The 72,089-nt window shown below is 38.7% G+C and overlaps 3 protein-coding genes across 3 annotated transcripts in view; 2 read left to right on the top strand and 1 right to left on the bottom strand.

Moving 5' to 3' along the window:
- The window catches only part of sncaip (synuclein, alpha interacting protein), a 17,753-nt gene extending 2,797 nt beyond the window's left edge, over nucleotides 1–14,956 (top strand). Inside the window, 12 exon segments of the mRNA XM_054611504.1 lie at nucleotides 2,793–2,881; nucleotides 3,757–3,829; nucleotides 4,617–5,209; nucleotides 6,061–6,229; nucleotides 6,587–6,864; nucleotides 6,961–7,140; nucleotides 8,677–8,790; nucleotides 9,550–9,675; nucleotides 10,039–10,208; nucleotides 10,724–10,813; nucleotides 11,520–11,699; nucleotides 11,701–14,956. Coding sequence (XP_054467479.1) covers nucleotides 2,825–2,881; nucleotides 3,757–3,829; nucleotides 4,617–5,209; nucleotides 6,061–6,229; nucleotides 6,587–6,864; nucleotides 6,961–7,140; nucleotides 8,677–8,790; nucleotides 9,550–9,675; nucleotides 10,039–10,208; nucleotides 10,724–10,813; nucleotides 11,520–11,699; nucleotides 11,701–12,478 — 2,808 coding nt within the window. The 5' untranslated portion in view covers nucleotides 2,793–2,824 and the 3' untranslated portion in view covers nucleotides 12,479–14,956.
- A 9,475-nt stretch (nucleotides 14,957–24,431) lies between these two features.
- Nucleotides 24,432–29,780, bottom strand: rnf214 (ring finger protein 214). Its single transcript, XM_054611368.1, is given in 8 exon segments — nucleotides 24,432–25,179; nucleotides 25,182–25,260; nucleotides 25,263–25,421; nucleotides 26,708–26,917; nucleotides 27,188–27,416; nucleotides 27,676–27,809; nucleotides 27,922–28,151; nucleotides 29,536–29,780. Coding segments are annotated over 8 exon segments (1,602 nt in total). The 5' UTR covers nucleotides 29,660–29,780; the 3' UTR covers nucleotides 24,432–24,742.
- A 1,367-nt stretch (nucleotides 29,781–31,147) lies between these two features.
- On the top strand, nucleotides 31,148–56,828 carry snx2 (sorting nexin 2). The gene is made up of 15 exons (XM_054610342.1): nucleotides 31,148–31,320; nucleotides 37,671–37,770; nucleotides 38,552–38,712; nucleotides 39,339–39,405; nucleotides 40,139–40,182; nucleotides 40,731–40,872; nucleotides 41,352–41,430; nucleotides 42,561–42,636; nucleotides 44,485–44,598; nucleotides 45,760–45,853; nucleotides 46,687–46,892; nucleotides 47,744–47,887; nucleotides 53,124–53,204; nucleotides 53,337–53,408; nucleotides 54,109–56,828. Exons 1-15 carry the CDS (start codon nucleotides 31,246–31,248, stop codon nucleotides 54,157–54,159), a joined length of 1,506 nt encoding a protein of 501 aa, XP_054466317.1. The 5' UTR covers nucleotides 31,148–31,245; the 3' UTR covers nucleotides 54,160–56,828.
- Nucleotides 56,829–72,089: the final 15,261 nt, after the last annotated feature.

The following is a 72,089-nucleotide window of genomic DNA, read 5'->3' as shown; positions in this document are numbered from 1 at the left end:
TCCCGACCTCGTTTCCTGACTTTGCTCCAAAACAACGTTTCAGACTTGTCAGCTGTTCACATAAACACAGAAAAAGGCGAGTCCCTTTTTTATTTTGGAAAGTCGTCTTTCGGTCCCAAAACTGTTGTTATCAAAGGATGTGAGGCTCGTCTGGTTCTCAAAGCTGCAATCAGAGGGTTTTATATTCTGGACGGTTTTAGTTCTGCGGTCGTCGCCACGCGGTCTGAAAACGACTCCTCAGCTCTCTGAACATCACGAGACTCTGAAGGGAGGGTTGTTGCTTTTCAAAAACATAAAGAAGCCTCTTCAGAATGTGTTTTAATCAGTGTGACTGTTAGATTTAATCTCTTCTTCACACCTTCGTCCTTCATTGATGACTGTAGGAAGAAGAGCTCAGGTCAACATGTGTTTTATTCCAGAGAAACTTACTTTAAAGTGGACGTCTGGCTTCAAACTAGTGGAGCAACGGATCATAAAACCCACCGATCGGATCAGGACAAAAGAAAAAAGGCAGAAAATATAACTTTTAAGGATTATTGGTCATTGTTGATCCATATTGTCTGATCCAGATCCCTTTGTTGTTTGATTATAGCAGCTGATCTACAAGAATCCAGAATATTTTATATTATTGTCACGTTCCAAAAATCATATTCAACGTGTTATACTAACGTGTAAATGTTATCCTTTTACTTTGTTTTAGTAATTTAGTGTTTTTTTCTTCATAAAAACACACAATTCAAATGATAAAGAAATAGAATATTGTATTTTTATTGATTAAATCAGATCTAGTCGTTAGTAGTTTAATGATGTATTATAATCTTAGAGCTAGTGTTAGGAAGTTAAACATCATAATTCATCTCTAATATCTATTTTATATTAATGTGAAAACATCTTCAAACTACTGGATTTATTCTAGTTCATCACCAACACTACATTTTACAGATTACATGTGAATGCATCATGATAACGTCATAATTTACCTTCAGACAATACTCATTTTCACTGAACAGAGCCTGAACGCATCATAATGTAACTGAACCTCCTCCTGTTAGCGGTGCTGCTAACGTTACTAGCTCTCCTCCTGTTGATTTAAACACAGATTGGTTGTTTACAATGTAACATTATCAGAGATCAGAGACTAGAAAAGCATAAACGACGTCCTGATCTCATATTTTACTGAATATTGGAGGATAACGATCGTCAGTGAAACTTTATTTAACACTGTGATGGTTAACGTTAAACTGTGGTATTAATCCATGAGGGGTCCGTAACACCTCTAAAATACTACATCAATATGACAAAAGTCATTTTTTACCTTGTGTTTATTCCATATTTATTTGTTGAATTAGCAGGACACATGTTATATTATGATACTTATTGTTATTGTGAATGAAATTAGCTCTATTGATAGAAGATTCTGACATTAAGGCCCTGCCCTACTGTGGACTTGACGCACCCTGAACACATCTGAACACATCTGGATCTTATTGTAGTTAAAACACCTAAAGACGGAAAAGATCTGAGTGGACTCTCGTCAGAAAGTCAGAAACTTTAAAGTGTTTGCAGCTTGTGAGTCTAGTAAAAACAAAGCAACATGACGACCACTAAAGTTGAGTTTTGTCCAGTTTCTTCCTGATTAAACAACTGAATCAATAATGCAGTCATCCTGGATTTCTGTCAGGGATCTGCTATGATTTTGCAGCTCTATTAGAAACATAATCTTAATATTCTCGGTGTAATTTGACTTAACGTAGTAAGGTCACGTTGGCATGCTGCGTCTTTAAATCCAGGCGTGAGTCACGCTGCTCTCTGATTAGTCCTGATTATGCCGCCGTTTGTTGCCTTTCATCACCACAGCTTTGACAGTTTAAAACCTGCAGTATTACGTTCAGCCTTTTGTTCGTCGTCCCTCAGAGTTTCCTCTTTATTCTCCCAGCAGCAGTTTGTCATCTCAGTTTGGAAAAAGAAAGTTCTCTTCTCAGTTTACTGCGGATACTCCCTGTGTTTTATTCCAGCTGGTCATATCTCTGCAACAGTTAAACCCCAAAGTGTTTCGTCTTTGTCATAATTATGGATATATTTCTGCTTCATAGAAGGTTAAAAAAAAAAGGTGTCATGGCTTCAGTGATTCAGTTTTTATCAAAGAATCTATCGACGGATTCTCTTGAAGTCCAGAAACGTTAAAAAACGTACAAAAACCATAAACTGTATGTGAGAAGTGGACGTAGTCATGGTGACGTCTCTCATTGGTTTATGGATTGATGTAATGAAGCCTTGAGTTCAGCAATTTGTAGTTTGACTGCTGCCATTTTGGTTTTTTTGCAACCAGTGAGCAGGAAGTGACCATATCTGGACTGAGGAGGAGTGACGTAGAGACGCCGTCTACGTCTCTGGTGTCGACCTGTCAATCAGTGTGTAGCCCCGCCCTAAAGCATCCCCTGCTTTATGGTCTGTTTGACTCTAAATGGAGCATCATTTACTAAATGAACATCATGCTGTATTGAAGAAGACTTGAAACTAGAGATTGAGACCATAAACTCATGTTTACAATGTTTACTGAGGGAATAAATCAAGAGAGAAGTAGAGTCATTTTCTCATAGACTTCTATACAACCAGAGGAGTCGCCCCCTGGTGGACAGCAGAGAGAATGCAAGTTTAGGACATGAAGCATTGACTTCACTCCGCTGAACTGGATGTTGCTACATGACAGTTATTTTTTCATGTAAATTTGAAAGTTGTCTCTTATAACGTCCATACGAGTGTTGTAGTCTAACGTGTGTTGTTGTCTGCAGCTGGTGGTGAGGCTGACGATGACGGTGTGAAGATGGAGGCTCCTGAATACCTGGACCTGGATGAGATCGACTTCTCCGATGATTCAGTGGTCAGTCGTCATTTAAAGACACTAACAGCTGCTAACTGCACTAACCTTAGAGAGTCAAGATACCTGGAATATTCAAGGTGGAAACTTTCTGTGGGAGTTAATGTAAAATAACAGGAATGAAATGTAAGTTTTAATGTGTGTTTAAGATTCAAGATGTGCAGTCGTGTGAAATGCTTTTGATGGGAGGCTCCATAAGAGAAAGACAATAATTAAAAGTATAGAAAGACATAAAATATATGATTTAATTAGGGAGGGGTATCAGCTTTTATTGATACTATTCTTATCGATGCTGCTTTCTGGTTTCTTTATCAATACCCTTATCGATTTTTAGACAATTAAGTAAAGAATCAATATTCTTTATCATTCTTGAATGTAAAAGAAATGGTCTTTCTTGAGCAGAAATACAAGAAGTTCCAACATCTTTAAAATATATTCTCAGCCAATCAATGATCTCATTGATTATCTTTCATTGATGATCCTGTTGTTCTGATCAAACTAACGTTACCTGCAGTGGACGAGGATGGACGGCTGATCTCCAATCAGTAGAACACTGATCATTTATGATCTGTTACTTTAACTCTGAACTTTATCAATACTGCAGGTTTTATTCATTTAGAACCAAGTTTGGACGGGGCATCCCTAGATTTAATACACTAAATATATTTACAATATAGAAGCAATGAAAATATCCATCTAAGAAAAATCCAATAAAAAAGGTTGTTTGAACTTGATTTTCAGGTTTCAGAACTGACATTTTAATATTTCTTAAAGTAAATAGTAGAAACACTTCCTTTAGTTGAAACATAAATATAAGATTCTAACCTTCATGTTATTAATTAATATCTAAATATAACTTCAACTCTCTCGTCCTGCAGTATTCTGTGACGTCTCTGAAGAGCATCCCAGAGTTGTCCAGGAGGAGCGATGGCCAGGCCGAGGACAGACCAGGTAACCACGTATTATACAAGTGTTTTTTAATGACCTTTGACCTTTTATGTCACAAGGAGAAAAAGACTCACTGAGATTAGAAATGTCCTTTTTCAAGAAGGGGCCTGACGGAGACGGGCAGCAGCACAAATAACACGGTTACAGACATAAAATCAAACATATGAACTATTCAAAATGAACAAAATTACAGAATTATTGGACATCAAAATACTTTTTTTAGTACGATGTAGCTCAGATGTAAGACTTTAAGTCCCAAAGAGGCTGTAAGATATTTTATTGAGTTTCCTTTTAGTGAAATGCTCCGAGTGAATTTGAGTTCCCTCTGGTAAACAGTTGTGATGAATATGTCTTGGGCTTTTATTGTGAAGGGTAATAGGGTAAGGAGTGGATCTGGTCTGAGCTGCCTTTTGTCAAGGTTGAAAGGAGTAGTAAAGTTTTGATTCAGACCACAGAGCCTTTGTGTAGATATACACTATAGTGTCCACTTTAATATGTCCGTTCTGCACAATGTGATCGGTTGATGCTTTTATTTGTAATGTAATGTATTTGAGATGCAAAAGTTCAGAAAAATTGTCTTTTTTTCATTCTGTGTGAAAGTATTCATGAACAGTTAGAAAAAAGAGATATTGACGTGCACGAAAAACTAATCTGAAACTAAATGAATGTATACAAAGTGTACTCTTCAATGAAGTTTTTAAATAGTAATATATCTAATTAAATCTCTGAATGTAAACTACATTATTTAACCTCCTCTGATCTCCTGTCACGCCTCCTCCTCTTCTCGCAGCTCCAGCCATCAACTGGAGTCGCAGCGTTTCCTCCCACGGCGGCGGGGGGATCAAACCCACGGGGCTCGCCGAGGCCCACAGTAAGTTCCGGCCGGTGAAGAGGGTCTCTCCTCTGAAGCACCAGCCGGAGACCACCGACTCCGACTCGGACGGTAAAGTCCAGGAGGCGGGGGAGGCCGGTAAGGATGAGTCCGGCTCCGACAAACCGAGTCAAGCCTCCAGCTCCTCCGACGGGCCGGGGGGGAAGGCCAAGGGGCTGAACGGCAGCGGTGGCAGTGGAGGAGGAGGAGGAGGAGGAACCAACGCCCAGGCTCTGTTCGGGGAGCTGGAGCACTACGACCTGGACATGGACGAGATCCTGGACGTGCCGTACATAAAGTCCAGTCAGCAGATGTCCACGCTGCCACGCGTACCACACGACAAGCGCTCGGTGACAGGGAGCAACCTGGGAGGAGGCACCCTGGAGAGGAGCCGCGGAGGAGGAGGAGGGGAGGAGGAGGAGGAGGAGGAGGAGGGGAGGAGGGGGCTGAAGAGCTCGGCGTTGCCCCACAGCGAGCCTCTGAGCCTGGGCAGCGGCAGCTCTCAGACTCAGGTATTCTTTAATACTCCTTATCTGAATCATCTACAGTCCACAGAGACCCGAGGGAGAAACGGGATCTCTGGACTGAGTTTAATGGAATATACATCTGGCCTTCAGAGTAAAAGCATGAGATAAAAATTCTGCTGGTAGGAAAAAAAGGCTTTTAATTACTTTTTACATTAATTTACAATATTTAATTGTCAGAAAAGCTGAATGAAGACAAAGAGATTGAAAATATAAAAATAAAAACATACACAATATAAAAACATACAAAATATAAAAACATACAAAAGATAAAAACATACAAAAGATAAAAAATTAAAACATACAAAAGATGAAAATAAAAAAATTGTAAAAGATAAAAATAAAAACATACAAAAGATGAAAATTAAAATATGAAAAATAAAAACATATAAAAATAAAAACACGTAAAAAATATAAATACCAAAATATATAAATAAATACATACAAAATATGAAAATAAAAACATGTAAAAAATATAAATAAAAAAATATGAAAAATAAAAATAAAAATATACAAAAGATGAAAATCAAAACATCTAAAAAATAAAAATATGAAAATAAAAAAATTGTAAAAATTAATAAATAAAAACATACAAAAGATAATAATGAAAACATACAAAAGATAAAAATAAAAACATGTAAAAGATAAAAATATGAAAATAAAAACATACAAAAGATGAAATAAAAACATACAAAAGATAAAAATAAAAACATACAAAAGATCAAAATAAAAACACGTAAAAAATATAAACAAAAACACACAAAAGATCAAAATAAAAACATACAATTTTTTTTTTTTAATTCCTCATTAAATCATCTGTATTCGTGTGTTTCCTGCAGTACTGTGTTCTGTCTCCGGTGAAGTGGTCCGACCTGAGGAAGTCCAAGTCCATGGATCCAGACCTCCACCACCTCCACCGCCCCCCAGCTGGAGGAGGCTACCAGTCGGAGTTGCTCTCCTCTGGACTCCTCAGCTGCTCCTCCTCCATCTCCTCTTTCTCTGATGCAGGTAGGACCTGAAGATACTGTCCACCTTTCTTCTTCTGTGTTTCACCCTCTCTTGGTCCATATAAGTGGTGGTGAAATAAAGTTTTACTGACGATCGTTATCCTCCAATATTCAGTAAAATATGAGATCAGGACTTCATTTATGCTTTTCTAGTCTCTGATCTCTGATAGTGTTACATTGTTAACAACAGGAGGAGAGCTAGTAACGTTAGCAGCACCGCTAACGGCATAAAAACACAATTAAGGATCTAAAAGTTATATTCATTCCCTTTTTTTCTTTTGTGCTGATCCGAACCCTCAGTTTTATGACCCATAGCTCCTCTAGTTTATATAATGTGACTTGTTTAAACTTCTTCCAGACAAGCTGCTGTCGGCTCGAGTCTACCCAGACTCCCAGAGCCAGAGGCCGGGCGTGGAGCCTCCAGGAGGCCCGGGGATGATGTTCCCCATGCCGGGCTGCAGCGTGGGCAGGCAGGACGCCTCCAAGACCTGGGCTCCTGGACCAGGAGGAGGAAACGGAGGCAGCAGCAGTGGGCCGAGGGGGTTCGGAGGAGGAGGAGGAGGAGAGGTGGACGAGGAGACCAAGAAGAACCAGAACATCATCAACATCGTCAGAGAGGGACAGATGTCTCTACTGGTGAGTGAAGGTTCCTCATGCTGACCAACAGAGGAGAATCATAACATCTGATGTTTGTTCTCTCTCCTCCTCTTTCTCCTCCTCCTCCTCCTGTAGCCTCACCTGGCGGCAGACAACCTGGAGCTGATCCGAGACCCGGACGGGAACAACCTGCTGCACATCTCGGCCTGTCAGGGTCACGCCGACTGTCTGCAGCATCTCACCTCTCTGATGGGGGAGGACGGCCTCAACGAACGCAACAACCAGCAGCTCACCCCCGCTGGTCTGGGAGTCAAGGTCTGTGTCTGTGTCTGTGTCTGTGTCTGTGTGTGTGTGTGTGTGTGTGTCTGTGTCTGTGTGTGTGTGTGTGTCTTATATGTTTACTACCAAAGTGACGTGTTCACTTTAAGGTGTAGTGTTCAGTAGGGATGTCACAACATGATATTTTGATATGGCCATAAAACCAAGCAATCCCATGAATGACAACAGAAGGCAGCAAGTAGTAAGAACAAGTCTAAACATGTAAAATATGAGGATAAAAACATGGACAAGATAAGAAAGAAATATGTAAAAAGATAGGAATCAAACATGTAAGTGTGTGTGTGTGTGTTTACTGCCAAAATGACATGTTCTCAAGATGGCAGTTGCAGATGTTATCTCCTTAGTTGTGCTGTGAAAAGTCATCTGCAACCAACAGCTGAATAAATGTGAACTTTTAGCACAGCGCTCAGCCAAAGAGCCTCCTACAGTCACATACCTGTAGAAAATGTTAGAAAAGAAATGTCAAGCTTGTACATTTTCAGTTTTAGTTGACAGTTTTTAAAATAATGTACCAGAGCTGGTTGATATTTTAAGCTATAATAACATAAGTGTTTGATTCAACCCTTTTGATTTGTATGATCAAACCAGCGTGATCATCCTAGTAAACTAATCTGAACACTGAGGTGGTGAAATCAGATTTGGAAATTATTATTTTATTATTTTGCATGCCAGGATATATATTGTAATTATTCATACACCTGAACTACATTTTTTCCCTGAAATATAGTTTGAGACAGCAGTTTTTTAATTATTCATTTTATTTATTCATTTTTTTCATATTTTTTATTCTTTATTTTATTACATTTAATTTAATTACATTTTTTATATTTTAATTTTTTTTTGTTTTTATTGTATTTCATTTTATTTTATTGACAGACTGAGCGACTTACTGAATTAATGTCAAATTTCCGATCACTATTTACTGTAAGGTCGCTTTTATTTTGAAACTGGTTCTTTTGCTCTCTTGCCGTAATGCCTAGTATAAACACGAAACAACATTCGTCTTTTTCTAAGTTCAGTCTGACTTCTGCCATCTCTGTTTCTGAGCCCAGATGTGACAGTTGCTATTTGTACTCTGTTTGCAATCAAGTCTTTTCTAAATCTCACGTAGGACAAGCCGATTAAATCAAATATATTGAATGTATTGCCAAAACCTATAAGGCCACTATGGTATGAAGATTCTAAAAACAGAAAACATCTGTACGGACTTGCAGAGATTTGATTGGCTGTTTGCCGTCGGTCAGTGAGTTCATAAACCGTTAAGCTGAAAGTTTCTGATCATAAAAAAACCTTCACAGTGTTGTTTTTGGCAGCAGGACGTTCAAAAGTCGGTCCTGTGTTGTTTTCACTGCTGATGCTGGAAACGAGGCTCTTGATTGGCTGCCAAACAGGAAGTGTGTAATCTTGTTTATTCACTGTGTGTGTGTGTGTGTGTGTGTGTGTGTGTGTGTGTGTGTGTGTGTGTGTGTGTGTGTGTGTGTGTGTGTGTGTGTGTGTGTGTGTGTGTTGCAGAACGGTCATCTGGAGTGTGTGAGGTGGATGGTGAGTGAGACGGAGGCCATCGCTGAGCTGAGCTGCACCAGAGAACATCCCAGTCTGATCCACTACGCTGCCCGCTATGGACAGGTAACACACACACACACACACACACACACACATAAATACAAATACACACCAACAACCTTCAATATCCAGCAGTCCTGGAAATCTTAAAATGTGTTTTAACCATGGATGCATCTTCTACTCACACAAGCTCAGTCTGTGGAGGTTTCTTTATAAAATAAACTCTGTAAATTCTCCTTAAGTTCGATTTGTTTTTAACTTTTTGCATAAATTCTAAATAAACAGTAATATTAAGTCCATCTGCTGGTCGTGAACTTTAAAGAGGTCATCTCTAGATGTGTAAAAGCAATAATTCAAGATGATATTTGTCAGTTCACCTTCCTCCTCTTCCTCCTCCTCCTCCTCCTCCTCCCCTAAAACATTCCCAGGCTGATCTCATTCAGCCTTGGTAGCTAAAACTATGAAAAATATGTCCACAAAATCATGAAACAGGAAGTAAAAAGAACACACTGGGCCTGTCGTTTACTTTTGTCCTTCTCATTAAATACCCAGCATGCACCAGTGTTTGGGAACAGAGTGCAATGACTGCGTTCACAACCCGCCACAGTTTGACTTAATGTTGATTTGTGAAAATCCACAATACAGAAGATAAACCCTTTTATTGAAGTGAAGACAAGGCTCACTGTTTATGTCTGTGATAAATACATTTATCATATTAAATACTCATATATTGTGCTTTCTTTGTGTCCATATATATATATATATTTCTGGTTTATTTGTGTGTAAAAACTTCTCCGTGTGTCTTTCCGTCCGTCCCTGCAGGAGAAGGTGTTGTTGTGGTTGCTTCAGTTCATGCAGGAGCAGGCCATCTCTCTGGACGAAGTCGACCAGAACGGAAACACCGCCGTCCACGTGGCGGCTCAGTACGGACACCTCACCTGCATACAGGTGTGTCACCTAGTTCACCTACAGATCAACGATGCAGAACTCCATTTAAAACCAACTTATAATGATGAATCTCTAGTTTATTATAAATGTGAAGCTCTTGTTTCCTGCAGTGGAAGCAGAGTGCTTTTATTCCAGGAGAGGCGGATGTTATCAGTCCTGTCTGCTTCCTGTTGGCAGGCCGGGCCGACAATCAGAACACTTGTACTTCATGTTCTTTATCTTTAAAAAAGCAGCTTTATTCTGTGCTGTTAAAGTTCTAACAGAAGAGTTTATCATTTAGAAAAATTAAAGAAATGATCTTTTCCCCAAGGAGCCAGATCTCAGATCAGTACTGGTTTCTCATCTCTGTGTCTCTGTGTCCAGACTCTGGTGGAGTACGGCTCCAACGTGACGGGGCAGAACCAGCAGGGGGAGCGGCCTTCCCAGAGTGCCGAGCGGCAGGGACACACCACCTGCGCTCGGTACCTGGTCGTCGTGGAGACCTGCATGTCGTTGGCCTCGCAGGTCGTCAAACTCACCAAACAGCTCAACGAGTAAGTGACAGATTGAATGTGTTTCTGTCAGTTATTGTTGTTCTGACAGTTAATATTTTCATCGCCAGTATTTTTAAAGATTTCACAATATTGTTGCATTAATATTATTATTATTAATATTTCCATATGTTGATTTAGTTAATCTTTGCTCACTTTCTTGCTGCTTTGTCCTTGGGTGGAAATCTCAAGTCTACTTGAGGCTAAAATAAACATATTTTTTTGTGATTTAATTGCAAAAAAAAAAAAGGATTCTGAAATAATAAAATAATGATGCAGATTTGTATAAAGTCTGACTTCATGCTTGTTTTTGAATCAGTTTGGAAGATCAGGACTATGCTAAGCTAACACTGCAGCTGCTCTATCAACAAGCAAAAAAACGTCTATTTGTTTTAGATTTACCTCAATTATTTATTTATAATTTATACAATCACCTCTGAGGTACTATCGTAGAGCTCTGATTGGCTGTCCACAATTTCCAAAAAAAAAAAGAGTTAATGCTGTTGTTTGTTATGCAGACAGGCATCAGAGAGGATGACTCTCCAGAAACAGCTGCAGAGACTGATGGACCCCAACAAGGCTGAGGGGACACCGTCCAGATCACCCAGGTAACACACACACACACACACACACACACACACACACACACACACATACATGTAGAAACTCTCCATCCTGATATCTTCCAACCAAAACTACGTCTCCCGAAATCGCAACAGTGATTCAGTCAAAGCTTCACAGATTTTTTGTCACATGACTGTTGGTCTCAGATGAATCAAACATGACTTCATAGTTTCACTGAGGAGCTCAGAATTTAATGTTTTTTACAGAATCTGTTTCGAGTTAACGGTTTATTTGGGGCAACATTTTAAAACGAGACATGTAGAATAAAATGTTTTTGATAAAATATCACAATTTAACGCTTAGTTTCCGATGTGTTTTATTCTGGAAGCGTTCGTCACACACGATGTGTTCAAGGACCGTCGGAAAGATGAAAAATTGATGATTATGTACAGCTTCTGGCTGTGATAAACGGTGTAGTTTTGAGGTTCAGAGGGTTAAATTCACCACCTGAACCGGCTCTCAAGTATGGCACTAGTACTACAGCAGTTTTCAAATGTTTTACATTTTTAATTATAATTATTTGATTTAATAATAATTATTATTATTATTATTATTATTATTATTATTATTATTATATTATTATAAATAGTGATATGAGTTTGTAATAAAGCAGTATTTGTAGTCATAGTAATGATTAAAGCCATCAACAGCATACAAAGGATCCTGACTGTCTGTCTCTCTGGACTCCAGCTCCCATCAGCCCTCGGTGGAGGCGTGGCCAGAGATGATGTTGACGGCGGAGGCGACTCCCGGCGACGGTTGGTTGGTCCGTCAGGGCGGAGTCGGCCCGGACCCGGTGCTGCGTCAGCTGCTGGGGAAGGACATGTCGGACTCTCTGTGTCCGCGGGACAGGCTGCCCCCGGCGGGCGGCACGGGGGCCTCAGCGGCCTCGGGGCCCCGGGGCCCGCAGGACCGGGCTGGTGGAGCGGAGGGAGCTCAAACTGGCGAGACTCAAGCAGATCATGCAGCGATCGCTGAGCGAGTCGGATTCTGACGGCTATCCACCGGAGGACGGGAAAAATCAAGGAGCCTCGGCGTCGAACACACTGCGACCTGATAGGCCGACCCACCTGCCAATCACAGAGGAGGAGCCGGCGTCAAACCTGATGATGAAGAACAACCCCCCCTCCTCCTCCTCCTGCTCCACAGCCGAGAGGAAGCTGGCGTTTTCTCTCAGCGGGTCAAAGTCAGCTGACAGCGTCGGTTACAACCCCTCCCCGACCTCCAGCGACCCCGAGGCCGCCGACGGTAAAACGCCAGACGACCTCCACGACGGAGCCGCTGGCGCCAACGGCCAGAAAGCCGCCACCAGCCCCAAGAGCGCCCTGAAGTCGCCGTCGTCTCGCAGGAAGACGTCCCAGAACCTCAAACTGAGGGTCACCTTCGACGAGCAGGTGCACAAGAGCTCCAATCAGGAGGCGGAGCAGAGCAAAGTGCATCATGGGAAGGAGAGGACTCCGACAGGGAGCTCTGAGAGCAAGCGTCCGTTCGGGGCGTTCCGCTCCATCATGGAGACGCTGAGCGGAAACACCAACCACAACAACAACAGTCAGCCCGGATCCACCGCCGTCAACTCACCGGGCAGGAAGTCAGAGAGTAGAGGAGGAGGGGGCGGGGCCAAGGTGAAGAGCAAAACCAGTAACGTTTAACCAAACCAGTGCCTACTGGAGGACAACCAGCACAACACAGAGCAGACAACATGAGGAATTTATATCTGATGGTAGCAGAGAAAATATTCATCGAGGATAAAAGAATATAAAAAAATACCCAAAATATAAACAAACAAACAATCAATCAAGTTTTATTTATATATTTATATATAGCACCTTTTCAAACAATTCAAAGGCTTTTTAAATGATTGACAAGACGAAAATGGAGAGAAGATGAAGAAACCAATGTACCAAATTAAGATAAATATACAAATAAATAAATAAATAAAATATGTATGATTAAAAATGGTTTTAGAGCAAAATAATAAATAAAATCTACGTAAATTCGCTTTACATTGAATGAAAAGACGACTTTTATTTAATGTGTCAGCTCCAAAAAATAAAAGGTCATTTTATGAATTTCAAGTACTTTAACAGTTACATTTTTACCAATATTTCCTCACACTTCTCTGTTTTTATACCATAAAGTTCCTCATGTTTTCTGCCTCTGACGTTTGACTTTTGATGTTTTTTCAACAGTTGAATGACTGAAAGACAAAAACAGAAACTCCGTTTTCTTGTTGACTTTTATTTGATGACGTTATTCAGAGACATTAATCACTACACAGTGAGGGAGAACAACCTGTGTGTCTAAAGCAATTCTTTTTATTGACTGACTGAAGGAAAAGTCTTCACATAATTAATAACTTTCACATGTTTTTTTATATTTTTGTCACTTTAAGTGTTATTCTGTTAATCGGTCTGTTAAAACAAATCTCTCTAAATGGAGATAAACGTTTCTCTGCCACTCTGTTACTGAACTACACTAAAGATTAAGTATTAATATTTATGTTTATGCACACAGTTTTATGATTATAAAAAAAAAAGTGGTTAAAATCATGCACGTGGTTAACGTGCACCAGCACAACGAATCGTTTTAAAACCACTGAGTATATGAAGTATTTAATTTGTTTGTTTTTTTTGCATCATAATCCAGCACATTTTGTTTTTCTGTTATTATCTATGCAGTATTGTCGGCATGAAGTAGAGTTTAGCTGAGTGACGTGTTTGAGAAAGGAGACGGAGGCGGTTCATCTGATGATCTCATCCAATGTTTCATCAGACAAAACAGCGTCTGGAATCAATGTATGCGTTAAAATATAGTAACAACATTTCACATGTTTACAGATGAATTCAAGTCCAGTGTGTCAGAACTCTGTGAGACATTCAGGGCCCTCCCTGCAGTATTAATAAACCTTTTATACTAAATAAATAGCTGCTTTTAACTGACCCTCACAATAAAAGCCCCTTGATGTTTTGCTATTTACAAGCTTTTATTTTGAAACAGCAAAATGGGGAAACATTGTGTTTTCATCAGCAGTTACTGAGGAACTTCTGTGTGAACATTCAAGTGACAGACAATTTTTTAATTTGATATTTCATATATCAAAAATTGCTTCTACATGAAAATCTGTAATTTTCTGGAGACACTGAAGCCTCACCAGCACCCCCAAGAGGCAGCAGTGTGCATTACACCCCACAGTTTACCAGGACAGACGTTTCTGGGGATGAATATGTTAATGTGTTTTTCCTGAAGGGTTTTATTTGATAAGAATCATCCAGCAAGAAAATCAACGTCTAGTTTTATGTAAATCTGTCCAGAAGTTTTATCTCTGTCAAAGAAAACTGAAAGTTGTTCATAAGATTCAATCATTTGATCTGTTTCATGTCTGTGTTCAGGTTTTAAAGCCACTAAATCAAGATTCCACTTCCTGTTTTAACTTTTATTATGTGAAAACACTCCTGATAATAGTGTTTCAGATTTCAGCTTCAGCTCTCTTATTTTGTAGCTTTTTGAGAAAAACTGGATTAAATCTGTTCATGTTTTTTTGTTTACGTTGATACAAATATTGTTTCTGATTCAGCAGAAGTTTTTCTGTCACATTCCTGAATGTTTCTACATTTGCAGTTTTTAATGAGAGAGATTCTGATCTGTCATTTCTACTCTCAGACTTTTATTTTGAAGGTTTACAAACTGGATGGTTTATGTTTTTGATCTTTTGTTAAATGAACAGTCCAACATTTAAGCGTCAGAGGAGAAGACGATGAGCAGCTTCATAGCTGGCACAAAAAACATCTGGCAATTCTTTTTTTTACAAAGATGGCTTCAATTGTTTTACAGTGAGAGGAAGTGGAGACACGTCCATCTATACAGTCTATCTACTGATTCAATAAAACTTTATTGAAGTAATTGTTGAAGGAACCGGTTCAGTTTTGATCAGAGGTGGAACGTTTGTCCCGAGCAGAAGATTATGATTATGACGGACACACAGAGATATCAAACCTCCTGCTTCAGTGTTTCCTTCCATGTTGAACTGCTCCTTTAACAGCCAGTTAAACCAACTGGTGACAACTCAACTCCCAGTGATTCCAGTCAGCAGTTAACAAGTCAACAATTAAAGTTTGAGAAACATTTTATTTTACGGGTCTGTCATTTTTCACAAATGTTTCCTGGAAAAAACTTATTTTGTTTCCTATTAAACAGAAAATATAGTTGATGCTTAATTGGTAAATTTCCACTTAATTAGTTCCAATTAATAACTTAACATTTTACATTTTATTTTTTTTATTTTAATAATTTTTGGGGGGCAAAATCTTGGGGCAAGTAAATAATAAATCAACATATTTAAATAAAACATTTTCCACTAATAAATAGATATGAATAATTATTTACTTGGTTTCAACAAGTATTTCTAAACTCAAAATAATATATTAAAAAAAATAGTTTATTAGTTATTTCCCAGATTAATTAATATTAAATTACAGACTCGTAAAATAAAGTGTCACCAAAAGTTTTCAATTTTTTTTTTTCTTGAAATAGAAAACGTCCTTTTGACTGAAATAATCCCTCTCTGTCGTTCTTCTGTCGTTTGATTCTTAAATGTATTTAATCTGAAGGTTCCTCGTCGTTCCCTCGTCTCCTCAGGATGAAGGACGGCTCCTCCTCCTCCTCAGAGGAGACGGACTGAACTCTTCTCTGTTTTTAATGAACTCTTGATGGACGTTGACTCTCGAACACTTAAAGAGACGAGTATCAGAGAATGTTGCAGGCTGATCTGAGTTCAGTGTTTTCTACCCGACAGACGGCTGCTCTTCTGTTGAAGCTGTAAAGACAAATAAAGTTTTGAATAAGAGATTCAGGATCTTTCTGGTGTTTTTTTGCATGTTGTAACGTCATTATCAGTTCTTTTTCAGGACTTCATTCTCTCTCCTGTGTTTATTACACAACATTCATATTTAACCTGTTTGCTTTAAATACGTTATACTTTACTTTTTTAACCATTTACAAAAAAAACTGCTCTTAATGGATTTCTTTTTCCTCCAAAAAGACATCCATCTTTATTTTTCTTATTGATTTAGTTAGTTAGTTAGTTAGTTTATTTATTAATTAATTTAGTTAGTTACATGTTTATTGATTGATTGATTTAATTAGTTATCAGTTTATTTATTTATTAATTTATCTAGTCAGTTAGCTAGTTGGTTATCTGTTTATTTAGTAAGTTAGTTATATGTTTATTGATTTATTTAGTTAGTTGTCTGTTTATGTATCTATTTTTTTATTTAGTCAGTTAATTTATCTGTTTATTTATCTGTTTATTTATTTATTTAGTTAGTTATCTATTTTTTAAGCAGTTAGTTTTCTGTTTATTGATTGATTCCTTAATATACCAGGGACGGTGAACAATAATCAACATTTCAGTTTCCACCTTTAATGTAAATGCTCCAGTTAGTTAAAAAGCTCATTTTGGAGTTTTGTTCACTTCTTTAAAAAGTTCTTTCTTTAGTAAAGACTCAAAACTTTCTTCTGTCTGCTGCTTCACCACAATCACTACTGCAGTATTCTACTTTTACTTAAGTAGTATTTTGACTCAAAACATTATGAATGAATCGTTTTGTTGATTTTAATAATTTCCATCAGTTTAAAGATTCAATTCTTCTGAACTTAGTGACGTTATGTTGCTGCTTCTTCAGTCTCATGAAGTCCAGTCTGCTTTCATTCTGTTAAAGGCACAATGAGAAGTATCTTTATAAAAAAAATATCTACTAATATCTGCATATTTTTCCTACAAAAGTCCGGCAACACGTTTCAATTTCTGCTATTTACATGAATACAGTCTTTCTTCCGTCTTAACAGGAAAAACAACTCAGGTTTCGGAAAAGATCGTGAATTATTTAGTTAGGTTCAAGAGAGGGAAAGATTGTTCTTTGGGTTAAAATATCTATAAATTCTATATTCTTGTTCCACAGCGGCCTCTACTTCATCGTTCAGGCACATTATTTTCCGTAGAAATGCTAATTAAACTAGCCGGCTCCACAGACAGAACAGTAAACACCTGTTAAAGAACTCAAACCTCCTCTGTTGTAGTTTCCTGCTACAGTCGGCGTCTTCAGGACACATTTTTACCGTGAAGACTCAAAGAAAGAAGAACTAAACTAATAAGAGATCAGATTTTTGACTTTGAGTTTTATGAATCTCCTTCAGGAACATCTGCAGCTCCTCCCTCCCCTCAGACCTCCTCCTGCTCCGTCAGCGGCCCCTCCAGGTCCCTGGACCCCCTGTTAACCCCTCCGACCCAGATGGATGTCCTGTGTGAGTCGTCCTCTGTGGTTATTTAACGGAGCGTATATATTTATTCCCGGCATCAAACCCCCGTCACTTATCGGCTCAGGATTTATGGTGTTTGGGAAGCAAATTGGCCTTCTGATGCCCCCCCCACCCCCACCCCCACGGGAGCCTAATGGGGGGTTCGCTCTAACAGCAGCCCTCCATCATCTCACATCATATGGAGCACCGCAGCTCACGAGTAACCGAACGACACGGAGAGGAACGAAGAACCGTTAGAGAACCTTTAGAGAACCTTTAGAGAACCTTTAGAGAACCTTTAGAGAACCTTTAGAGAACCGTTAGATAACCGTTAGAGAACCTTTAGAGAACCGTTAGAGAACCGTTAGAGAACCTTTAGAGAACCTTTAGAGAACCTTTAGAGAACCGTTAGAGAACCTTTAGAGAACCTTTAGAGAACCGTTAGAGAACCGTTAGAGAACCTTTAGAGAACCTTTTTAGAGAACCTTTAGAGAACCTTTAGAGAACCGTTAGAGAACCTTTAGAGAACCGTTAGATAACCTTTAGAGAACCTTTAGAGAACCTTTAGATAACCGTTAGAGAACCTTTAGAGAACCGTTAGAGAACCTTTAGAGAACCTTTAGAGAACCGTTAGAGAACCTTTAGAGAACCGTTAGATAACCTTTAGAGAACCGTTAGAGAACCTTTAGAGAACCGTTAGAGAACCGTTAGAGAACCTTTAGAGAACCTTTAGAGAACCGTTAGAGAACCTTTAGAGAACCGTTAGATAACCTTTAGAGAACCTTTAGAGAACCGTTAGAGAACCCGGGACTCATGAGGAACGCTGCGTTCAGGTTCCAAAAAACAACAGCCATTTGTTTTCTTGTCCTCCCTCCCTTTTTCTCTCAGGGTGGGGGGTGAGGGGGTGAGGTGGGGGGGGAGTTAAACTGATAAATTAGACCTCATTTATTGGACAACAGTTTGAGTCGATACCCGGGGGCCTCCGCTCTGCAGCGAGGACGAGGAGCCGCTAATTGGTTCTCTGTGTGTTTGGATGGGGGGCACACACACACACACACACACACACACACACACACACACACACACACACACACACACACACACACACACACACACACACACACACTCACTTACACAAACTTACACACACACACACTTAAACACACACACACACACACATACACACACACACACACACACACACACTCACTTACACACACACTCACTTACACACTTACACACACTCATACACACACACACACTTACACACACACACACACACACACACACACACACACTTACACACACACATACACACACACTCACACACACATAGAGGCGTTTGTCTCGGCGGCACACGCCACGAAAACAGACGAGACAAGTGCTTGATTTGACAGCCGGTGTGTGTGTGTGTGTGTGTGTGTGTGTGTGTGTGTGTGTGTGTGTGTGTGTGTGTGTGTGTGTGTGTGTGTGTGTGTGTGTGTGTGTCATGTATAGATTTTTGTGTCTGTTGTTTTGCTGTATTTGTGTGCTTCTTTTACTCAGTCAATCACATTTAATTGACACCGCTGGGCTGCGGCCCGGCGCCCCGCGGCATGCTGGGATGACAGGCCTTTAATGCCAACGAGAGCCGAGGAGGAGGTTCTTCTGCCCGTGAAGGATGAGCTCCTCCGCCCGTCAACACCATTAATTGATGTAACAACAGCGATGATGGATACTAATAAATACAACCTTTAAGAAAAAAAAAGGTAATTAGACGGCGTGCGGCTGATAAACACCATTCGTCTTCCTCGGACGCCGTCAGACGGACGACGCGAGGCCTTCGTCTACATGCAGATCAAACCGGACATTTGCATTTTTGGCTTCGACGGTGAAACAGTTTGTTCTGCAGCAAACTCTGACTTCCTGTTGTTCTTCATCCTGACCCAGAAACTTAGAACCAACCAGTGAACAGGAAGTGACCATATATGGACTGAGGAGGAGTGACGTAGAGACGCCGTATACGTCTCTGGTGTCGACCTGTCAATCAGTGTGTAGCCCCGCCCTAAAGCATCCCCTGCTTTATGGTCTGTTTGACTCTAAATGGAGCATCATTTACTAAATGAACATCATGCTGTATTGAAGAAGACTTGAAACTAGAGATTGAGACCATAAACTCATGTTTACAATGTTTACTGAGGGAATAAATCAAGAGAGAAGTAGAGTCATTTTCTCATAGACTTCTATACAACCAGAGGAGTCGCCCCCTGGTGGACAGCAGAGAGAATGCAGCTTTAACACATGAAGCTCTGACTTCAGTCACCACTATTGGTCTGACGATGATGAGCCTCTGCGGTCGAGGGTTTATATCCTTCTACATGTTTCTGCTCGTTGTTTACTGTCTGATTAACAACTTAAGAGCACGAGAACGAGCAGATTGTCCAACAAGTAGCAGCTCAGCCTTTAAAAATGAAACTAATAAAAAGCGAAATCCTCATCAGACACTAGTTTGTAGAGATTAGAGGAGAGACATTTCTTTCAAAAAAGACACAATTAATTGTTAGTAAATTTATTTTGAAAACAATTTTGGCTTTTTCAAAGAAGCATACATATATATTGATTCTTTTTAAGTATATAAATCAGCTGCTTCAATGGTATAATTCATTTTTTAGATACATTTTCATTCATATATTTTTACTTGATAAGCTCTTCACATACTGTAATTGTGAGTTATGTTGAATTTATTTTGCAATCTTTGCTTTATCTTTATTATAATTTACTTTACTTCATTTATTAATTGTTCACTCATGAAACAGTTCCCTTTAATATTTAACTTCATCCATCAAAATAAAATACTTTTAAAACACCACGTGGCAGCAAATGTAAATCAAATCAAATGGAGGCAACATAAGAACAAAGACCAAATCAAGTAAAATAAGAAAAATGTAAAAAAAAATATATATATATATTAAAATAAAAGTTAAAAAAATAAAATAATAATAAATTAAATCAAATTAAAAAGTTAAAAAAAATATGTATTAAATTGATACATAAAAAAATATATATATATATAACATAATCAGACTGTTTCCTGTTTCCTGGTGTAAATAAAGTGACACGTCGCTCTGTGCTGCTGTTCCCCTGCGCCGTCAGCAGGGGGCAGCATTGCAGTTTCTTAGCCAGCAGCCGTTTGGCATTTAGCTCCTCCGTCACGCCGTCGATTTTGTTGATTCCGAGCATGAAAACAGCGACGGCGCCTCGTTAAAGTGTTTGTTTCGTCCCCGGAGGACGGACTCACTGGAGGAGCACGCATCATGAATAACGGGCCGTAAACTGCTGTCGTGTTTTTAATTTGCCGCTGTAATTGACAGTGGGATCAGTTTCCTGTGACCGCGGAGACGAGGCCGACTGCTGTCAGAAATACACGAGCGTTAAACTCAAAGAGATGATTGATTTTTATTTATTCTCTTATAAGTTGTTGTTTGTGTGGAAGCAGGAGGTTTCCAGCAGAGATGTTCTTTGATAAACATCTGGTTCTCTCCTCACACAGACCTGAAGGAACGTCTCGTTTACATCTTTAGCTTTAAACTGACTGACTGAGAAAACACACAAGAACTATCAGATCTGATTCTTTTTCACTTTAATCAACCCTCAGACTGATGAACTTCACGGTATCCTGGTGTGATTTAGTTAAAGTTTGACTAAAATGTGACATTTATAATCTGCATTTCATTTTTAAGATATGTGTGGGTTGTTTGTTTAATCAGTTAAAGATGCAGAAGAAGAAGTTTCCTCCATTTTAAGAAAATAAGAAAGTAATTTTTAATGATGGTGTCTTGTTGCCAACTGAAAGCTTCCATCTCATTATGACAAAAATGGTAGTTTGCCTTTTTTTGTCTGACTGCTGGATGGAGCTGAGTGACTGATCTCAATTTACTTTTCATTTCACAATGCATTGGGGATAAATATTGACTTTGTCTGTTTCTGCAGCCCACGGACACGTTACATTTGGAAGTTTTTTGCATTCAGTCAGAGCAAGTGACGTACGCCGTGTGACCGTTATTGAACGTTATGTGGTATAATATGAGAGAAGGTCAGACAAAGACTTTCACTCAGGAGGCCGCTGTTAGTGTTCCTATGAAATAAAAAGTCAACATTGAGTTTACGCTTGTTATGAGATGTTGTAACGCTAAAGAAAGTCTGGAGGGTAGTTATTTATATACGCTAGTTTGGCTGTTACATTGTTACGCTACGTTGTCATATTTTGTTAGGTCCTTATGTTACATTACATTGTTTCTTTTCGTTGTTACGCTACGTTGTTACGCTACGTTGTTACGCTACGTTGTTACGCTACGTTGTTATGTAACGTTTTCTAGTTTTGTGAAAGACATTGATACTGTTACAGCAATCCCAGAAGATTTATCAAATCATTCTGACCTAGAATTGCATGATTCTTTTTAATTTTCAGTAAAATTAAAATCCACTTTTTTCAAGTATCTTGTAACCAGAAAGAAACACTCAGGTTCGCTGGAATCAAGAAAAAGAAAACTTGATTCAGAAGACTTTTAAAACAATACTTGAACTAAGTACCTTTTTATTGGGAACAGGTTGAAATAATCTTCCTGCACTGAGAAACTTTTTTTTCCCACTCACAGAAAAATGATTTCATAAGAATGTTTCTTTTTCTTCCGTGAACATAGAAGCCAATAAACCTCGTTTAGTGTTCTGTGAGAAAACGACGGCCTCAACCCTCTGATCGCTCATTCTCGGTCTGTTATCTCCTCCTGAATGAAGTAATCGTGAAATAAAACCCTCTCATTTCGCTGAGGGGTCCCCCGGGGGCCTCCGGAGGGCCCCCCCGAGGGTCCCCAGACCCCACTTTGGCAGCGGTGGGGGGGCCCGTTTACAGGCTGCGGTAATGATGCTTGTTTGTCCAGCGGTCTGTAAATCACACCGACATTAGAGCTGTCACCGGATCCACTGGAGACACAGCAGACCATCACTAACACCCCCCCGACCCACCGGATCCTTAACAGACAAACACAAACACAAACACTAAAGCCGCCTGCAGAGAACATAAAAGTAGTTTTAAACCGATGCGGACCATCTTTAACAGGAACCTGTGGACCTAGAACAGCAGATCGTTTAGGATTCAAATGAGAAAGGAGCTTTAAAACAGAGACGTAATCACAAACAGTTTGTTTAAATAAATTCCTCTTCGGCTGTGATGGTGAAAGATTTCCATCCAGAGACGGCTGAAGATTCAAATTAATAGTGTTAATAATTGGTTTAATTAACCGACATACAGCACTGATTTTAGGTTCAACAGGAAGAGTGGGATGAAAAGATAATTAAATGTTTAAATTGGCTGATCAGCGACTTTATCTTTTCCAAAATATCTTGATGTGTCTGAACCAAATTTCCTAATTTCATCATTCATCTTCCCGTCAGGATGAACTGTAATAACTTTCATTTAGCGCCATCATCAGGTCAACATTTTAATGTTTCCTATACAGGCGTGATTGCCACGTCTCTACCACGGCAGATTGGCGACGACCAAAGAATGAAGATGAAGAAGACCAAAGAAGAAGACCAAAGAACCAAGATGACGACGACCAAAGAACCAAGATGACGACGACCAAAGAACCAAGATGAAGATGACCAAAGAACCAAGATGGCGTCAACCAAAGAACCAAGAGACGACCAAAGAACCAAAATGGCAATGACCAAAGAACCAAGATGGCGATGACCAATCTACTTTTCTGTTCTTTTACAATAATCATCCATGTTTTCAACTGTGTTTTTACGTGAATTTGTCTGTTTGTTCAGACAGGAAACACCTCCTGACTGAACCCTCCTTCAACGTGGCTCTGATTCCTCCTCCTCGTCTCCTCCTCGTCTCCTCCTCGTCTCCTCCACCCTCAGCAGCGTTCTTCTTTCATTACAGCCGCTTTGTCGGTTAGACGAGCAGCTTTTATTGGCACTGCTGCCTGTAAAATGGGCCGAGAGACTAACCTTTAGAGAGAGAGAGAGAGGGAGGGTTTGTTAGAGGAGAGATGGACGATCAGACAGTAAACAGGAAGCAGTGTGTGTGTGTGTGTGTGTGTGTGTGTGTGTGTGTGTTGTGATATTTATTGGGAAGCGACGGCTCCTTTAACCTCGCCCATCGAACGCCCAGCGCTCCCATTAAGGCTGACTGGGATGTCCACTGGGAGAGAGAGAGAGTGTTTGTCTTTAGAAGGCAGTAGGTTGTTTCTTGGACTGTTTATTGGCCAATTCCTCCGTCTGAGTGTATTTATAGTGAAGTGTGTACTGTAAGTACAACAGTGGGCCTCAATTTAGCTCCTCACAAGAAAATCTTTATGTCAGACAGAGTCTATTATTATTTTTAATACTTATAATTCAATCATATTTAATAAGAAGCCGCCTGTGCCACAATGAATTCTAAATTGAATTTTAGCAACATTTCCTGTCTTTCCCAGATTGAAATGAGAAGATCAGTATTCATGCTGCATTCATGTGATGTCAGAATAATCACAAAAATGTGTTTCCGACTTGACAACTCAAATGTTGGAACACAGAAAACGTTGAAAAACAGAAGAGTTGATGGTAAAAAACATTTTCTATTCATTCATTTTTTGCCCACATGTGATTTGTAATGTAGTGTTGTGCCAAGGCCTTAACCTCTGGATCTTTAAAGTGAAGTCAATGCTTCATGTCTTAAAGCTGCATTCTCTCTCCTGTCCACCAGGGGGCGACTCCTCTGGTTGTATAGAAGTCTATGAGAAAATGACTCTACTTCTCTCTTGATTTATTCCCTCAGTAAACATTGTAAACATGAGTTTATGGTCTCAATCTCTAGTTTCAAGTCTTCTTCAATACAGCATGATGTTCATTTAGTAAATGATGCTCCATTTAGAGTCAAACAGACCCCCCCCCAAAAAAAATTTAATTATTAAAATAATCAAAAAGGAAAAGCAGCAAATCAGGATGCTAGACATTCCTCAACCATCAAGAAAGTTTGACAATAATATTCTGTCAATGGACTATCGCTTTTATTAACTGTTAAAAACATTATATTATAAGCAAAAATCTGAATTGGTAATGTTACAAAAGCTGTCAGATAAACTAGTAGCAGAAGTAGAAAGTGGTATATAAAAATATAAAAATAAAAAAGTAAAAGTACCTGAAACCTAAGGAGAATATTTGATTAAATGTATTTAAATTCCACCACTGTATATGATAAATGTGTAGCATGGTAGCATGCTAACTGTTAGCATGTCATCATCAGCATTAGACATCATTTAAACAGTCAAGATGTGATTGTTGACATCATGTTTTTATTCATTTCTTTCATCAAAATCACAACTTTTTTGTTACAGGCTGCGGTAATAAAATGTTATTTTGGTAAACTTCTTGTTTGGCTGCATCTGATGAGACAACAACCAACAACAGACACTGATGCTTTGAGAAAATAGATTTTATGTTAAACAAACAGATATTGAAGTTTGACTCAGGTTATTGTTTACGTGTTTACGCTGTCACATGATCAATCGTATGTATTGATCCGTATTGTAGGTTGTATTTTGTAAACATCTTTGGATGGGCACTGATTGGAGTCCGGTGTTCGATGCCCCGGCTCACTGCGCGGGGCAGAACGGGCAGGAGTTGTTCCTGCTGGACTGCAGCCAGACCCGGATGCAGTCCTTGTGGATGGTGTGGGAGCAGCCCAGCGGGTGGCGGCTCTCCGGGTCCACGTGGTTCTGGCACATCAGGCAGAGTTTACGGTGCGGGGGGGGCGTCGGCCTCTGGATGGGGCCCGGCGGCGCGGGCCTACTGATGGGCCCCGGCGCCGACCTCTCGCTCTGAGCCAGCTTGAAGCCCACCTGCTCGATCACATCCTCCATCGACATGCCGGCCAGCGTGCCGCGGGAGCTCTTCACCTGCTGCAGCAGCGACATCAGCTGGGCCCTGTTGCATTGTGGGAAACGAGCTCGTAGCCTCTCCAGGATCTTGTCGAGTTTGTCGGCGGGGGCGGAGCCGGCGGGGGAGGCGGGGACGGAGCTGCAGGGTGGAGGGGCTGACTGGGAGGCGACGGGGAGAGACTGGGAGGCGGAGTCACCCTCATGTGGGGAGGGAACTGGTGAAGGGGCGGTGGGGGTGCTGGTAGCGGAGGCGGTACTGGGGGTGGTACGGGGGCTGGTACTGGTCTGGGTATCTCTGGGGAGGGAGGGGTCGGTGCACTGGGATCGGAGGGGGAGGGGCCATGAACTGCTGACGGCTGAGTGGCTGCAGCACCTGAATGCACCGCAGGTCGGCCTGTGGGAGGAAACAAGAGGCGGCATGTTGAACCCCCAGAACACATTCCTGTTAAAAAGATCCACGTAAAGAGGAAGAGGAACAAAAAAACCCACCATTTTAACTTTAGGAGGAGGAAGAGGAGGAGGAGGAGAGTAGGAGGAGGAAGAGAAGGAGGAGGAAGTGGAAGAAGAGGAGGGGGAAGAGGAGGAGGAAGAAGTGGAAAATGAAGAGGAGGAGTAGGAGGAAGAGAAGGAGGAGGAAGTGGAAGAGGAAGTGGAGAAGGTAGAGGAGTAGGAGGAGGACGAAGTGGAGAAGGAGGAGGAGGAAGAGGAGGAGGAAGTGGAGAAGGTAGAGGAGGAGGAGGAGGAAGAGGAAGTGGAGAAGGTAGAGGAAGAGGAGGAGGAGGAGGAAGTGGAAAAGGAAGAGGAGGAGACGAAGTGGAGAAGGAAGAGGAGGAAATAGAGAAGGAGGAGTAGGAAGTGGAGAAGGAGAATATAATTCTATAACCAAGCAAAATGTTAATTTACAGTAACTTGTATTTTAGTCAAAGGTTTTTCTTTAGAGTTACAATCTGGAAGATCTTTGCTTCGTTCTCTCTGGCGACACCTGTGGCCATAAACGGTAACTGCATGTTGAAGGTCAGCTCAGTAGATGGAGTTTTGATGAACAAAGCAATGTTCGACTGTGGACGTATTTTAGACACCTAAAATAATCAATATCAGTTTAAGTAAACGCTATATTTTGAATAATTTCACGCAGTTTCTATGCTCTCTTCAAAAGACACCAGACTCCATTGACAAAAACAGTAATTTTACAGGAGTTGCCCGTCTCCCGTTGCCTCTGTTCGGTTAGTTTGTTTGTGTTACTTTGGCGTTTTAACGGGTTAGTTCAGATTCACCAAAGTCACAAAATAGCATATACAAACTAACCAAAAGGAGGCAGCATTAGACCAGCAACTCCTGTGTTCTGAGAGGTTAAATTACTGGTTTTGTCAATGGAGTCTGGTGTCCTTGAAGAGAGCATAGATACTGCGTGTTTTTTCCTGCTTTATTTGTATTTTTGTGATTGTTATTAATATATTAATGTTAAGTAAAGTACCTGAATTAAATGTACTTTAGGAAAGTACACACATTTTTTACATCAAGTGAGAATATTTTCTGATTAAACTATTTTACACATTTTCCTAATTATATTTTCTATAGAGAGGAGGAGGTGGAGGAGGAGAAGGAGAAGGAAGAGGAGTATATAATGCTACAATTAGCATTATATGTTGTTGATTCTAAAGACATATTTTAACGTGTTACCATGGGGATGTGCGGCAGAGACGGGACGTTGATCCTGGGGAGGGACTCTAACTCCCGACCCTGATGGAGCTGCTGCAGGACCTCCTGGAAGCGGCTCTGGAGGTCGGCCTGGATCCTCCGGACCATGCCTTCCTTCTTCTCCCACTTCTTCCGCTCGTAAAAGAACTCCTCCTGGTTCTCCGCCCTGAGAGTGTTCAGGTACTGACCCATCTGGGACGGGGAACCACAAAGACAACGTCAGAGAGACCCTCCTCACAGTTTACCGTTAACCATCACAGTGTTAAATAAAGTTTAACTGACGATCGTTATCCTCCAATATTCAGTAAAATATGAGATCAGGACGTCGTTTATGCTTTTCTAGCCTCTGGTCTCTGATAATGTTACATTGTAAACAACCAATCTGTGTTTGATTCAACAGGAGGAGAGCTAGTAACGTTAGCAGCACCGCTAACGGCTAACAGGAGGAGAGCTAGTAATGACCTCTCTGATCCAGGCCTCGATTCGAGTCATGGCGACGTCTCTCTGTTTCTCCACGGCGGCGATCTCGTCCCTTAAGGCCTGAAGCTCCGCCTCCCGAGCCTCCTTGCCCGCTCGCTCCATCTCCCGCCTCAGCTCCTCCAGCTCCTCCTGCCACCTCCGCTGCTCCTCGCTCTGCTCCTCAGTGAGAGCCGTGAGTTTCCGGTCGCTCTCCTCCAGCTCCTTGGCCAACCTGGAGAGGAGGAGGAGGAAGAGGAGAGACGAAGAAGAGTTGGAGGGTGAGTTCTTTTTGCTGAAAGGCTTTTATTGTGAAGCAGCTGAAGGCAGCTTGCTTGATATAATTTTTTCTTTTCTTATTATCTGACTTTATATTTGCTGTAAATATCAGCTGGTTTCAGTTGCATCCTTCCTGTGTGACATCATCACATATGAACAGATGTTATTTGTGTCTCTTCCTTCCGTTATGTCCTCTGTGTGTCGGCGGTCTTTACCTGTTCCTCTCCTCCTCGGCTCGGCTCTTCTCTGAGGTCATTTCCTGTTTCTTGGCTAAGAAGTTCTTCCTTGTTGCTTTAGAGTTGTTCAGCTGCAGTTTAACTCGCAGAGACTCCAGTTTGTCCAGAAGAGCCTGAAAACACAGCAGCGGTTAGATAGGTGTAGGTGTGTGTGTGTGTGTGTGTGTGTGTGTGTGTGTGTGTGTGTGTGTGTGTGTGTGTGTGTGTGTGTGTGTGTCGTCTCACCTGGTGCTGCCGGTTGGTGTCCTCCTTCTTCTTCTGCACTTGCTCTTTATGTTTCTCGTGAGCGAGCTCCTCCTCGTCCTGCTTCTTCATCAGACCGTCGTACCGCTCTGTGAGGCCGGAGCCGTATTCCAACATGGCCGCCACCTGACTCTCCCAGTCTGGATCCGTGTTGATGCCCGACTCTGCTGTCGTGTTGTCCGTTTGTACAGCCTTCACCTTCTGCAGCAGGTCTGAGAAAGGAGACAAAACCAGTGAACGGGAGGAGACAAAAACAGTGAACGATAGGAGACAAAACCAGTGAACGAGAGGGGACAATACCAGTGAAGACGAGAGGAGAGGAGACAAAACCAGTGAACAAGAGGAGACAAAACCAGTGAACGAGAGGAGACAAAAACAGTGAACGAGAGGAGACCAAACCAGAGAACGAGAGGAGACCAAACCAGTGAACGGGAGGAGACAAAAACAGTGAACGAGAGGAGACAAAACCAGTGAACGAGAGGAGACAATACCAGTGAACGAGAGGAGAGGAGACAAAACCAGTGAACAAGAGGAGACAAAACCAGTGAACGAGAGGGGACAAACCAGTGAACGAGAGGAGAGGAGACAAAACCAGTGAACGAGAGAGAGAGGAGAGAAAACCAGTGAACGAGAGGAGACCAAACCAGTGAACGAGAGGAGACAAAAACAGTGAACAAGAGGAGACCAAACCAGTGAACGAGAGGAGACAAAACCAGTGAACGAGAGGAGACAAAACCAGTGAACGAGAGGAGACCAAACCAGTGAATGAGAGGAGACAAAACCATGTGAACGAGAGGCGAAAAGACACGAAACAATAGGAGACAAAACTGTAAAAAATACAAAATAAATTAAAAACAGCAACTAGTAAACAGGAGGTGAAAAAACTGTTAAACAAGAGAGTATAATCTCGTAATACCATAGGAGAAAAAAATTGAAACACGAAGAGAAAGAAAATGTAAACAAGGGAAGAAAATCCAGAAAAGAAAAAAAAACGTAAACAAGAGGAGAAAAAAACAAGGAAACGAGGAGGAAAAAAAACAGTAAACAAGAGTAGGAAATAAGTCAACAAGAGTAGGAAAAAACTGTTTATATGAGAAAGAAACTTGTAAACAAGAGGAGAAATAAAATAGTACAAAAGTAGAAAAATGTGTAAACTTTAGGAGAAAAAACTGTAAACAAGAGGAGATAAACAAGTTAACAAAAAGAGAAAATAACACGAAGAAGAGGAGAAAAAAACAGTAAAAAAGAAAGGAGCAAAAACTAGTAAACAAAAAGAGAGAAACAACAGTAAAGTACAGGAGGAGAGAAAGATACGAATGACTCAAAGACAATGTGGAAAACACACAGTGACTACATGAGAAAACACAACAATGATTACAACACTGTCTGGATTCTTCTCCTGCAGGAACCATGAACATCCTCTGAGGACAACCAGTAGATTATGATGACTACATGTACATTACACTTTACATGAGTGAACATTAGACTTTAACCTCTAACACAGTACTCTCACAGTGTGGTGTTAGTACTTGTACTTCAGTACATGATCTGATACTTCCTCCCTCTGTTCCTCCTCTAACACTGACATGCTGTTACCTTCCATCGTCATGTGAGCTAACGCTAGCTTCACCTCCTCCTCCTCCTCCTCCTCCTCCTGCTCCTGGTTCAGGCGGTGGACTCCTCCTGAAGGCATGCTAGCTGTCTCCCCGCTAGCAGCCATGCTAACAAGTGATTTAAAACAAAAATATTATCTTTATTATCTTTATTAGCTGTTGTTTAGCTGTTGTTTAGCTGTCGCCGCCGGTGATTCGCTGAATACCCGGAAGTAACTGTGTGCGTCGCTGAATATGATCCGGCTGAAACGAAGCAAAGCTCGTCTGTGATTGGTTGGCGCTGTTCAAAAGAAACTTTATTGAACAGGAGGACTAGTAACAGACAGAAGGAAGTATTCAGATCCTTTATTCCAGTAAAAGTAATAATGCCACACTTAATTTTAAAAATGTATTTGAATAATTTTGTTTTTAAAACATTTAAACGTAAATAATTACATTTAAATATATTTAATACATACATTATTTAAATATTAATATGAAGATAATAATTAAATTAAGGTTTTTAAAATTCTTTTTGTTTCAAATAATTTTAAACCAAATTAAAACATTTAAACGTAAATAATCCATGAAAACTTTTGATTAAACTTTTCTTTCTAAATGTTTTAATTTGGCCATTTATATAACATTTTTTAAAATTCATTCGAATACTTTTAAATAATTAAAACATTTAAACGTAAATAATTACATTTAAATATATTTAATAAATAGATTATTTAAACACAATATAAAGATAATAATTAAATTAAGGTTGAAAGCATTTAGAAATTAAAACATTTCTAATTTTTAACTTTTCTTTCTAAATGTTTTAATTTGGCCATTTATAGAAAGAAACAGGGTTTGAAAAGAAAAGATAATTATGTGGAATTAAATCCTTCCAACCTTATTTAATTATTGAATGTTTTTCATATATATTATAAAGAAAAAAAAATAAATAAATAAATAAATATATATATATATATATATATATATATATTAATTTGGCCATTTATATAACATTTTTTTTAATTTACTTGAATAATTTTAAATAATTAAAACATTTAAACGTAAATAATCCATGAATGTTTTTCATATGTATTATAATTTATATATATAAATTATATATATATTATATATATATATTAATTGGCCATTTATATAACATTTTTAAAAATTCATTCGAATAATTTTAAATAATTAAAACATTGAATATATATATATATATATTTTAAAAATGTTATATAAATGGCCAAATTAAAACTTTTCTTTCTAAATGTTTTAATTTGGCCATTTATAGAAAGAAACAGGGTTTGAAAAGAAAATATAATTATGTGGAATTAAATACTTCCAACCTTATTTAATTATTGAATGTTTTTCATATATATTATAAAGAAAAAAAATAAATATATATATATATTAATTTGGCCATTTATATAACATTTTTTTAAATTCATTTGAATAATTTTAAATAATGAAAACATTTAAACGTAATAATAATAATAATCCCTGAAAACGTCACAGAGTGAGCCCTCCTCCTCTCCGGACTCTTTGTTGGTCACATGACTCCTGACTCCCCCCGCCCCGCCCCGCCCCCCCCCTCCCCTCCTCTGTCAGTCTGTGTTCGTGTGTTCTGTGCCTCTATGTGTGTATCTCTCCGTTAGCTCAGCGCTAGCCCGTTAGCCTACGTCACACACACACACACACAGCACCGCTGAGCATGGCGGACGGGACCGACTTCCAGGAGCTGGAGGCCGGGGAGGACCTGTTCCCGGAGCCGGCGGACAGCCTGGAGGTGAGAGGGAGGGCCGGACCGGGGGGGGGTCCCTTAAAACGGTCGTTTTATGAATGGAGTCTGGCGTGGGAGCGTGGGAACCGTTTCTATGCGCCCCGCTCCGCTGGCACGTCACTCAACGGTGGCCCTGCAGCGGGACGGCCACGGCGGCCGGCGAGGGTCAAACGGAGAGAGAAAGAGAGAAAAAGCGCAGCATTAGGTGTGTGTGTGTGTCAGGTGACAGTCAGGTGACAGGTGTGGTGCTGCGTTCAGGGACGACTGGAAAAAAAAAAAAAAAAAAATCAAAAGTCACTTATTTAAAAGTGATTTTAAAAGTTTTAAGTTTTTTTTTTTTTATTATTTTAAAAGTAATCTTAATGATTAAATGTAGAGATTTAGAAAAAGGGTTTGAAACAAAAAAGGATTAAATCCTTTCAAAATTATTTAATTATTATCTTTATATATATTTTTTTATTTATTTATATATATAGTTAGTACTACATGTCATATATATTCCTTTAAAACTGCTTTTAAAAGTTTTTTTTTTAAATATTTAAATTATTTTAAAAGTAATGTTAATGATTAAATGTAGAGATTTAGATTTAATTTTAGATTTAATTAATTTATAATTTAATTATTATCTTTATATTTTTATATATATATATGTATATGTATATATATATCAGAAATGTCACTTCTTTAAAATGCTTTTAATGTGTATATGTATATGTGTAATATTAATGATTAAATATATAATATATATAATTTATATTATTTATATATATATATATATGTGTATATATATAATCAGAAATCAAAAGTCACTTCTTTAAAAGTGCTTTTAATGTCTGACTAAGTTTTTCTTAAAATTATTTTAAAAGTAATATTAATGATTAAATGTATATATTTAGAAAAAGGGTTTGAAACAAAAAGGAAATTAAATCCTTTCAGCCTTAATTTAATTATTATCTTTATAAAGAAATTAAATATTTAATATATATATATATATATATATATATATATATATATAAAATCAGAAATCAAAACTCACTTCTTTAAAACTGCTTTTAATGTCTGACTAAGTTTTAAGTTTTTTTTTTAATATTTAAATTATTTTAAAAGTAATATTAATGATTAAATGTATTTAAATGTAATTATTTAATGTATTACATATTTAATGTATTAAATATATACATAGAAATAATAATTACCTCACTTACAATTTTTTTAAATATTTTAATTATTTTAAAAGTAATATTAATTATTAAATGTAGAGATTTAGAAAAAGGGTTTGAAACAAAAAAGAAATTAAATCCTTTCAACCTTATTTAATTATTATCTTTATATTTTTATATATATATATATATATATATATATATATAAATATATATATATATATATAATCAGAAATCAAAAGTCACTTCTTTAAAACTGCTTTTCATGTCTGACTAAGTTTTAACCTTTTTTTAAAATATTTAAATTATTTTAAAAGTAATATTAATGATTAAATGTAGAGATTTAGAAAAAGGGTTTGAAACAAAAAGGAAATTAAATCCTTTCAACCTTAATTTCATTATTATCTTTATATTTAATATATATATATATAAAATCAGAAATCAAAAGTCACTTCTTCAAAACTGCTTTTAATGTCTGACTAAATTTTAAGTTTTTAGTGTGTAGCTTTTAAATGCTGTTTTTAAATGTCTGTAAAGCGCTCTATAAATAGAATGTATTATTATTATTAAAGATTCTTCTTTTGTTTGTTTTTTATTATTTATTTAAATAAAGTGTTTTTTTGTTTTAGAGTTTAATTTACTTTAAATGTTACTTTCATTATGGAAGCAGGTAATCCATTAGTTTTAAGATAAAATAAGATACGATAAGATAATCCTTTATTATTCCCGCAGTGGGGACATTTACAGGATTACAGCAGCAGAGAGTAAAGTGCAAACAAGAGACATAGTAAAAGAAAAACAAGATAAAAAAAAAAGTGTTATAAATAAGCAATAAAAACAGTAAAGAATCCAAAGAAAACTAAAGGTGTCTAAATATCACAACAGCTTTCAGTAAAATGCAATTCTTAGTTATGTATGAATGAAATAACACATAAACTATATAGCAAAGAACATTACAGGCTTCAGAAAGGTATTTTATTTGTTTTAGGGTTGGATTTAGATCATTCTGCCGTTCATATTATTGTGTCCACCCTCTCTGTTTGTGGAGAGAATTGAGAAAAATACTGTCCGATCTGATAAAAAAGTTTTAAGAGCTTTATACTCAACTACAGCTGTGTCATTTGTGATATTTGTTTTTGAGTATGGACAAGAAAACATCAGTTTGTTCTTCTCAGAAACTGATCAAAATCAACATTTTTGCAGATCATGTTTTCGTAAGTAACCAATATTTCTCAACAGTGCAGAGACTTAGAAGACAATGCAGATGCAAACTTAAACATACAGCACCCTGGTCTAATCATTATTATTATTATTAATATTATAAATATTATTATTGTAAAACAGTTGGTAGAAATAATAGTTGTGGATGAGAGAGAAACCTGATCTGTATCACAGTTTAAAAGGGAAATGAAAGGTGATTGTTTATAGATAAACCAGATGTTTAAATATTAGGAATCAGAGGACTAATACATAATCTTTATGTTTGTCTTTAATGTGTAACTTTAGTTCAGAATCTGATTAATTCAATTCTGAGATAAAGAAAACAAATTGGCAAACACTTCCTCACTTTGATTAAAAAAATCGCTGGTGTTGCAAAATATTTTCCCAAGAAAATAAATTATATTTTTCTCCATAAATACAACACAAATACGTTGTTGTTGTTGTTGTCGTATTGTTGTTGGATTGAATTTGTTGACTAAAGCACAGCTTCTTCTTTCAGTCTTTAATGAGAGTGAGTTTTATTGGTTCAGACATTTTCAAACGCTTCAAACCAGATGTTTATGTTCGACTACGTGAGAGAGAAACCCTTCGTTTGGTTCAGCAGGAAACAAGAAGGAATGTGTTGACTCCTGAAACCAGAACTTTACGCACGGTTAGATACTGCATGTGGTAAATATAATATATATATATATATATATATACTGAATATATATTGAATATGTATAATTCTTTGGTATTTGGGTGAACTGGACCCTTTAAGATTTGAATCAGACAAATTATTTTTAAGAGGAGTGTGACCTCTGTGTTTGAATAATATCTCAGATTATCAGTTGAGACATTTCTGATTCAGTTGTGTCGTAACTTCAGCTCAGAAACAAACTGGCCACACACACACACACATACATACATACACACACACACACACAGGCCTGTTTTTCTTTCTGTTTTTCGTCATGTAAGCACTTTTGGAATTCATTCCTGGTGATGTGTCATCCTCGAGTGTCACAACGGCCCTCTTCAATGACCTGTGTGTGTATTTGTGTGTGTGTGTGTGTGTGTGTGTGTCACCCACTTCCCCTGTGTGTGTGTGTCCATAACCAACATGCTGCTTCACAAGGACCTATAAACACTAAGAAGGATGTTAAACACACACACACACACACACACACACACACACACACACACACAGTCAGGAGGTTGTTTAAGGTGGACTGAGGTTAAGTTAAGTGTTTAATAACCTTTGACTCGTCCTGTTTCCTCCTTTAGTGTCTCAGTTTGCAGGACTGTCTTTAAACTCTGTATCCAGTTTAAACATTTAGTGATGCAACGGATCATAAAACTCACAGATCGGATCAGCACAAAAGAAAAAAGGGAGCAAATATAACTTTTAGATCCTTGATCCTGTTTTTTTCGATAATAATAACTCATCATTGTTGATCCATATTGTCAGATACAGATCCCTTTGTTGTTTGATTATAGCAGCTGATCTACAAGACTGTTTTTGTTATTTTTGTCATCGTCCCAAATATAATTTCAACGCTCTGAAGTCAGTAAATCATCAAAATACCAAATGTTATACTTTTACTTTTTTATTGTAATTTATAGTGTTTTTTTCCTTCATAAAAACACACAATTCAAATGATAAGGAAATAAAAGATTGTATTGTTATTGATTAAAACAGATGTTCTCATTAGTAGTTTTAATGATGTATTATGATCTCAGAGCTAGTGTTAAACATCATAATTCATCTCTAATATCTATTTTATATTAATGTGAAAACATCTTCAAACTACTGGATTTATTCTAGTTCATCACCAACTCTACATTTTACAGATTACATGTGAACACATCATGATAACGTTATAATTTACCTTCAGACAATACTCATTTTAACTGAACAGAGCCTGAACGTATTTTACTGAATATTGGAGGATAACGATCGTCAGTAAAACTTTATTTACACTGTGATGGAGTCACACTTGCAGTTGTAGTTCTAATCATGTTGAACTGAACATGTATTGTGATTTTGTGGATTTACAGTTTCTGTGTTTCTGTGGCTTCATTCAGCTCTGACAGGAGTTCCCTCTGTCGTGTCCTCGTGTTCCCTTTTCACAAAGCTACTTCCTGAGTCCTTAGCCATGCTAGAAGCTAGCTAGCTAGTTTTCTTCCTACATTTGGTCTTCTTTGTGTCCTCTTTCATATTCACTAATTCTTCTTCTTGTTTGTTTTCGATTAATTGCTGTGAGAGGTTCATAATTGTGGATTTCTGACCTGGACTTTGGTCTGAGTTGTCGGTTTTCCCAGCTTGACTTAATCATTTGAACGTTACATTATGATAAACGTTGGATCAGTGAGAGATTTATAATGTTTGTAATATTTAAAAGTATCATAGTGTCCTAAATGTTGGTTCAGCAGGTTCACTTGTTGAATCCAGATCAGTGTGTGTGTGTGTGTGTGTGTGTGTGTGTGTGTGTGTGTGTGTGTGTGTGTGTGTGTGTGTGTGTGTGTGTGTGTGTGTGTGTGTGTGTGTGTGTGTGTGTGTGTGTGTGTGTGTGTGTGTGTTTCCTGTGATCTCTGTGTGTGTGTTTGCTGAGTAAGGAGGCAGGAAGCTCCTCTTTATCATCACTTGTTTCCTCTCCTCCCTCCATCCTCCTTTTTCTATCTGCTCAGCTAAAACCCTTCCTCTTCTCTTCCTCGACTCCGGCTGTAATAATAGTTTGTCTGTCCAGGTGTGTCTTTGAAGAAACAGTAACATCCTTCTTGCTGCAGAAACAAACTGTATTTATAATTTAATTATTAAATGAATGATGATTATGTGTTAAAAACAGGAGACAAATATGTTGACGTTGTTCCTGGAGGCTGTAAAGTTGAAAAGGAAAAGATGTGTGATTTTTTTATTTTTGCTGAAGGATTTTGTATTTGGTGTTTTTTTGCAAAACATGAATTCATTGTAGAAATTACTTTTGTGCTAAAAGTAATAATATGGAAGATTTTCATTTAAATAAATGTCTGTTAAAGGGATAGTTCTGATTTCTTTTATTTTATGTGCAGTTGTATGAGGTAGTTATGGTCAGTGTAAGATGGAGTTTAGACAAATACGTCAATGTCCTGCTGTGGACGTATTTTAGACACCAAAAACAATCAATATCATCATCTTTATTTATAATATTTTCACCTCTTTACCTTTCTGATGGGAACTGAAGCTGTTATCTATACTCTGCAAGAAAACCAGACTACATTCAAATTAAGATTTTGTTAATTATTTGGGAGAAATTAAAACGTTTTGTTTTTGCTTTCTGTTCCTTCATCAACATTTCCAGATGTTCAAAACATCTGCTGTGTAAACGGCTTGAGTCATTTCCTTCAGTGAATCAGCACAAACGCTAACAGTGACTTCTACCATCACTTCTTTGAGGTCGTGACTCATAACGAACGTTCATAAAACTGTAGTCCATATAACTGTGTGTGTGTGTGTGTGTGTGTGTGTGTGTGTGTAATAAAGTTTCGACACCCTGCTCATGTGATTCGGTTACTGTCGAGAAAGAACGTCATTAGTTGATTCATAATCCTTCTGCAGTGTTTGGGGCCGTTGTCTGGGTTTGCTGCCTTGCTGAAGGGCACGTCTGCAGCAGTATTTGCAGGAGATTGAATATAAAGAACTGTAGAATTAAAACGAGTCCAGTTTGAGTAACAGATCCGTGAGTTTGAAGGTTAAAAAGTGATCAACAGGAATGTGAGCGTGCACACGTTTTAATTGGGCAACGCAGTGAGTTGTGTTGCAGTAAAAGTTGAACCTCAACCTGGTCGACGCTGTGGTTTGTTTTTCTGTGTCTGTGGTCCTCATGAGAATATTGAATTAAACGTTTCCTGTGTGTGTGTGTGTGTGTGTGTGTGTGTGTGTGTGTGTGTGTGTGTGTGTGTGTGTGTGTGTGTGTGTGTGTGTGTGTGTGTGTGTGTGTGTGTGTGTGTGTGCAGTCAGAACCAGCCAGTCTACCTGCTGAGGACCTCAGCACCAACTCAAATGGACCCAAACAGGATTCACTGTTCGACGACGATCCAGAGGATCTGTTCGCAGGTACACACACACACACACACACACACACACACACACACACACATATATACACACACACACATATACACACACAGTTCTACAAGAGTACTACTACATAAAGTAGTGAAAGCTGAAGTCTGATAAATGTGTGGATTCAGAAAGAAGTGAGACCTCTGTCGTCTGCTGAGCATCTCTGCTGCAGGCTACGTTAGTGCTAACTAGCATAACACACCCAAAACCTCTGACCACACTTTTGGTGGTCTAGTTGCATCATGGGTAATGTAGGTTCTGACAAGGAAGACAAATGCATAAAATATAGTGTATAAGACAATATCTCCAGTTAGCCTCTCCTCTCCTCTCTGCTCTGTGTTCTGCAGCAGTTCAGTCAAAGCTTCACAGAATTGTTGTCACATGACTGTTGGTCTCTGATGAATCAATCATGACTTCATGGTTTCACTGAGGAGCTCAGAATTTAATGTTCTTTACAGAATCTGGTTAAAGCAAACGGTTTATTTTTGGCACATTTTTAAGTGAGACATGTAGAATAAAATACAAAAAAATACAAAAAAACCACATGATGTGTTCAAGGACCATCGTAAAGATGTAAATCTGATGATAATGTCTGTTTTCATATCTTCTGGCTTTGATAAACTGTGTAGTTTTGGTGATTGTTTAAAGGAAATAAGCTTTTCAATCCAGAGGGCAGTTTTTGGGTTTCAACGGATGAGGCTATGTTTTGTCTCACTCTCTGTCTCACTCTCTGTCTCACTCTCTGTCTCACTCTCTGTCCGTCGTGTCTCAGAAGCCACAGAGGAGGTTTCGTTGGACAGTCCTGAGAGAGACGTCCTTCTGTCCGACGGCCCGTCTCCCGCCATCACCCCCATCACCCCTCCCTGCTCCGTCATCACCCCTCGCCTCGGCCTCACCCACGACGACATGTTCACACACTCCTCCTTCGACGAGGTGACGCCGCACACACGCTTTATTAATACTCAGATATTTGACTGCAGGAAAAGTACTTATAACAAAATGTAAACAAATACTCATACAAGTAAAAATACTGCATTTTAATTGTTGCTGAAGTATTAGCTTCAAATAATCCTTAAAGCACCAAAAGTAAAAGTACTTATATGTATTATTATATTTTTGTTAGCTTGTAATAAGCTTGTGAATTTAAGGGATCAATAAAGTCTTATCTTAATCTATAATATTACATCATAATTAACGCAGTCAGTTTATAGTTTAAAGTAGCATAAAACAGAAATATGCAATTAAAGTCCCTAAAAATTGTACTCGAGCATAGTACTAAAGTTAATATAGTCCACCGCTGACCTAAGTGCTAATATGCTAACATCTAAATATTAGCATACATGTCTAATGAAGGCAAAACATTTCATAAACATTTATTCAAAGTGTATATTTACTTGTAAAGTCTTCATGTTAAACAGCTACTAATAATTGTACTTAAATACAGCACTTGATTAAATGTACTTTCCACAATTGGAGCAGAATTAAATGTCTGTAAACCTAAAAATAAACAATTGAAAACATATTTATTCATTCGTGTTTTCTGTTCCTGTTTTGTGCAGATTGAAGAAGTGGAAGGCGGCGATTCATTCGACATGCACATATCAGTGTCTGACCCCGAGAAAGTGGGTGAGTACACACTGATTCAAAACCACTGTAGTCCTGGAATACCCTGGAATACCCTGGAATACCCTGGAATACCCTGGAATATCCTAGAGCAATGAGGTGTCTTTCAGACAGCAAAGATCAGAGAAGAAATAGAAAGACAAACCACCACTACATTTCCCATCAGCCCCCTCTCCCTTCTTGTCCCTTCATCTCCTCTCTTTGGAGATGATGAACATGATGGACGTTATATTTCACCCCAGCTTTCTGCCGTCAGCACAAAGTTAAATATGCAGAGTCGACGTTCCTCTCAGCCATCATACTTCTAAATGATTCTGCTGATGGTTTATTGATGCATGAAGCTCTGCAGCCCTGTAAGCGCCCCCTGCAGGCTCTAACGGGTCACTACAGGCCATGAAAACACAAAGTGAAGGACAGAATATGTTGAGGATTATTAACATCCCTTTATGTAAATATTAACAAAGAGACGGCAAATAGAACAGATGAGCGGTTTGCTGCCAGAGAACACAAGTAACCAGTTAAACCAGTTTGATATCTGAGCTGTATCCTTTTTTACAAGCATTACTTATTCTGTTTATCCTTTAAGAGGATAGTACATATATACTGTTTAGATAGTGTGTGTGTGTGTGTGTGTGTGTGTGTGTGTGTGTGTGTGTGTGTGTGTGTGTGTGTGTGTGTGTGTGTGTGTGTGTGTGTGTGTGTGTGTGTGCTGAAATATATGTTTTGTGTGTTCCAGGTGATGGGATGAATGCGTACATGGCCTACAAAGTGTCCATCAAGGTGAGAAAACAGACTTTTTGAACTGCTTTATGGTCTGTTTGACTCTAAATGGAGCATCATTTACTAAATGAACATCATGCTGTATTGAAGAAGACTTGAAACTAGAGATTGAGACCATAAACTCATGTTTACAATGTTTACTGAGGGAATAAATCAAGAGAGAAGTAGAGTCATTTTCTCATAGACTTCTATACAACCAGAGGAGTCGCCCCCTGGTGGACAGGAGAGAGAATGCAGCTTTAAGACACTTCAATGGGGACAAAGGTTTTGTTGATCTCGTCCAGTATTGAGACTAAAAGGGCTGTGATGTAATCCAAACAGCTCAGATTGTTATTATAATTATCTGATAACATTAAGGAAAGAATCCTTAAGAGAAATAAAACCTTTCTGATTGTTGTTGTGTCTGAAATCTTCTCCTGTTTAACATTTGAGAGTTACAAAAGCTGCTGCAGGATCTCAGTTTATTCATTGTCCCCTCTTTCTTTATGTCTCTCTCTCTCTCTCTCTCTCTCTCTCTCTCTCTCTCTCTCTCTGTGTCTCTCGTCCAGACCTCCATGTCTTTGTTCAAGAGCCGCGAGTTTTCGGTAAAAAGGCGTTTCAGTGATTTTCTGGGTCTGCACAGCAAACTGGCCTCCAAGTATCTGCACGGAGGCTACATCGTCCCCCCCGCACCGGAGAAAAGCATTGTGGGTAAGCAAAGCCACCAACTCTCTCACACACACACACACACACACACACACACACACACACACACACACACACACACACACGCTGAACCCTCCAACAACTGATAACTGTTGTCCTATCTGAGGTCCGGGAGTCTGTTTGGGTCGTTCCGGTACTGTCAGAGGGTTGTTCACTTCACTAATCCGTATTGTTCTAGGCTGCTTTTATTGTGAAACTCTTGACACTGAAACAAGAAGTTGTTCCTGTTTTAAAATCTAAGTTTATAGTTTCTTTGACCTACAACTTCTGGTTTCTTCTTTTTTTATTCAGCTGTTGCTCAGAGAATCTTTGTCTCTTTGAACAGAGTTTTTCATCAGTGAAGTCACAATCAAGCTGTTTTTTAAATGTGAACATGATACATAATTATCTGTGTGTTGTGTTCATTAGTCGTGACTGTCCCGGTTGTTCATCAGTTATGTTAATGAGCGTCTCCTCGTGTGCAGGGATGACCAAGGTGAAGGTCGGGAAGGAGGACCAGTCGTCCAACGAGTTTGTGGAGAAGAGGAGGTCGGCTTTGGAGAGGTACGATTTTTTTTTTTTAGGTGGAAGATGGTCAGAACAAACAAAAATAATATTTAAATTATCATCCATTAGTTTTTTAATCCAATCAAAATCTAACAAAGTCAACATTTAGTCTCATTAGCTACGTCATCATCATGTGGTTGATGCAAATCCATCCTCCGTGGTGCATTCAGGGACACTTCGGTCCGGTCCGTTCTTGTGAACGTGATATCTTGGGACAAGGACCGTAGGAAAGAGCAAATTGAAAGGAAATTGGATAAAAGTGTGTGTGTGTGTGTGTGTGTGTGTGTGTGTGTGTGTGTGTGTGTGTGTGTGTGTGTGTGTGTGTGTGTGTGTGTGTGTGTGTGTGTGTGTCGTGGTAAAGATCAACCTGGTCAGAACTTTACAGGCCGAAAGGTTAAACCACAAATATTAGATACATCATTATCACAACGCGTGTGTGCGTGCGTGTGTGTGTGTGTGTGTGTTGAATACCGAGGAGGTGGGCGGGGCTGACATTCTGCTGGCCTTTTACTGGTGATGTTTGATTGACAGGAAGGTCAGCCGGTGACAGCTGATGGAGCTCAGAGCTGCAGAACTCCACACTGATGGACACACACACACACACACACACACACACACACACACACACACACACACACACACACACACATTTAAAATTCTTAACTTAAATTTTTTAATGAATGCCTTAAATTGTGGTAGTAAATATATATTTTTTCAGTTTTATATTTAAACCTTTTTTGGAAATGTGCCAAATGAATAAGGTGTAATATTATTATTATTATTATTATTATTATTATTAGGGTTATTAGGATTATTATATACTTTTAGGATTATAATATTATTATTATTATCATCATCACCACTATTATTAATATTTTATTTATATTATTATTATTATTTTATTATTGGGATAATTATAATAATTATAATTATTATTATTATTATTATTATTATTAAACTATTATTTTATTATTAGGATAATTAAACTAAGAATGATTATTATAATTATAATAGTTATTATTATTAGCATAATTAAAATAATAATAATAATTATAATTATTTTTATTGTATTATTATAATCACTGGATTAAAAAGCGCTCACCCTGATGAATACTTTTCTCCTGCAGGTATCTGATGAGAACGGTGAAGCATCCCATCCTGCTGAAGGATCCAGATGTTCTGCAGTTTCTGGAGAGCTCAGAGGTAAACAAAACTACGTTTTACCTGAGGAACCTGAACGCATCTGATCAGGTGTTAAATCAGCATCAGTCTGTAAAAGCACAAACCTTGTCTTCTCCTCGTTTTCACAGTGTAGAAATACTTTGTTTCAAGCAAAAGTACTGCATTCAAATATTTAGTCAAGAGAAGAAAAACTGCCATCAAAAGTGAAAGTACTAATGAAGCAGAAAAATATATTAATGTATTATAATTATTGATGCATTAATTTGTTGATTTAATCACTTTTCATTTTATTTTATTCAAATTATTTTCTACACTGAGTTTATTATATTTTGTATCATTAATCTAAATCTGCAAGTTTAACTCAAGTTATCAAATACATTAAGTGGAGTAAAAAGTACAATATTTCCCTCTGCGATGTACTGGAGGAGAAGTATAAAATAGGAAATACTCAGGTACACGTACACGTACTTACTCCCTACCACTGCTGTAGTTTCATCACGACCATGTGACATTTAACGTAAAGATGTTATTATACAAATATTAGTTATTTCTGAGAGGTGCAGTTTGACCACAGTGGAAGGTCAGGAGGTCGTGGATCCTCTGGGGACCATGAACGTCCACTGTGATGTCCTGGATGTTCTCTCAGTGTGGAGACGTCTCACTCTGAACCAAAGACAAAGACACAAAAAAAAACTCTGTCTGACTTTTCTTCACTTCTTTTTCCCGATGAGGTCGAAGCTACGAGGATCTAAAAACTGCCTCTGGGTTTAAGGGCCGGCGGCGTGTCCTGTTTCCTCGCTTTATTGTCCACTCCGACTAAACCCCCTCTAACATCTCGTCTTAACTCCCCTCCTCACCTCCTCCTCCCCCTCCTCCCTCCTAACGTTGTGGGATTGCGTTGGAAGCAGCCGGAATAAATGGCCCGGTGTCACAGATTTAACAGATGAATCACTCGGACGCTTGACCGAGCGTGTCGGTCCGTCCGGTCCGCTTAATGAAACACAACCATAACCCCCCCGGGGGGACCAGGCCGTCCCCCTTTGCTGCTACCGCTCCCGTTAAATGAGATTGGAGGGTGATGGGGGAGGAGGGGGAGAAAAGTAAACTTTCCTAAAATGAAGAAAAATGAGCCTATTTTCAGCTGTTTGTTGTTGTTGTGTTTTTTTTGTTCTTTGCACATAAAGCGGTCGTATTAAATCTGATTGGAGCTAAAATGTTGGAGACAAAACAATCAGAGGGGGGAGGAGGGGGGGAGGAAAGAGCACAGCTGTGATAGAGTTAGAGAGGTGGATGGAAAGACGGAGCAGAAAAGAGGAAGAAACAAGATCAGTTTATCAGAACAGCTAGAAAAAACAAAGTGAAATTAAGAAGTAGGAGAGCAAATAGATAAAAATAAATGAGGTGAATGGAGAGAAAGAAAAGGGGGAAGTAAAGGGTAGAAAATAAAAACAAAGAAAGACAGAAATGTAAAAGATGAAGAGGAAAGAGAAAAGCTTTGCCTCAAATAATTTTTTTATTATATTTAATATTAACTTTTTCAAATATGCAAGAACAGCACAACCTAATCCAACTAAAACATATATAATAATAATAATAATAATAATAATAATAATAATAATAATAGAAAAAAATATTATTATTATAAGGTAAATTATTTTTTGAAATAAGTAAAATGATAAATGCATACATATCATATGTCATATATGATATGTATGCATGTATCATACTGATGGAATGCAGCTTTAAGTCATGAGAAACAGACGTTGACTCTGTTGTTGTGGAAATGGATTTATAGTGAGTTTATCAAGACAACATGTAAACTGAGGACGTCTGCATCAAATAAAGTTTGTTTGTTTGTTTGTTGTCCAGTTGCCGCGGGCCGTCAGCACTCAGGCTCTGAGCAGCGCCGGACTCCTCCGAATGGTCAACAAGGCCGCCGACGCCGTCAACAAGATGACCATCAAGATGAACGAGTCTGACGCTGTGAGTGGAAGAGGAGGAGGAGGAGGAGGAGTTCTCCTTAAGGCTGGAGTAAAATAAGGAAGAAAGGAAGGAAGGAAGGAAGGGAAAGATAGGAGGAAGACAATATGAAATAACAAATTAGGAAAGTGTTGTTGTCCATTGAAAGAGGATAAAGGGAGTTAAGGATGTGGACAAGACAGGGAAGAAAGAAGAAAGGAAATATGAACTAAGGAAGTAGGGAAGGAGGACAGAATGGAATAAAGGAAACATGGAAATAAGGAACCAGGGAGGAAGAAAGAAAGAAAGGATTGAGATATGAAAGGGGAAAGAAGGAAAGTAGGTAAATAAAATGCAAAGAAGAGAAGGAGGAAGGAGGATAAGGGAGGAAGAGGAGAGAAGGGAATGAAGGGAGCAGAGGAAGGTAGGAGAAAAGGAAATAAGGATCGAGAGAAGATTGGAAGGAAAGAAGAAAGGAAATATTGACTAAGGAAGTAGGGACGGGGGAGGTAGGGGAAAGGAGGACGAAGGGAAGAAGAAGAAGAAAGAAAGTAAACATGGAAATAAGGAACTAGGGAGGAAGAAAGAAAGAAAAGATGGAATAAGAGAGGAGGAAGGAGAGAAGATCGAGGGAGGAGGGAAAGGTAAGAAGGAAGGATGAGGTACAGAAGGAGAAGAGAAGGAGGTCACAATAAGGCTGAAGGGAGCAGGCGAGGAAGGAAGGAAGGAGAAGAGGAAATAAGGATGTAGAGAAGATAGGAAGGAAAGCAGAAATTAAATATGAAGTAAGGAAGGAGGAAGAGAAAGAAGATAAGTATGAAATATAAAGCAAGTATGAAATGAGGAAGCAGGAAGGGAGCAAGAAAGAGACGATGAAGGGTGGAAGGCAAGGATAGAAGGTATGAGGAGAGGAAGAGGAGAGAAGGGAGCAGGGGAGTCAGGAAGGAAATAAGGATGTAGAGAAGGTATAGGATATATAGGAAGGAAAGAGGAAATTAAATATGGAGGTAGGAAGAAAGTAAACAGAGTAAGAAAGAAGAAAGCCGAGATGAAATAAGGAAGCAGGAGGGGAGGAAGAAATAAAGGAAAGAAATGAGGGAGGAGGAAGAACGGACATATTAAATAAGAGATGACCTGATGTAATATTATTTTTGTTAATTCTGAAAAGCGTCCTTTGTGTTTCAGTGGTTTGAGGAGAAGCAGCAGCATTTTGAGAATCTGGATGTTCAGCTGAGGAAGCTTCACGCCAGCGTTGAGTCTCTGGTCTGTCACAGGAAAGGTAACACAACTCTCATACTGTAGATATAGTACTCTGTGCAGGAGAAATATACAAAAGTACAACAAGACAGAACCAGGACTGAGCGGTCAGACTGTCAGACCCTGCTGCTGTTAAGTGAGAGGCTTTCTAAAGGGAGTCTGGTGAACAGAAGCACTACCACTTTAGTCCACAGGGGGCGCCAAAATCAACACAAAATGAAAGTTCATCGTAGTAACTTTAAAGAACCAAAAGTACTCATTATGCAGAATACTATGTTATTGTATTATACTAATGGATGCATTCAAGTGTTACATTTTTAATTTTAATTATTTTATATACTTCTGGGTAATTTAAACTATTATAACACATCGTCATTTATTCATTTATATATTTCTGAAAATTACCTAAAGTTATCAAATACATGTGGTGGAGAAAAATGTACAATATTCTTTGAGACGTAGTGGAGTAGAAGTAGAATTTAATTGAAAAGGGAAATACTCAAGTAAAGTACAAGTACGTTGTTACACGGAAGCACTACCACTTTTGTCCACAGGGGCGCCAAAGTCAACACAAATGAAAATTTCCTTTTAGTAGATTTAAACACATTACAGTAATGTGTTTTTTTTGTTCAGCATATTGTATAATATCTGTAATTTTAAGAGTTTAATCCACACTGGATTCCCTGAACATTTATATCTCACAGCTTTGAATACTTTCTCTACCAATGAAAATGAAAACGTCTCAACTCACCTCAAAAATCTGCATCACAGATATTTTCTTACATTTTTCTTTTCATAAAACTTGTATAAAAGCAGATATATTCTGAGTCCTTTCTCCCGTCGTGTCCTCTCCAGAGCTGTCGGTGAACACGGCTCAGTTCGCCAAGTCGGCGGCCATGTTGGGAAACAGCGAGGACCACACGGCGTTGTCCCGCGCTCTGTCCCAGCTGGCCGAGGTGGAGGAGAAGATCGACCAGCTGCACCAGGACCAGGCCCACGCTGACTTCTACTTCTTCTCCGAGCTGCTGGGAGACTACGTCCGCCTCATCACCGCCGTCAAGGTACGAACCGGATCCAAAGGGTGGAGTCCCTCTGGTGGAACGTAGAACCCACGGACGGGTCCTTTAGTACGGTTCTATTATGAGTTCTCTGTGAGAGGAGTAAATGTGTTTTTTATTAAGTGAAGGTGAAAATAGAAATACACCAAAACTCTGAGCTGAGTCCAGGTAGAAACCAGACAGGAAGTGAAACAGGAGAGTATAGTAGAGAATACTAGAGTAGAACTACAGAAGAGAAGAACTACAGTAGAGAAGAACTACAGTAGAGAAGAACTACAGAAGAGAAGAACTACAGAAGAGAAGAACTACAGACGAGTAGAACTACAGTGTAGTAGAACTACAATAGAGTAGAGCAGAAAAACAGTAGTTTCCAAATATATTGTGGAGGAGAACTATAGCAGATTAGAACTATAGCAAAGTAGAACTACAGTACACTAGAGTAGAGTAAAACTACAGTAGAGTAGAACTACAATAGAGTAGAACTACAGTAGAGTAGAAATACAGTAGAGTAGAAATACATTTTTGGTATCTTTTGATCGGATTTTATGTAAATTCACTAAATTAAATAAAGCTAAAACTCACAGTAACAGAAAGAAACACACACACCTACATTTACAGGATATAGTTGATAATAAAACTGTCCATGAACATATTTGACTACTTTTAAATCTGATGAGATGTTGCCAAATTACATTATAGGCATTTACATTTTTTTTAATCAAAATTAACATCAAAGTGTCTGTTTATTAAATGTTGTGTATTGAAACTGTGTGTGTGTGTGTGTGTGTGTGTGTGTGTGTGTGTGTGTGTGTGTGTGTGTGTGTGTGTGTGTGTGTGTGTGTGTGTGTGTTCAGGGTGTGTTTGACCACCGGATGAAGACGTGGCAGAAGTGGCAGGACAGTCAGATGTTGCTGCAGAAGAAACGAGAAGCTGAAGCCAAACTTCAGTTCAACAACAAACCGGACAAACTGCAGCAGGCCAAGGACGAGATCAAAGAGGTGAGACGGGACGGAGGGGACAGACAGACAGACGAGACGGACAGACAGACGGAGACAGACAGACAGACAGACAGACAGACAGGACAGACAGGACAGACAGACAGACAGAAAGACAGACAGACAGACAGACAGACAGACAGACAGGTCGGAGAGGGACAGACAGACAGGATAAAGAGGAAAGACGGGACAGTAGAACTACAGGACAATAGAGTAGAACTACAGTAGAACTACAGTAGATTGGACCTACAGTATAGAACTTCAGGAGAGTAGAACTACAGTAGAACTAAGTAGAGAGTAGAACTTACAGTAGAAGTAGTAGAGTAGAATAGAACTACATTAAAGTAAAAATAGAGTAGAATAGAACTACAGTAGAAAAGAGTAGAACTACATTAGAGTAGAACTAGTAGAGCTGAAAGTAGAACTACAGTAGAGTAGAGCTAGAGTAGAGTAGAACTACAGTAGAGTAGAACTACAGTAGAGTAGAGCTACAGTACAGTAGAACTACAATAGAGTAGAGCTAGAGTAAGTACAGTAGAGTAGAACTAGTAGAGTAGAACTACAGTAGAGTAGAACTACAGTAGAGTAGAACTACAGTAGAGTAGAGTAGAGTAGAACTACAGTAGAGTAGAACTACAGTAGAGTAGAGCTAGAGTAGAACTACAGTAGAGTAGAAGTAGAGTAGAGCTAGAGTAGAACTACAGTAGAGTAGAACTACAGTAGAGAACTACAGTAGAGTAGAACTACAGTAGAGTAGAACTACAGTAGAGCTACAGTAGAGCTAGAGTAGAACTACAGTAGAGTAGAAGTAGAGTAGAGTAGAACTACAGTAGAGTAGAGTAGAACTACAGTAGAGTAGAGCTACATTACAGTAGAGTAGAGTAGAACTACAGTAGAGTAGAACTACAGTAGAGTAGAACTAGAACTACAGTAGAGTAGAACTACAGTAGAGTAGAACTACAGTAGAGTAGAACTACAGTAGAGTAGAACTACAGTAGAGTAGAACTAGTGGTGGACCACTTTGAAACTCTATTTTCCCTGTTAGTCACTTAGACACTAAAATATGGAGAAATAGAAAAAAAAGAATTTAACCAATAATAATAATAAACATTTATGGAAAAGATGCGCTAAAAAAAGAAAAAACACTTTTAATGGTCAATTAAATGGATTATGTAAACTTGCAGGGCAATAAAATGTGTAGTATTTGTGAAGAGGATCTGTACGATACAAACAACATCATATTGTGACTTTGGTGAATCTGAATTTACCGTTTAAAGCACCAAAGTCACAGTAAGACAACTAACTACCAGATAGAGGCAGCAACAGGCCATCCACTCCTCCGTCCTGAGAGGTACAACCACTGTTTTACTGAATGGAGTCTGCTGTGTTTGTAGAGAACATTTATAACGGCTACAGTTCCCATCAGAAAGGTAAAGAGGTGAAAATATTCTAAACATTTTTTTGTCCTTAAGCCTTCGTTAAGAATAATTAGTTAATTAAATACCATAATGTTGTTATATTAATGTATAATAATACATGTTTATACATGGTTCATAGTGCTTTCAGGAATCCCTCTCCTCTCTCTGGTGGTGTGTCCAGTCAGAGAAAACAAGCGCACCTCACCGGTTCAGTCATGTGAAAACTTTATTTTTTATTTTTTATATATATATAAATGTTGTTTTCTTTCGGTCTGCAGACTTGAACATGAACTCAGTAGGACGAACGAAGAGCAGGAGAGAGTAGAAAAGTACTTTATTAGAGCGTCTGTTGAAGCTGTCACCACACAAATACATCCTCACACACACACACAGCTGGCGTGGTCGGGGGTCTGGTATTAGAGGCAGCAGCTGTCAGATGTGGGGGTTTTTGGGAGGAGAAGGGGGAGTTCTGTGGGGGGGTGAGGCTGTCAGAGGCTGCAGACGAGGACAGATCGCAGTAGAGTTACAACCAACATTTATTTGGAGCCGACAAGAGTTTTGACGCCTGTCAGGAGTCGGGTTTTGGTTCACGCTTTGACAACAGCCGACAGAAAACACAGAGAGACAACAAAAAATAAATACTTTTACTTCACGCTGCTGCTGTGTGTGGAAACCTGGTGAGCAGCTGATGTTGATGCTACAGAGGAGAGATTCAAGTCTAATATCTTACATCAAAATTCTCACACACACAGATTTAATGCACATATATTTCCTTTTTATAAAAATATCATTACCTCTAATGTCAAACGCAAATAAACATCTGATGAGAAATCCTTTAAAAAAGTTGTCTTATAGCTGCAGAACTTGCTTGAGAATCTTCATGTTTTTAAGTTTCCTTTAGTATCAAATAAATCCAGTGATGGTAGTCTTTACACTGCAAACATGAGCTGTTAATTGATAATTTGGCTTTCTTTTAATCTTAGTGTGACATACTTAAGAAATAATATAAAAACAGAGGAGTCGTATAACTGCAGAACTTGCCTGAGAATATGCATATTTTTAAGTTTCCTTCAGTATCACAGTAATCCGGTGATAGTTTTCTTTACATGCATGAGTATGCTGCAAACATAAACTGTTAGTAAATTATTCGGCTTACTTTTAATGGAAAGAATCTGACTAAATGTAAACAAATATGAGCTTAACATGTGGTGTGTGTTTATATTATACCTGTTTACATTCCTCAAAACCCCCCAAATTGTGTCACATTCAGAGGATTCTTTAGTGGAGAAGATTGTAAAAGCTGTGAAGAAACTCTTTTTCTGCAGCTGCATTGCTGTTGTTGGTATTTATTTATTTATTTATTTCTCTCCAGACAAACATGTCTGTTTCATCCTCACTGATAAAAACAACACAAGAAAAAGATAAAAGTTTGGGAGAGCTTTTGAGTCGAAGGCCTTTATGATATATATGAAATCACAGCACAAACAATCCTTAAAGATCCTGCAAAAATATGATTTACTCTCAACAAGTCAAAGCTTTTTGTAAAAACTACAATAGTATAAAAATTCCCCTTAACTTTTAACATGAACTTACAGTTTGATACAAAAAACAATAAAATCATCATGTTTTGTGCACATTAGTTATTTGTTTTTATATTTAGGTCTATTTAATGTCAGTGTGAATTTAAAATGAACACTGAAAGGACTGTAGTTCTGCACTGAATCATAAAATACAGTAAAGTCAGATCATTGACCCACGCTGCCCCCTGTGGGCTCCAAACAGGAACTACAGCCAGAACTACAAACACACTGCTGCTCTGTAGTTTTTATTCTGGATGCTACTCTTCCACCAGATGTTATTCTTAAATCAGAAACACAGGATTTTCTGTGAATTTAAGCACCTGAAGGTCAGTTTACTTTTAGTAATTTAAAGGTAGATTTAATGTTTTTTTGTTTTCTTTTTAAAGGAGGATGCCAAAGTACCACAAATATACTCAATATATATATATACAACCCCAAAGAGACACAAAATGATCACTTAGAGGCGTAAACGACAGAAAAAAACTACATAAAGACCAACAACATTAATATTTATTGTCTCAACACAAACTGCTGTGTAAAAACTTTAAATAATAAAATAAATGTTGATTTAAATCAGTTAATATCTGATCACAGAACATGTTAAACACAACAAAAAATCAAAAGAAAGTTTATTTTTCTTTAACGAATCAAAATATTTTACATCTGCTCCAGGTTTGAAGCTTGTTTTCTCACAGTGTTAAATCGTATTTTATATATACTATATATATATATATATATATGTATATATATAATATAATGTATACTATTAGAGGACTTTCCTTTGGGCTGGTGTTTCTGTTCGTCCTCACTGTTTGCTCTCGTCTCTCTGGAGCTTCCTCTTTTATTTTGGAAGCTCTCAACATTTTATTTTTTCTGCCTCTTTAAATTTTGTTGCATTTTCTCTGCCATGCCTTCCTGAACCAGGAGATTGAGGAGGTAGGACCTGCTCCGCCTGTCTGTCTCTCTGTCCGTCTGTCTATCTCTCTGTCCATCGGTCTGTCTGCCTGTTTCTCTGTCCGTCTGTCTCTTCTGTCTGTCTGTCTGTCTCTCTCTGTCCGTCTGTCTGTCTCAGTCTGTCTTTTTTCTGTCTCTGGATGTCTCTTCGTCTGTCTGTTTGTCTATCCCTCAGTCTGTCTGTCTCTCTGTTCATTCCTCCGTCTGTCTTTCTGTCTCTGTTTGTCTGTCTGTCTCTCTGTCCGTCTGTCCATCTGTCTGTCTGTCTGTCTGCCTCTCTCTCTCTCTCTCTCTGTCTCTCTCTCTCTGTCTCTCTCTCTGTGTCCACCTGTCTGCTTCCCACCTTTTATTTTCCTCGTTGCTCCGTTAGATTTTCATAAATTCATCTCAGCTGTTTATTTGAACATTTTCATCATAACTTTCTCTTTTTGTGTTTTTGTGTTTTGTTGCCTTTCACATGAAATAGTTTGTCAAGTAACTTTTTATCTGAAATTCTCTCAAAGAGTCTGAACATCAGCGTTAAAATGGATCATTTTGGGTCAAATGTTCACATTTAAACGGACAAACTCGTTCATGTGACTCCTTCAGATCAGAGTGAAACATCCATGAAGTTATTTATTGTTTATTCACAACGACTTCATATAACCAGAGAATTAAACCTTTTAAAGATCATTTAACATCCCGTTGTTGTTGTAGTTCACGAAATATCAATAACTTTAATTAATAAACATAATATAAACTACAAGTGTCAGCTGAAAAACATGCAAGACTCATTTTAATAAAGTTTGTGCTGGTCACAGAAAAGTATTATTATTATAATAGATCTTCGTAAATTTGCTGCAGGAATCGTTTATTGGTCAAAAAAATTTTTAAACAAAAAAGTTTTTTTCAGCAAATCAACATCTGAATGGGAAACATAATGTTTTTTTGACTATATTAATTTGAATTTGTACAGCACGATTTAGAAATTTAAGTTTAGTGCAATCTGCTCAGTTTTTTTTGTTTGTTTTCTTTAGGACATTTTACAGCTTTTAACTAAAATGTCGTGCTCAGTTTGTTTCTTTGTAACAATGAGGAATAAATTAAAAACACATAATATAATGATAATAATCCAAAAGATCTATATAAAGACTGTGTACGGTAAAAAATAGATAAATAAAAATACTATAGTGGAGTCATACAGTGTGCATAGTTTAATGTTTTCTGTCGGGTCCAACATGTGTAACAGTCTTTGTTGGTTAAATAAATAAATCAAATATATTTTTCTCTCTGTGTTTCTTGTTTCAGCTGGAGGGTAAAGTCCAGCAGGGAGAGAGAGACTTTGAACAAATCTCCAAAACTATACGCAAAGAAGTCAGCAGGTTTGAGGTGAGGAGGAGGAATGATGGACGGATGAATAACGAGAGGAATGATGGAGGGATGAGTAACGAGAGGAATGGTCTTTTAAATGAATGATTAGATGAATGAATGAGTTTCTTCTTTGTTTTTGTTCTTCAACAGAAAGAGAGAGTGAAGGACTTTAAATCAATCATCATCAAATACCTGGAGTCTCTGGTTCAGACACAACAGCAGGTAAACAGAGATTATTATTCGTATAATCATAATAATAATCAAAACGATTTTATGTTATTATCATTATAATTAACACATAATAATAAAATACATAATAATTATATTTTTACTTTTTTCAAAGTCAAACATTTTTTAGAAGTAGTTTCACATAATGGTTCAAAATAAACTAAATAATGTGATTTATTTTGTAATACATTATTTAAAACATGTTATTCTTTGTTATTATTATCATTATGCATTAATCATAATAATACATAATTTAAAAAAAAAGTCTAAATATTGTTATATATCATTTTACATAGTGGTTCAATACAAACGTGTGTTAAGTCAAATAACTTTAATTACAAGGAAGTCAATGGTTGAAAATTCTTCCAAATCTAAATCTAAATGGTCATTTTCTTTGTTTTTCTAACAAATGTTGCAGTAATTCTGCATCATCAAAGAACATTTTAAATTTCATTAGAATTTGACATTTAAAATTGTGATTTTTTTTTTTCATGCATCATGTGCACACAAAGTTGAATATGAATTGTTTTAATTCAATTGTAATAGTGTCAGACACAGACTTCTGTACATTGAGCATGAAGTACAACTAATACGACATCTTACATATAACATTTTAAACAATAACATTTTATTAATTATGTGAATAAAACCAACATTAAAGAAAAATGAATAATTTCCCTTTTTGCTTCCACAGCTGATAAAATACTGGGATGCCTTCTTACCCGAAGCCAAGGCCATCTCATAGAGTCCACACAGACACAACAGACTGGCTCCGGTCAAACTACACTACCCACAATGCACCGCTCCCCTCCTGTCTATGCCCCGAGTGAAGAAGAGAAGTTAAAGGCAGCCAATCAGCTCCAAGTGACTTTTCTGCAGTTAAAAAAACCAACACAAGATAAACTCTTGAATTTACAGTTTGTCATCTTTTATTTTTATTCGTTTTCTTTCCTGCTGAACTCGGTGATGCGTTCAAGTCCTGTCAGAGTAATCAATGCTTTCACAATAATACTGTAATATTAACCACAGTTTTGCACTCTTCATACTAATTTCTTCTTGGTGTTATCAGAATTCAGCAAAATTCAAAAGATTTTGTTTATAAAAATGAAACCTGCAAAGTTATTTTCAAGCCAGAAGCTCATAATCCCGCATGACATGAACGCAGCACGAGTTTTCAGATCCTGGTGACGGCTTTTCTTCTCTTTACTGAACATGGTGTCAGTTTTTACCACTTAAAGGAAAAACAGACCCGACACCAGAAGAGAATGAGGAACCTCATCCTAAATTTGTATTTAAGGTTTATTTTTAGGGATTAACCTAAATGTTTCTCTACAAAGACAGATTCACACATTCTAACGTAAAGAAATGAACTTTTTTTATGGTAGTATGGAAGCTCGTTACTGCCATAAAAATGAAGAAAATATGAAAGTCAGGAATGATAAAACATTTTTTTTATTATAGATCATGGACAATGATGTAAAACTTCACTACATTTATGAACAATACAAATTTTTCACAAAATTTAAATTCCGAATGAAACACTTAAGGCGGTTATCTTTTTGTTTCGCTACGTAATTTATGATTTTAGTGCTAAAAAACGTTTTTTTTATGCCAGAGTGATCAAAAAGCATGTGAGCAGTCTGAGATTGACATTTAAACTCAATTTTCTGTATTTGCAGATATTAAAAGAATTAAGCATAATATCCAGAAAAAGCCAAAAAGTGAACATTGAATTTAGAATATTTTAGTTCTTAAACGGGCAGCGTTGCTCTAAATCTCCTTATTCAGTATTTATAAACAGCATATATTATAAACAAATAGTTAATAAAACACTATATTGTTGTTTTAATCAAATATAAGTGTTTATTTTTTGTCAATAACTGTAACACCCATAACTGGAGGCTGCTGTATAAACATATTGAATTACACTGAAGTAAAAACACAGCTGTTTCACATTTATAATAATGTCAAATATGTCTTCTAAGTACAATTTGTAATTGTTGACAAATACTTTGCGTTGACAAACACATAAAATGTTCTTATAACTGCTTATAACTAAATGATATTGGGTTTTGAACAAGTTATTAAACGCTTAATAGGACTTTAGATTGTTTATGTTTATCAATCCTGACTTTTCATTTCTTCTTGTTTTCATGGCGTGAAAGGTCTTCCATACATTGTCCCTAAGTACTACAGTACCCATGAGCCTCAGCGGTTGAAGTCGATGTGAAGTCAAGAGTTGAAGCATATTCTGAACAAATCCAAAATGAATTGTTTCAAATTGTTTTCTTTACTTCATCCTACAATTTTCCCGCCTGGCAACAAAATATCTAAAGCTTTCTGATTGGGTTTTGTCTTGATGCAGTGATCTCTGGGTGTTGTAGTTTAATTTACTAACCCAGTTTTTTTCTTTTTTCCAATGAAGCAGATGTTTTTTTTGTCTGGCTCAGTGTTTGAAACCAGGAATGTGAAAATGTAACTGCAAGAAGCTGCGATTATCTTTTTGAATTTCAATCCATAAACCAACATTTGATTATTCGAGGAGTTTTATCCGGCGCTACGTCTTGTTATGCTAACAGCGCTATTAGCTTTGTGTTAAGACAGAACTGCACGAGAACCACTCAAACAAATTAGAACGAGAGCTGTGAATCTGATCCGGAGTCAGTGATGAAGGACGACTGACTGCTTCCTTTCTGTTATTTTGTGTCTTGTACTTCCTGTTCGATCCCCTCACTTATCCCCCTTTACTCGCATTTCAAAACAACTTTAATTTCCGTTGCTGTATGATCGTAAGTGAAGGCAACGTTGTCTCCTTTTCATGAAGAAATCAAACATGCTTGTTGATGCTAACACGCTGTTTCCAATGCAGAGGAAGGACTTCCTGTTGAAGGATAATTGAAGAGGCCAGAGTTGAAATGTCAGGGGTGGAGGATGTGAGTGATTGTCGTGTGACAGTGTCTGTCCGTCCGTCCGTCCAGAGGGCAGAATGTTTCTCCTGTTGATCAGTGTGAGCGCCGCAGTTAGAAATATTGAACGTGTTTCTTGATTTTATTTTGTTGAATTTAAAGCACACTTCTTTATCAGGATCAAATCTGACATCCTGAAGATACAAATGTTTTTTCATCTCTGATTGAAGTTGAAATTAAAACTGGAATTATAATTGTTTTAGCCGTCTTGAATCATAAAACACTGCATTGATTGCTACCTTTTTGTATTTTATTGTGTTTCATTCCACATTTCTTTTTTCGCCTAAATGATGTGCAATGGTTGAGTATTTTCAGTTGATTTTATTTTTTGTTATTGATGATGATGATGATGAAATTCTTTATCTAAGCAGCTTTTTTTAAGTCTTTTTGTTTTGATGTGACATTCCTGCAGCGCGGCAGAGCAGAACTTTAATTACAATAAAGGAATGTATCTAATCTGTGTTTGCACTGGGTTCTTATTATTATTATTTATAGAATACTCATTTTGAATACAGATCTTGTTGTGGACGATTAAAGGCTTTAAAAGGGAATAGTTTAAGCATTTATTTAAGCAGGATTCCGTTATTAATGTTTATATAAATATTTTTCCCCACTGACATTTTAAAGAGTACTAATTCGCACAAATGTTTTATTATTATTTATATCCTTCCTTCACTTTATTGGTTTATTTAAGGTGCATGTTAAAAATGCAGATTCTTATTATCATCAAGATATCAGATTTTATTTTACATTTACAACTATTAGTATAAATCTAAGTTTTGAGAAGACAATTTTTTTTTAAATGATTTTATATTTTTATTTTCCTTATATATATTTATTTTTTGATATTCCTAAAATAGAAAACTCATGACTTCGACAGTTTTTCACTTACTTATTGTCAGAAATGCTAAATAAATAGAAAATTGTTGATACCAGTAAATAATGCAAAGCAACAAGATAAAGGCAAAAAAATATTATCACAAGTTATTATCATTACAAGATGTAAAAGACAAAATCTTTATCCTGATGAATATTTTTTTGTCTTCTCTTTTTCTAGATAAAAAACATTTTCACATTTTCACCTACAAACAGTCAATCCAAGCAGCACACCTGTCCATCACCTGTCCTCTATCACCTGTCCTCTGTTTCTGTCCTCTGTCACCTGTCCTCTGTTTCTGTCCTCTATCACCTGTCCTCTGTCTCTGTCCTCTATCACCTGTCCTCTATCACCTGTCCTCTATCTCTGTCCTCTGTCACCTGTCCTCTGTTTCTGTCACCTGTCCTCTGTCTCTGTCCTCTATCACCTGTCCTCTATCACCTGTCCTCTATCACCTGTCCTCTGTTTCTGTCCTCCGTCCTCACTTGTCTCTTATCCAGCTCAATTTAAAAAAATCTTAACAGTCCTACTGTCAAACCTCAAAATGATAATCTGAGACTGGAAATGATTCACAAACTGTCAGGAGGCTTCACATCAGCTCTGCACACACACACACACACACACACAGTCTGTGTGATACTTTGCATCGTGTCCGTCACAGGATCGACTAGCTGTCATATTCACGCTGCAGGTTTCTGAGGAAGACGAACAAATTCACATCTGACTTTATTAAGAGACGCCACAGCAATATTTAATATTTAGTCCCACGTGTGTGTGTGTGTGTGTGTGTGTGTGTGTGTGTGTGTGTGTGTGTGTGTGTGTGTGTGTGTTTCTTCATACCTTGTAAAACACCAACATAAATAACAGACGATTTATTTGTGATAAAATATGATAAATATATATTTTCTATGATTACAAACTGAATCCCAGATCAAACTGCTCTTCTTCTTTTAAATGTTTTTGTCACATTTCAGCATCACCAGTTGAGCCGTTGCCATTTGAGGAAAGCGTCTTTAAAATGTGTTTAAGTTTTTCTGACTAAACCAATTTGTTATTTTTACAGTTTGCAGAGTTGTCATACTTTTAAAATGTGTGAAAATTAATCAAATATTGATTGATTCAAATCAAATAATATGCTAAATATACAATATTGTTAAGTTGTAGTAAGATGGGAGAAGAAGCCCCCTTAAGAACAAAGTCAATTTAAAATAAAACATATTTGAATATGAGTTCAGAGGATGACGATGAACAAACCAAATCACTGTTAGGAGAATTAAATTGGTAGAGAAGCCAAATTTGTTGAAACTGCACAAACATGACAATCATTATGGGGACGACTCCTCTGATTGTATAGGAATCTATGACAAAATGACCAAAAACCAAGATGGTGACGACGAAGATGGTGAGGACCAAAGTAGTAAAGATTCGGGGTCAAAACTTTACTACTATACAAAAACAATGTATTAATTTAATGTTGAAATGTAAGAAAAAGATTATAAAGTTTTTCTTCAGTAATGAATTTGGGTATCTAGATCAAATATTGCATTTTGAATGACACTCGTCTTTGCTCTTATATGTCTCTCCCTCTTATGATGACCCCCCCTTACTGAACACACCGTCCCATTAATACGCTGGACTTCGTGTCTCCATCATGTTGAGAATAATGTCGGTAAACCTGCATCCTTAACCTCCCTCCGTCGCCTAAACACCAGAGTAATGGTGCATCCACCTTTCCCGCTTCACCTCCACCTCTGAAATTTTCCCACTTTGACTCCAGAATAAAGCATCTGCATCTGTTTCCCCCCACCCACCCCACCCCCACACCTCCCTCACTCCTAACCTCTCGCTCTCACCCGACTCCAGAATAATGGAGATGTATTTATTTTTAACCCCCCCCCGTAGCGTCGCCATCCATCTGGCCTTAGAATAATGTAGGCACATCTGTCCCGCTCGCCCTCCTAACCCCTCAATTTCCTCGCCACTTCAGGATAATGTAGGTGCATCTATTATCTCCCTCACACCGCCGCCGACTGTCTCCAACCCTCCTTTTCTTTTAGAATAATGTAGCTGCTTTTTTTTTTTTTTTACAACTCTCACGCTATCACTGCAGGGGGGGTCGTGGAAATAAATACAAACCACCCCTTTAAAACGGTGCAGACGGTGTTTATTACTGCAGCTCATCATTTACATCCATATTCTCTCCATCGGCCGCTTTAACTTTCTCCTCTGTTCTCCGGAGACACGAACACAGAGGAGGTGCAGAGGGAGGAGAATGAAACAGAAAGCGCTGTGCAGCAGATAACAGTGTTGTTTCAGCGTAACCCCCCCCAATGCTTTTATTTATCATATCTCCAAATGGCGGTGTAGCTGTTGTGCCGTGGTCAGGATACAGTGACCTTAGTTGATCAACTACCCCCCTCAGCAGCCTGATAAGAGGGCTAATATAACAGCCAGCGAGGGGGGAAGGTTGTACTGTAATTATTTCTGCGCTGTCAGACTGCCCCCCCCCACCATGCCGATTCAAATCTGAGGAGAAACTAAAAAAAGAAGAGGAGGAGGAGGAGGAGGAGGAGGAGGAAGGAAGGGCCGCCACAACAACAACGGCAGTGAGACAAATATCAGCCAGCCGCCGCGACACGCCTGAAATTGGACCAGTTTGTCATGCACAGGGCTGCCAAACACACACACACACACACACACACAACACACACACACACACACACACACACACACACACACACACACACACACACACACACACACACACACACACACACACACACACACACACACACACACACACAATGTACAGGACTTAATTCAAACTTTACCAGCTACACACCAAACACCAAATACTCACGGCGCAGATGTGTGAAGAAATCTGTCTGGACATGTAACAGATGATTTCACTTTGTACTCTGAATTAAATACAACGTGTTTCAAACCAAAATGGTGTCAAACCCACGAGAGAGGAATTAAATATGTTACAGTCAGAAAAGAAAGCAAAGTATAATGTGAGAAACATCAAGATGAATCCAAATGTGAGAGTTCTCTTTCTACTGACAACTTCAATCTTTAAAACCCTAAAATATATAGTTTCATTTCAAGAAAATAACTGCACTTTCCCTGTAGTTTTTTTTAAACACACTATTTTCGGCGGCAGATTAATCCACGTTTGGGGAGAGCGGGACATTAAAAGTCCGGTCCTGTAAACCCGCCAAGTTTATGAACAACGATGAAGCACGAGGAAATAAAGCAGGAAGTAACAACCAGGCGGCAACCTCCGGTTCTGCGGAGTGAAGTCAAAGCTTCATGTGTTAAAGCTGCATTCTCTCTCCTGTCCACCAGGGGGCGACTCCTCTGGTTGTATAGAAGTCTATGAGAAAATGACTCTACTTCTCTCTTGATTTATTCCCTCAGTAAACATTGTAAACATGAGTTTATGGTCTCAATCTCTAGTTTCAAGTCTTCTTCAATACAGCATGATGTTCATTTAGTAAATGATGCTCCATTTAGAGTCAAACAGACCATAAAGCAGGGGATGCTTTAGGGCGGGGCTACACACTGATTGACAGGTCGACACCAGAGACGTATACGGCGTCTCTACGTCACTCCTCCTCAGTCCATATATGGTCACTTCCTGTTCACTGGTTGCAAAAACAGCAACATGGCGATAATTGAACCTGAGGTTGAAGTTAAGCTTCAGGCCTCCTGTGGTTCTTCGTCTTCCTCTCTTTCTTCCTCATTGTCTTATCCTCTCACTCTTGTCATAATGTTTCCCTTTACATTCATGTGTTTTCTGGGATCTTTCGTCCTCTTTTCTTCCTTTTTGTCATATTTTCCTTATTTAACGCATCAGAAACTTTCCATTAAACAAATGCAGTTCATGAGCGACTTCAGTTGTTTTTAAAAACTCTTGAATTCAGTTAGTTTGACCTTGAAAACAACAAACAAGAACCCCAAAGCTTTGTAGCTGCTGCAGCATATAATTGTTAAGAACCCCCCCACAAACAAAAGTGTCAATTGTGGCTTTTATTGTGAAGCCGGGAGGATGTATGGGCCGGTGTCGCCCGGTGATAGATGACACGATACCCAGCTTTCCTGATTTCGCAAATTTCTATGAAATGTGTCCCGAGTTCACGAATGGCGAGGAGATAAGAGGCTGGAAGAGGCTCGCCGGCCAATAGGATTCATCCATTTCTGCCTCTTATCTGCTGATAGAGGAGGACCCTCTCCTCTCTTCTCTCCTCCTTCCCTCCTCCTTCTTTTATTTTTTCCAACTCCTTTCCTTTGCTTCCTCATCACCATCCTTTACCTCCTGTCTCCTTCTCACTTCTTTCCTCCTCCGCTCTTCTTTCATCTTCCTCTTTTCGTCTCCTCTCTCTTGTCACAGATCTGTTGTTTTTCTCCTCCTCCTCTTTCCTTCCTCTTTCTCACTCCTCCTCGTCTCACCTCTTGTTTTCCTTCTCTTCTTATTGCTTATTTTCCTCCTTCTCTTTTCATCTCCTTTCCTCTTTCTTTTCATTATTTTCCTTTCCCTGTTGTTTCCTGTTCACTTCTTATTTCATCTTTTTAATCTTTTTTGTAAAACATTCAGTGTTCTGCTTTAGGACACAACAGTAACAAAGCTATTATCTTTTAGCAAGCAGTTTATAAGTACGTAATTTATCCAATAACAGTTCAAGACTTCAGTGTTTAGCACATAACAGATAAAGAATACTAGGATGTTTCACCTAGTCAAGGACTCATTCATGTTTTTGTCTTAACGGGTGAGCAGTATAAAGAGATCCAATAATGTCTACTTGCTTACTAAAACTAACAGCATTGAAACAAGGTCCTATGTAAAAATGATAAAAGACAAACAAGATAAAAAAGTCCAACTACAAGATGGGGACGGACAAAAATCAAAAGCAGACGGACAAAAACCAAGATGTTGATGGCCAAAAACAAAAAGGATGTGGACGGACATTTTCCAAGATGCCAACGGCTAACTTCCAACGGCAACGGTCAAAAGCAAGATGGGAAAGCCCAAAACCAATGGCCAAAAACCACAGTGGGGACGGCCAAAATTCAAAAGCAGACGGACAAAAACCAAGATGCTGACGGCCCAAAAAATCAAGATGTGGACGGACATTTTCCAAAATGGTAAGGGTCAAAAACCAATATGGGGACAGAAAAAATTCAAGATGCCAACCACCAACAAGATGTGGACGGACAAAAGGGATTATGGCTATCTTCCAAGATGGCAACGGTCAAAAACAAAGATGGCTACAGTGGAACAAGAACAAGATGGGGAAGGCCAAAAACCACAGTGGGGACGGCCAAAATTCAAAAGCAGACGGACAAAAACCTAAATTCAAGATGTGGTCAGCCATTTTCCAAAATGGCAAGGGTCAAAAACCCAGAAGGGGACGGCCAAAATTCCGAACTTGAGGCTTCAAAACTTTAATCCACAAACCAATGGATGCCGTCACAGTGACTACATGTACTTCTCCTCCACAGGCTGGGGTTGTTTCTCAGGTTACTCTGGATGATAATGCTTGCTGAGTGTTTCCTCAGTGAGCTGTGTGTTTTACTGACCAACAGACTCAAAGTGTTTGTCTCTGAAAACCTCCGAGGCGTTTCCTCCGGAAGCTTCCGGTAAAACTGCCGGCGCGGCCGTTCGTCCGGCGGAGACACTTGATCTTCTTTAAGACACTTCAACCCCGTTTTTTTCTGTCTTTTTGTTTTTTTTAAAGATCCCTTAAAACAACATTGATTGTTTCCCAGAACGACTTTCTGTCGCCGTGGTAATGATTATGCAGATGTGGCACAACCTTTCCGTTTGACGGGCGGTTCCCACGAGGGAGGCGGTGACACGGCGACCGACGTGCCCCCCCCCCTCCACCCGACCCCTCTCCTTGTGCTTAGTCCGGCCTTTTCTCTGGTGATGGAGGAGGTGATGGAGGAGCAGGTCTGTTTAAATCAGGAAATGAAAGATTATATTAACTCATCATCTGAAATGCTCTGCAGCAACATCATCATCATCACACCATCAAAAGGCAATTTAGAATATCATCAGTTATTATTTTATGTCCAAAAGTATTATTAACCGTTTGCTTCACATTGGGTTTGTCAAGATATCATAATTATTATTATTATTTTTAACAATATTGTTTTTATAACTCAAGAATAGGATATTAGATTGTTGAAAAAAACAGATCGAGACTTTAGATTTTATTATAAAACTGATGCTTTAAAAATATGTATAAAGAAGAATTTTTTTTTTATGTTTACTGTTGCATAGTTGCATTTACACTATAGTAACTATATAATATTATACAGTACATATAAAAAACATTCAAATTAAAAAAAACTGACTAACTTAATAAAAAACTATTAATATTAATAATTCATACTTCATAGAAATAATTTTTATTTTGAATATTTAATATTTAAATCATTAAGTCGTTTTGTTTGTTCAATAAAATTAAATACTTTTTCATATAAGAGTTGGATGATAACCAAAAACATTTTATATTTCTGCATGAAAATATGAGGTGGTTTGAAATAATTTAACTTAAAAAATATACCCCATACAATACTGTAATACTTTGTACTACAAATACTTTGTCTTGCCTCTGTACATTTCTAAAATAATATTCTGGTTTTAGTAGATCATTTTATCTTATATCAAGTCTTTACTTCCAACATAAAACATATATATTAATAATAATTCATTCATGCTTCTTTATGGAACGTTTAGAGTGACTACAATAAGAAAAAAAACTCTAGAAAACATCTTTGACATATGAAGTAAATGTCTTTGTACTGTGACAGTAAAACCTCCTCGCTGCTCTCCTCTCCTCCAATGACAGCCCTGCTCTGATTTATTCTCTCTCATGATTGGCCGTCTGCCGTCTCTCTGACAGCCAACCTTCTTCATCATATCTCCACTTTTTCCTCTCCTCCTCCTCTTCTTCTCCAAACCATTTTTCCTTTCATACTAAGTTTTTTTTCTTTTTCCTCCTCCCTCCCTCTGCTCTGCCACTGGGTTTTTATTTGACAGGAAATATTCCAGGCGATGTGGCGTGGTTGTAGATCTCTGGCCGTGGCAGGCGCTATTGATCGGGCTGATTTGCATACATAAATCTATTGGCTATCTGACACTTGCCAATATTCTGGGCAGCAGGGAGTGGCGGTGCTGAGTCGGCCGGGTCACATTATCATTGGTGATGGAGCTTTGATGAAGTGTGACAGCGCTGCACAGCTGCTGACTGACCGGCTCAAAGACTGCACTGTAAAAAATAAATGATTGGCCAAGTTTAACTGCAGCATGTGGCCTTTTAAGGAGACATTTGTCAGGATATATTTATATCTATATCTAGGAAATAATAAATAACCACCTTAAAGCAAAATAGTAAGCTTTAATAACAATAAACTGATAGAGTGTGTTTAAAAAATATAAATTGTAATGTTATTTCCAGATAGTTAACATAAACATCAGAAAAAAAAGGTCTCACATATTGTTATAAAAAAAAAAAGTACAATATTAGGATCCGTAAAAAACAGACTGTATATAAGAAGTGGACATTGTCATCTTAACATCACCCATCAATGACCTGTCAATCAGTGTGTAGCCCCGCCCTAAAGCATCCCCTGCTTTATGGTCTGTTTGACTCTAAATGGAGCATCATTTACTAAATGAACATCATGCTGTATTGAAGAAGACTTGAAACTAGAGATTGAGACCATAAACTCATGTTTACAATGTTTACTGAGGGAATAAATCAAGAGAGAAGTAGAGTCATTTTCTCATAGACTTCTATACAACCAGAGGAGTCGCCCCCTGGTGGACAGGAGAGAGAATGCAGCTTTAAGACATGAAGCTTTGACTTCACTCGGCAGAACCCGAGGTTGCCACCTGGTAAAAACAAACTGTTTACTGGAGGGTATAAAAGACACAAAGAGAAAGAGTCTTCTTTATAAATACTGTCTATCTGCACTTAGTTAGTTCACAGTAAACATTTGTTTTTATTCTGATTTTTAAGTGGTCTCTATTTGAATCCGAGATCAATGAAAGTGAGAACACTTCTTTATATTTAAAATGCAGAATCTGACATGTTGCCGTACCTGGAGGTGAGCCGAGACGGTAACAAACTCCTACCTGACTTTAGGACAAATTGGGTTGTTTTCAAAAGCAAAAACACAAATCTCCTCAGCTTTAGATCCTCTGTGAGCTGCAAAGAAAAAACAAACAGGTCGAAGTGAGTTTCTGTCTTTTTTGTTGTTAAATCTGGAGGGAGCTTTTATTTTGACATATTTGACCGATTAGTCACCAGGTTGATAAACTGTACTACAGTCTGTACTATAGTCTGTACTATAGTCTGTAATACAGTCTGTAATACAGTCTTTACTGTGGTCTGTACTGTGGTCTGTACTGTGGTCTGTACTGTGGTCTGTACTGTGGTCTGTACTATAGTCTGTACTGTGTACTGTACTGTGGTCTGTACTGTGGTCTGTACTGTGGTCTGTACTATCAGTCTGTACTGTGGTCTGTACTGTGGTCTGTACTGTGGTCTGTACTCTCTTGAGGAACCACTACAACACTACAAAGACATCTGTAGGTTACTGTTTCTGGATCTGTGGACCTTAAACCAACAGGTAGGGATCCTTTCAATGACCCACACAATATAATTATTAATATGATTCATTAATAAACATTTGGTGATGTATCAAATCATGATAAACAGGTACTTTATTTTGATATAAAAAGTTAAACTTGAAGGGTTCATCCTCAGCAGAGCAGGAATCTGATCAGTCATCAGTTTGACTTCATAAGAGGAACTCAGAAATAACATTTATTGCAGTATTTGTGTGCATTAATGAGCCTCTGCACCTTTTTCTATTTGTTTGTGCGTGTTTACGTGTGTGTGTGTGTGTGTGTGTGTGTGTGTGTGTGTGTGTGTGTGTGTTAGTGTGTGTGTGTGTGTGTGTGTGTGTTGTGTGTGTGTGTGTGTGTGTTAGTGTGTGTGTGAGCGAAGCAGTGCAGCCTCCAGTTTCTTTGTTTCTGTCGGAGGAAAAGGTCAAAGCGGCAGAGAGAATTAATTGAAGAGTGAGAGAGCACAGCTGGTTCTGTCAGACCAACCAGGCCTCTGTGTGTGTGTGTGTGTGTGTGTGTGTGTGTGTGTGTGTGTGTGTGTGTGTGTGTGTGTGTGTGTGTGTGTGTGTGTGTGTGTGTGTGTGTGTGTGTGTGTGTGCAGGGTTTTATGAGCCGCAACTTATTCGATCAGATAAAGGACTTGTTTCTCTGGTGTGTTCTCTGTTACTTCAGTGTGTGTTCAGTCATATCTATGTGTGTATTTATATTTGTATGTATGTGTATTTTGTATATAATCATTATTTATTTAGAAATAATCTATTAATTGTTTTGTCAATTAAAGGACGGCTCAATGTCTGGTATTTAAACTCACAAATTATTTTCACAGTTCATGATCATCCCTTTAGACCGGTCTCTGGTGGATCTGGGTCTGTCCACGGTGGACTGGTCTCTGCTGGATCTGGGTCTGTCCACGGTGGACTGGACTGGATCTGGGTCTGTCCACGGTGGACTGGTCTGCTGGTCTGTCCACGGTGGACTGGTCTCTGCTGGATCTGGGTCTGTCCACGGTGGACTGGTCTCTGCTGGATCTGGGTCTGTCCACGGTGGACTGGTCTCTGCTGGAGTCTGAGCTGAAGGAGTTCCTGGTGAACCTTCATGATGTCATCTGGTTTCTCCAGAATCCGACCTGGTGGCTCCGATGACGAGCTTTAAGAATAACTTTATCGAAACAGACGATCTTCTCTCTGATGGTCTCGTTTACTGATGGAGGTCTATAGAGGATCAGGACTAAACAGGGACTGGTTCAGGACCTTTATTTAAGTAATATTTTGAATGCAGGATTTGAACCTGTTATGGAGTACTTTTATAGTTTAGTATTACAACGCTGTCTCCTACAAAAGTACATTCCTATAGTACTGAACTGCACGCTCCGTTGCTTTTAACACTATTTTCTAAGTACGTGTGTGTGTGTGTGTGTGTGTGTGTGTGTGTGTGTGTGTGTGTGTGTGTGTGTGTGTGTGTGTGTGTGTGTGTGTGCTCCCTCATTACCTGGCAGTGTTCCCGGTGTTGTGTCGTCGTGGGAACGCACTGTGACAACCTGCTGCTTTGGTATGCAGCAGTGAACAGAGCAGAGTTAATAGCTCTTCTGTGGCGAAGCTTGATCCTTCAACTACCCCCCCCCCCCCCACACACACCCCCACTGCTCCGTGATACAAACACCGAGTGGCACAATTTAATGAAGTTCTGTTCTTTAAAGCAGGTGGCGGTTCTGCGGAGGAGGAGGTATGAGAACCTCCTCTGCTCCTTCAGCTCATCTGTTTCTTTGAATAGTTTCCACGAGCCGATCGATGCGTCGGTTTTCTCCTGGCCTTTCAGCGCTGTCAGCCGTCATTGAGGGATGCAAATTCACGTCAGAAACTGGCCTGACACTTTTCCTGTCGGGGGGGGGGGGGGGGGTTGAAACGCCGCGGCTCAGCAATAAACGGGGTGAAGGCCTCGTTTCTCAGAGAGACCTTTTCCATCAAAGTTTTCTCTCTCCGTCCTGACAGGATGAGGATGTGAGAGGACACTCGGTAAAGTTCATCTCTCTGCAGATGGAGAGACGGCGAAGTGAGAAAAAAAGAAAATGGAATAAGTTCTCCGACTGCTGAGGCGATTTGAGGCGAGCGGTACTCGTGATGCTACAAACTACAACCAGAATAATGTGGAAAGTTAACGAGTTAAAAAAACCCTCATTTCAAAATGTGTTCCTACATTTTCCTCCAGATGTTTGGAGGTCCAGAGAGAGAACAGGTGATCAGTACAAAAGATCATTGTGATGTCACTTCCAGGATCCAGTCATAGACGTTTTATAAGAAGAAGATACCGAACCCAAAGATGGCGCCAATTCAGACCAATGAGATTTAATCACCTGGTGCACATGGAAAAATATGTTTTCTAGCTTCCAGGTATAGTTCAACTCGTACAATGGTTTGTTTTACATCTTGCAAAAAGTTACTCCTCATTTTTCGTGCGTTTTCCTAAAAAAAATCCATCAACACGTGTCAATTTATGCTCGTTACATGAATACAGTATTTTCAAAATAAACTTCTAACTTCACAGGAACTACACAGTTAGGTTCAGGCAACACAAATACTTGGTTAGGTTTAGGAAAAGGAAAAAGGAAAATATTGATTGTTAAACAACTCGAGTGAGGGTTTAGGAAAAGATCCCTGAACATTCCCTGAACGTGACTCATGGACTGGCACCATTGAACGTAGTCCAGGGTTTTGCAGAAAGGCCCGATGTGAACGTTGTTGTCCGGCGACGGGGTTGGCGGGTTAGGTCCTGCACTTCTGTCAAGAACTTTTCGGCAGCTCCGCCTTCATTCAGTGCTGCTACAAACACCGACTGCAGATATTTCTGCAGATAAAAGACAGACTAAAAGAGACAGAAAGACCTTTTACTATAAAGTTTAGTCGGTCCATCCTGACAGAATGAGAATCAGCTCTCTGTAAAGTTCACCTCCGTCTGCTGGAGGATAAAACTGAGAAACAACAAATTAGGAAAAAAGGAACAAAAGAGGAATAAGAGGGTAAAGAAGACCTCATGGTCCAGGAAGGAAACGTAGTAATTCACCTCAGATTCTCGGCAGGATATTTGATTTCATGACATTTAAGTGCTTCAAGTCTAAACTCAAGCTTTGAATTTCACTCTGTTTTTTTCCTGCAGATCAATGCAACAACTGCAGAAGTCGTCTATTTTCCTAATCTCAATGTAATCTGTAAGTAAAAGCTTAACCCCAACCACATTTAACCAGATCCAGATTTTGTTTTCTTATTTACAACCTTTGTTTCTGCTTTTTTTCTTCTTCTAAATCAGGATTTTTCAAAGCTTCAGTGGAAACATTCTGGGTGTGAATTTGAGACACCAAGGAGGGAACAGAATCTGGAATGAAAAATGAAATAGAGGAAACACGTGGCATCATACGGTGATTGACATTTTATCTTTTACCAAACTCAATGCAAACTTCTTGTTGATACAACCACTACATAGAGAGTTCTCTAAAGATATTCCAGAGTATATTGAATTAGTTCAGATGTCCTTCTCCTCATAGTCAAACCAGTACATTAACAACAAACAGCAACTTTAAGAATCATTTGAAAATTATGAAAATAACTTTATCTGACCCACGTTATCTGCTCTCCTTTTCTTTTTATCCCTCTTGGAATGAAAACTCTCTGGGTAGAATACCTCGAAGAGGAAGCAGGATAATACTTTCCTCTTCTTGACCTATTTTTAAAGTTGTTCAGTAAAGTGAAGCTTTCTAAAAGTCTCAGACTGGGTCAACAGTCTGAGACAGATGCCACCCATAGCTGTGAGTTTTTATTGTATCGTATTTAAAGAAAAAACTTTGTAGATTTGCTAGTAGAGTCCTGAATGTTCCCAAAAGTCTCACTTAAAATGTGATATGCGACTATCATGCCGTTGTTTTGCAAGGAGCTCATTTTGAGCTGCTGGTGCTAGACGTCACATGTCTGGTTTCGCAGTATCTTCAGACGAATATTCACCAGGTTTCATGTGTATCCATCCCCCTTCAGTTGATTTTAGATGTTTTCACTCTGGACAGGAAGTTAAGAATATCTGTTTTCCCCCGTTAGACATCCTGTCTATACTTTTTCACGGACAGATTGTGAAAATGTAGCTGGAGACGGGACTGTTCCGGTGATTTTGTCCTCAGGCATAAATCTCTACATTTTGCAGATGATGTGATTCTGTTTGTTTTATCTATAGACTTCTTTCCTTCTCCTAGTTTGGTCTTCTTCCTTTCAGTTATTTCTTTCTCACCTCCTCTTCCCTCTTCTCGCCTCCTATGTTCCATGTCGTCACCACTTTGTCTCGTTTCTCCCTAAAACATCCTTTCTCTTTCTCATGTCCTCTCTCCTCTCATTGTTCCTTTTTCCTCCTTTCCTTTCTCTTCTTCTCTTTTGACCTCTTCACCTCCTCCTGTCTTCATCATCAGCTTCTGTCCTTCCTCCTCAAATCATAATCTTCTCATCCTCTTCAGTCTCACCTCCTTTCATCCTCTCCCTACTTCAATTCCTTTGTTTTCCCCTCTTTCTCCTCCACCTTCCCTTCCTCTTCACATCCTTTGTTAGCACCTTGCCTCCTTTCTCATCTTCTTGCCTCCTCTCCTCTCTGCTTTTCATCTTCTCATCTTCTCTCCTCTGTTCCTCACCTCACCTCCTCTATACCTCTCTTTCCCTTCCTCCTCATCTCCTCCCATCTTCCTCATCAACTTCTGCTCTTCCTCCTCAAATCATCCTTTTCTCATATTTTCTTCAGTCTCACCTCCTTTTGTTGACTCTCCTTTCATCCTCTCCTCTTTTTCATTGCCTCTTCTGTTAGCTCTTCTTCCCTCCCTTACCACCACCTTTCTCCTTCCTCCCTCCACACCTTTACTTTTTCTAATCTCACCTCATCTTAGCTTTCCTGCACTCCTCTTTTCTTTTGACCTCCTCACCCACTTCTATCGTCCTCAGCTTCTGCTCTTCCTCCTCAAATCAACCTTTTCTCATCTTCTCTTCTTCAGTCTCAGACTCTCTGTTATATCCTCTTTGGCCTCTATCTTCCTTCTCTCTCTTCACCTCCTCTGTTGTCTCTCCTTCCTCCCTACATCATGCTTTTGTTTTTCTCATCTCCTGGCCTCCTCTCCTCTCTGCTTCTCACCTCACCTCCTCCCCCTCGTCCTCCTCCTCCTCACTGCCTTCGGCTTATTAAGATTTCAAAGATACAAATGGCGTTGGGGTCTGATTGCTTTCAGGGAATCTGCCTTTAATAATTACAGGTGGAGAAGCTCGGGGTAACGTTGGCCGAGCAGAGACTAATGGAATACTAGATTTTTTCACTGAATTAGAGCGAAGTGGGGGGGAGGGGGGTGATCAATATATTGACGAGCCATCAGCGGCCCGTAGATCAGGAGAAGTGCTTCGGACTCATCGGCAAACTGGCTCTGATGCTCCGTGGCACCTCGATACGCTTCCTGCTGCCAACGGAGAGCCGCGAGGAGGATCAAACCAGCCTCATCTCCAGGACTGTGGAGGGAGGAGGAGGAGGAGGAGGAGGGTTAACCTTTTTTCCTCTGATGACTCCCTCCTCCTCCCTCCTCCTCCTCTCCTCGTGGAGGACCTGAATCAAAATGTAAATGCTGGAGCCTCTGAAGGGGGAGAGGAGCTCTGGGATTCTGCTCGTATTGATTATATGAAGTGAGTCGGAGTCGCTCTGTTCAACAACCAAATGTTCCCCCCCCCGATGCTCTGTGACAGGAATTACCCAGAGTTCAGCTGGCTCAGGGCGCTGTTTGCTAATGGCCTTTCTGATTCCAGAGCACACACATAAACTCGCTTTGGCGTTGAATTCAAGGACTCGTAATGATTTTTAGGATCCTATTTACCTAAAAAGAAAAGAGGCATTTTTTATAAAACATGTCGTGTCTTTAAGGAAGAAAAAGACGTATTCGTAATACGTATAAAAAAAAGAAAAGGTATCCCGGGAGGTAATACTTTCCATCGAAACGTGATTTGAGCCTGCAGATAAACTAACATATTCCTGTCTCTGATCGCTACCAAAAGATATCCTCAATCATTCTGCAAACAGTTGTGACTCAAAAAAGCCTCTTTTTCTTTAGAAACCACCAAGCCGAAGCCATGACCATGACCTCTGACCTCTGAGTGGGGGAGGGAAGAGAGCATCTCCCCGTGGAGATCAATGAG

The sequence above is a fragment of the Anoplopoma fimbria genome, chromosome 13, assembly GCF_027596085.1.
Source record: "Anoplopoma fimbria isolate UVic2021 breed Golden Eagle Sablefish chromosome 13, Afim_UVic_2022, whole genome shotgun sequence".
Lineage (NCBI taxonomy): Eukaryota > Metazoa > Chordata > Actinopteri > Perciformes > Anoplopomatidae > Anoplopoma > Anoplopoma fimbria.
This window is presented reverse-complemented; position numbering and strand designations above follow the sequence as displayed.

Bases quoted from the DNA above. Each gene is read 5' to 3' on its own strand.
- snx2 (XM_054610342.1), top strand. From the start codon at position 31,246: ATGGCGGACGGGACCGACTTCCAGGAGCTGGAGGCCGGGGAGGACCTG. The intron at 31,321-37,670 runs GTGAGAGGGAGG...GTGTGTGTGCAG, and splicing joins AGCCGGCGGACAGCCTGGAG to TCAGAACCAGCCAGTCTACC. The intron at 46,893-47,743 runs GTACGAACCGGA...GTGTGTGTTCAG, and splicing joins GCCTCATCACCGCCGTCAAG to GGTGTGTTTGACCACCGGAT.